This window comes from Tetrao urogallus (assembly GCF_951394365.1).
Source record: "Tetrao urogallus genome assembly, chromosome: 1".
NCBI lineage: Eukaryota > Metazoa > Chordata > Aves > Galliformes > Phasianidae > Tetrao > Tetrao urogallus.
In genome coordinates, this window is record NC_136813.1 from 24119625 (window position 1) to 24191713 (window position 72089).

General features: G+C 36.6%; 1 protein-coding gene across 2 annotated transcripts; it reads right to left on the reverse strand.

Moving 5' to 3' along the window:
* Positions 1-25311: 25311 nt before the first annotated feature.
* Positions 25312-56367, reverse strand: POSTN (periostin; the record flags this gene model as incomplete). 2 transcript variants are annotated; one of them, XM_079549737.1, is made up of 24 exons in its annotated part: positions 25312-25352; positions 26456-26497; positions 28396-28482; positions 30551-30631; positions 30995-31072; positions 32515-32604; positions 33194-33289; positions 35747-35794; positions 37426-37471; positions 38028-38095; positions 38453-38555; positions 38710-38840; positions 40840-40970; positions 41675-41811; positions 42366-42514; positions 43325-43459; positions 43631-43843; positions 45100-45241; positions 45739-45885; positions 46960-47124; positions 47829-47986; positions 49263-49327; positions 54696-54794; positions 56246-56367. In XM_079549737.1, 24 exons carry the CDS (start codon positions 56365-56367, stop codon positions 25312-25314), a joined length of 2574 nt encoding a protein of 857 aa, XP_079405863.1. The 2 variants fall into 2 exon arrangements, with proteins under 2 accessions (XP_079405863.1, XP_079405864.1); XM_079549738.1 differs by lacking the exon at positions 35747-35794.
* Between the last annotated feature and the right edge of the window lie 15722 nt (positions 56368-72089).

The following is a 72089-nucleotide window of genomic DNA, read 5'->3' on the forward strand; positions in this document are numbered from 1 at the left end:
GACATAACATTAATCTCATAATACAAAACAGAAATGGTGCAACTCCCCACTGAGAGACTAATAATTTATTTATCTTCACATGGAAAATTCACATAAAGTTTAAGCAGAGGCAGAAGTAAACACCGAGACTGGAAAACATTTTCTGTGGTTTGTTTTAAAGACTCAAATGAGAGGAAAAGCTATTGAGGAGAATCGAACAAAATGAGACAAAAGAGTATTGGTGTCATGATGGAAGCAGCTGCGCACAGAAGGGGCAGGGGAACAAAGCTGGTGTGAAACTGCAGCATCACATCTACATAAAGTGAGTCTGAGTGCCAAGGGATTGGGTCTGCAGTTGCACTGAATAGGGACAAAATGTCAGAACGCAGTTTCACAACTGTGTGTAAACCATGTTTCTGGACAGTGACCTCATCTTGTAGGAAAAGCTATTGTGGTCCCTGTGGTATAATCCTACCCTGGCTACTGTGTCATTTCTCCAGAAGTTTTTGTCATCAGAACATTTTGCAAAAGGATACATTGAAGAAAAGGGAAAAAAGACGATCAAATAGTGAGGAGAAGAATAGCAAAATATAAATTTGCACACTGTTGACATGGCTGAGATAGTAGCATTGTACCCATTTGACAGGTGAGCATGGAACAAAAATCTGATTTTACAGTGACCATGTATGTTAAAAGGTGGTTAGAATAAAAAATTCAAATATATTAAGGAATCCTCTTGACTCACCCAGCGTATGTACTTTAAGCTGTGTTACTAGCATATTTGTCTGATATCTTTTACTTTTAGGTTACCAGTTTCAAAAAAAGGAGAAAACAAATCTCTGAATAGAGTTGCTTCATGTCACATCAGAGCTTTTAATGCAGTGAAGAAGGTTCAGATAAGTCCTTATTATCTCCTGGAATAAATAGATGCTATGATCTTTGCTGATAACCTATTACCAAGTTTTACCACCCTGATTCTAGTCATTTCCTAGAATCATAGTACATCCTGCATTAGAAGGGACTCACAAGGATCAAGTTCAGCTTCCTGAATCCAACCTATGGCCTCTGTTGCCAGAGATTAACTGATTGTCTTTTTTTTTTTCAGTACAGTTATTGTGTCTTTCCCTTCTCTTTTCTCTTCTAACTTCCCCCGAGCTTGTCCTCTTCTCTATAGAGAACAAAGCTATTTTAATCTCTCTCTGTACATTGTATTTTTTTTCATTCTTGCTGTTTTCTCTCAGAATTTCCAGTTTACTTACACATTTCTTAAAAACTTACTGCCCGTAATAAGCTATGCTAGTGAAACTAATGAGAATTATATATATATATATTTTTTTCCTCTCCCAGAACCGTATTTGCTATTCATTTATTCCACAGTCCATGGTGATTTTCTGCATCCTGTTCTTCCACTCTTTTTTCTGTCCACGTACCTTCCTTTCTTTGAAAGGAAGCCTCCCAGCTTGGTGAAACCCACCAGCTTCATAGATATATATTCTATTCTATTCAAGTAGTTTGAAAAGCATCAGATCTAGAATAGGTATTTATGAGATCCTTATAGAAATGACCTGAATACTTGAGGAAGAAATCCTTGCTAGTGTATTTGAGAATCAGTTTTAAGTAGGTGTGCACCTTGTGATGATTTCCTTTACCCCAGATTTCCTGAATACTGGAAAATCTGCAACAGTGTACAAAGCCTTAAAGCTAAATAATACCATGTGTGTTGGTTTCAGCCATGAGAGAAAGATTAGCTCAGAACAGATGAAAAACATAATGGCAAACGTGGCAACACAATGTAATAATTTATGTGACATTATTCATGTTTTGTGTACCCTTGTCATTAGAGGTCTGCATTTCACAAGCATATGGTTTTTTTTAACTATGGTAAGCCAGAAATTTCAAATGAAGGAAATATATTCCTAATGGGATATAGTTAGAGATATTACCCAGCATGAAGTGGTCTAATGTTATTGCCCAGTATGCAGGAGAAGCCTTTATTCAGCTAATTCTTGTGTTGTGAACTGGGGATTGCATATGTAATTTTACATAACAAGCCTTCTGCAGATGAAATCAGAGGAGAATTTCCGTGCTACAGTTGCAGACCTAAGCAACTAAGCAACCACAGAGATGACGGCAGGAAACAAGGAATAATGATTGAAGGCTGTGTGAGACAATGGGAAAGGAGCATTGTTTCATGGTTACAGATGGCAAAGAAAAGGAGAGCCTCTGAAGTGTTTGGATCTGGAAATAAATGAAAGCAATCTTATTTCATGTTTTCCTGTTAGCCTTTGCTTCCAGGTACCACCAAACCTGTAATGATTCCCAGTTGTTTTCTCAATGTCTACATTTCATTCCTATCCTCTCTTGACAAGTGGTCAAGATTTGATGCAGGTGCTCATTGCCAATATGGATAAACACCAAATGTAAGCACAGATGTACAAAAAGTTGAGCCAATGCTAAAAAATTAATTGAAAACTTAATAAAAAAAAAATAGTATTACTATTTCCATTTGGGACAAGACCACTTCTGTTCGGGGATGGTATTATGGACCTCTATCACGGTCTTAGAGTCATGGAAAAAAAGTGAAAAACTAAAAAAGGATGATAAAGTGGGCAAATTGCATGGCCTAAGTTGTTAAGGAGCAGCTACAGGTGTCGTGCCAAGGAGGGACTCCAAGCCAAACCTGCTATTTTACCCATGGCTTTGTGGTAGGAAGAAATTATTGGTATAGGAAGTACGACTATAGGAAGAATATAAGCATTCAATGACTTTTTAATGTGAGATGTCATTTTGTCTATATACATACTGAGTAGAACAGAGAGATTTTTCATTCTAAATAGTCTAATATTAATATGAATTCATCTCTTCTATTCTTTTGATCAGTTTCAAGGCTTTTCCATATAGTTTTCTGTCCATACCTGATTAAAAAAAAAAATCTTCATTAACGAAATGTTGCTTGCTTCAACAATAATTACTCCTCTAAATATTTCCAAATATCTTTCAATTCAAACTACCTTTCCGTACTCCTATATAGTTTTCATGTTTTCTTAGATACAATCTCAGTTTTAAACTGTTGATGAAAATTTACAAACGTCACAGTATTTTAACACCCTGTGCCTCAGTTCCCCATAATTTGGGAATGGCCACCTGGTTAATATTTCATAGGTGAATTGTTAATTTACTTTAATTTCAGTAAAGATCTTTTCCCTTTGAACTCATAATTAATTAACTCATGCTGAAAATTCTGTCTTTGCAATTTTTATGGTGCCTGCAGACATCACGGGGGCATATGCCCTTGGAAATTAGATTATGGAGAAGAGATAATTTAAGTTATTTTTACTTGTTCCACACCAAGCATGAGTTATTAAACTAAACTTGCACTTTTTCCCTCCAAACACAAAACGAAACAAAACAAAAATAAACAACCAACAGTGAAACCCCAGTGAAAAATAACAACAAGAAAAACAACAAAAACCCAGTGTTCTTGCATTTCTGGTGGCTTTTATCTACTGAGGCTTTCTGAAATAAAATTGTCATAAGCATTGTCTGTACATTTCTACAAATAATGGGAAATATATTTCACCATTCTCTGGAGGAGCATTTTTCTTCTCCTATCAAATATACCGAGTATATGTTTGTGCTAAACTTGTTTGTTCTTTCTCTCTTTGAATGTTCTTTTTGATGTCTATGTTTTCCAAGGCTTTCCTAGTTGTATGCTCTCATCTCAGCTACATTCTGTTCAGGAAAATTATTGCCCACTGCTGACAGATCTGTTGCTGGATGTTATATATTGAAGGACTGTTGTTTCTTTCCTTCATTCAATTAGTCATTCATACAAAACAGAAAAGAATTCCAAAGGTTTTAGTAAAAGCTTTCAATGTAAGTTCATGTTTTCCCATAGGGCTGAAATTTAATCAAAGGATTATCCTAAGGGGAAAAAAAAACCAGCAAAATAAAGAAGTGTACAGATGTGTTAGTCTTATTTTTGTCATGATGGAAAGAGGTGTATCAGCACAAGAGCTTACATCGTTGACTGAAAATTCATTACTCATGGTATTGTGAAGCTAAATTGTTTATACCTCTGTTTACAGTCTCTTGTTCAGCTATCTTATTTGTATGCTGACTTCAGTGATATTGCTGGAGTAAGAAAAAACTATTTGTATGATGTGTCAGGAGACTTCCTGACCAAACAAACCTCATGAGTTTACTTTTTTTTTCCCTAGGCTTGGGTAATTCTTCTATTATTAAAGGGCAATTTTAACTTTGTATTACCACAAATGAGATATTTTGTCCTTTAATTTCCCGACTGTAAATGAAATTAAAACTCCACATCCATTGCTAAAGGCTTCATAGAGTTTTGTTCTAGGTGAAAGTTAAGACTTTTTTCAAATATTAAAAGGGAGTTGCAAAACTCCTACACCAGGCAAAGTCCAAATGTATAATGGACAATAAACTCCATCAGGGAGCAGGGCTGAATATTATTGATAGTGCTCTAGAGAGATGAAGTGTGGTGGTCACTGTAATCAGCACAAAACTCGAGTATAAGGTCACTGGGTAGCACAAGACCACCTATCAAAATAAGGGGATATTCCCCTTTCTGAAGATTTTCTCATCTTGCATATGCTGTATATGCAACTCAAGAAGAAAATGTTCTATTACAGGGATTCTGACATACTAGCCACAGTAGGTCACATATTTTTTGTAGTACATTTCAGACTATGAGTCCTAATCACTCAAGAAAACAATATTATTTAATCAATACATCTCCAAATATGATGAGAATATAACAACAGGTATCAGTGAGACAGAAAGTAGCATGGTGTTTTACAGCAATGTGGGTGAAATATAAAATGGAAACCAGACCCAGAACAAGTGTTCATGGCAATGGGTCCTCCTCCTTTCCTGCTGCATCCCTTTTCTGACTTCCCTTAGGGACACCTTGGAGCTCAAGCCCCACCTGCCCATTCATCATCTCTTTCTGAAGGGGTAAAAAGTCTGTCCCTCCAAAGATTCGGATTAACCAGATTTTTGGATGCTTGGATTTGTAGACAAGTCTGTAGGGTATCTTCACCTAATTTCCATCTATTGATAGCACATTTGACACTCTCAAAGTTCCTGTGCATGCTTAGCTGCACCTCTTGTGCTTAGGACATGCCTGCAGGTGCAAGAAAAGACAATTCCAAATTGATAAAATGAAAGCCAGACCTTCTGTCAAAGGTATGTGGAATGCAGAGTTGCGGATGAGCAGCCACTCCCTACCTTGGTGTGATGAGGTACCCTAATCCAACATCTCAGCTGGGATGCAGCAAGACATTAGCACAGTTTTGTTTCATGTACACCAAATCTGTCTTTCATCCAGCTAGACATACCAGTGGATCCCAAATGAAAATTCAGTCCAGTAGAAATACATTAAAATAGATCCATAAATAGGATTTGTGCCCCTGAGGCAAACACTCTTCTGTTTGATGTAAAAACAGCTAAAATATAGGAAATTTATATCATTAAGTGCATATGGCCTTGAGTTTTTTCATGCCTTTGCTTAGCAAAATCTTTTTTTAGTGTTGGTTGCTTCCACACACTTGTGGTACTCACAGAGAAATCCTCACAGATTCTTCATTTACTCTGAATAATCTTATGAATATTCTTCTAGAATGTAATTCCTCCTAGAAACATGCACCAAATAAGTCTTCTGTAAGATATTTATTTTAGATATTTATTTAGGTATTTATTTTAGAAGGGTACTAGGAAAATTTCTGTAGTAAAAATGAAGGTGACCATTTGTTAAGTTGTCTTTGTTACATAAGCTTTCAAATTCTAGACTCCCTTTAAATTCCTACTGATTCATTGTTCCCAGAGATATGCAAGTCTTCCAATAGAAAACAAGAAATTCTGCATCTTAACCGAAGTATAGCCTGCAATCAGGCCTTGCTTTGCACAGCAGGTATCATGTTTCATTGAATTTTTCTGTACTTTCTCGATATATTCCAGCAGCTTGTTTGGCTTTTACTGCAATCATACATTACACCGATGTTTCCTATCATTTATACTTTGTTTGTTTGTTTTCCAAACTAACTAACTAACTAACTAAATCAGCAAAAGCAATATTAAAATCTCCAGGCTCCTCTATCTTTCTTCATAGGAGAGGTGTTCCAGCCCTCTGATCATCAACCTGGACATAAAGTCTTTGACCACATCCCTCTTATCCCTCCCGTCAATTCCTTATCCACCAAATAGGCTAACCTTCAAATTCATATCTTTCCGATTTAAGAATGTGATGTGGAACCATATCAAAGGCCTCGCAGAATTCTAGACTTACCATTTCGTATGTCTTCATCTTTCTTCTCCAGTAACTATGCTGTGGACCTTTCTGAATCTAAAACTTATATGCAAAGATGGACCCTTCTAAAATGCACTCTCATAAGTAATCATTTCAAACCTCTATAGGTCCAGACTTCTTCCAGAAGGGAGCTGTCATTCTATATCATGCTCAAACGATGCTGAATTTTGCATCAGAGTTCAACGTATCTCCCATTCTCCCAAGGTTTTGCTGTAATTAAGCAAAAGCAGCACAGTCTGTTTTCTTGTTTGTGACACCCAATTGTCATATTTTATTGTTTATTAGACAGTGTTAAGGATATTCACAGACCCAATTAGTCTACAAGCTACGTCATACTCCTAAAGAAGTGTAGCACATTTCCTTTTATTTTAGGGAAACCATCAAAGCCTCTACTGATTTGTAAAGCAAGTATCTGCTAGGTGTTATGAATTGAGCAGATAACATAGTGGGAAGGGGCAATGTGAGATCAACTTGGTAGAGAAATAAGGGTGCTCATCTCTACCATCTCTGCTTTATTAAGTGCTTATACTCCACCACTAGGGAAAATTGACTATGGATATTAATAGCAGCTTCTAGGATTGTAGTCATGATTGAAGACAACATACTTTAATTTATATGGTCTTCAGCTTCTTGGCAATCTAAGACAGGTAGGGAAAGCAACAGGGGGCATGTTCCGACCACTGAATTCAAAGCTAGTGAAAGGAAAATCCCTGTGACTGGATAGGAGAAAACCACCAGAAATACAAGAAAATTATCTTGCTAGATGAATTTGTCATATGAAAGTAACTGGTTTTCACGTATTTCATATTTAAATTTTATGTGCTACTTTTACATCTGCATATTCACTACTAGCTTGGGATTTAAGCAGTGGATTCCCAGACCCTTTTCAATTCATAAATTAACATACTTGACTGAATCCAAGCAAGAATTTTTTTCTGAGTTCAAGCCCAGTGCCTTGGAGAGCACTCAGCTTTCTGGTAGGAATATGTCCATCTTGTGCTGCAGAGCTTCCAGAGGTCACTGCTTTGGGGCAAGCCATTCAAACATACAAACTTGTGCTTACTTTTCAAAACAGAGGTCTTGAGAATTAGGGTAAAAGAATATAATAATACTTGCCAGCAAAGCCTTGAGGAGCTGCAGTACCTGATGGTGAGTTTGAGGGGGAGTAAGGCTGATCTAGACAGGGAAGATTTTGTAGTGCTAATCCTTCATTTCATCCAAGCTTTACTGAATAAGGAGGAAATACATATAAAATGATTTTGATAAAGGGCACCTGTGTACACAGTTTCTCTCTCCCAATCAAATTTTCCTCCTGTTGACTGATACTGCATATTTTCTCTTTCTCATTCTCTTCCAGTATCTTGCTCAACTCTGTAGTACCAAAACCTCAACAGGAAAGGTGCTGTTGAAGCACCCTAGTTCAGCAAATCCCAGAAGAGATAGACATTGACATAAAGCTCTTCAGACAGAGACAAAATCCAGGTCTTCTCCTTCCTTGATGACAGCAGATTGCTAAGTAAAAGATGACTGCCGTTATCACAGCCTCCCCTGCCTCCTTCTAGAGAGTTTCAAAGAAATAATGTCAGTATTCCACTTAACACTAGTTGCCTAATCAAAACATGTTCATACTTTCCAGATCTGTTGAGAAGCTTAGGCAGATGAATGTGTAGATTTCAAATGAATTATAAATAAGGTGTCAGTTTACTTAACTCTGAAATACTTCACTGAGTACGAACCCAGAACTAGAGAGAACTTCAAAGTTACCTACAGAACGTCAGTGTTCCTAGATTTAGGAGATCTGACAGTTGAAGTGATGTTTTCTAGATCAGTTTAGGATTTATGAAGCTAAATTCCATTTAAGTGTCATGTTAGATGCGTAAGTCTTTTCCTGGATTTCAGCCAGTGTCTTAGCTAGGAAACTATTTAGACTCGTGCTTTAATGGGTATCATACCGTGTGAAAGTTATCAGCACCCTGTAGAGCAGACTAAGTAAGCCAAGATCTCTCCGTTCCACAGATAAAGTTCTCTAACCTCCCAAAGACCTTTCACATTTACACTGATACATCCTAGGAGATTTTTCCCCTGGTTAAGTAATTTCCTTTGAAAAGATTATTTACAACATTTCTCTGATTAGTGGCAAGAGAAGAGCTAATTGCTGTATGTTAATGATGTATATCCATGTTTAAGAAAATGTTAATAGTTTATGAGTTGAGACAATAAGAAAGCTATAACAGGGAGAAAAAAGAGGTAGTTCATAAATATCTAAAGCCAATTTCAGCATCTTCCATTTGCATGGTTCTGATGCATGAATGTCAGTGATCTGCCAAGATATAAACTGTTATTCCTCTGAGAATGCTTTCAGTGACGCACTCCAAGAAATGCTATGCCTTCTCACAGATTTGTAAAGAAACTCTATTTACATTATTTCATTTCTGAGAAAGCACAGAGCTCCCTCCTTTGCAATGGGCCGCCCGGACATTGTTCTAAAGTGAATGTTAGCGAAGGAGTCTTGTGACATCATTCTTATACGGAGCTACAATTAGTCTGTCTGAAACTAACAACAATCTAGGTGAAAGAGACCAAATATGAAGGGGAGACTTCCTATCAGTGAATTTGCCAAACATAACTGGGAGAGCTACAGGGTATTCAGGAAAAAATGGTGAAAACTTGCTATTTCGCTAGCCTGCTGCTTTGCTAGACTTGTTAAAGACTAGCAGTGCCTTTGTCTACTAAAAAGAATGTTTTTATTGTCCATACAGTTACACAACATTTTGCAGTTGGCAGACAAACCTGCAATGATTGCACAGCACAGTGTGTGTGTGACACCTAGAGAACTGCCTTTTCTAAAGTTCTCAGTGTAAGACACCCAGAGTACAGAATTGTCTTCCTTCACAATAGGTCACTCAAGAAGATCTGCATCTGAGAGCAAGTATGTGATGACAAGAGAAAGGTCAAGCCAGCATTTGGGCACAGGAGAAGCAGGGTGTCTTCATACATAGTTTGTGTGTGGCAAGAAACGGTATCCTGGGAAGAAAACGGCTGTAGGACAGGCTGTAGATGTAGATGTAGGAAAGCTACCTTTGCACAGCTGGGGCATCTTGTGGCTTACTCAGAACTTTTTGTGCTGGGGAAAACAATAATTTGTGAAGTCATAAACTGCTGTGCAGTTTAGGAGCTTCCAGTGTTTAGCAGGAAATGGTGAGGGAGATGGGAATGATAACTCTACATTTAGGGATGTAAATGCTACTAAAATTCCATTTTCCATATGTGAATTCTAACTAAAACCCAGATGCTGTTGCTCAGTGGCACTGTCAAACTGTCAGCTGGTAAAGAGATTCCTGACTTTTGTTGCTATCTGTTTTAGAAAAGGCTGGCAGACAATGCCAGTAATGCAAATGTTGTTCATCACAGTGTCATAGTGTCATTAGTTCATTGTTTTTCTTTGATATTTGGAAAAGGGTAAATGTTATTTTTATCCCTCTGTAAATGGGAAGGGAATTGATTTCCTTTCTACTAAGACGTGGGAGATGTGATACTATTTGTGAAAATATTATTTTATGAAAGGTTGAAGTATTTACCTACCATTGTAACTTTGTATTTATAAATCCAAAACATATTTTGAATGCTGATTTATTCAGGATTCTGGAAAATTTCAACCATGTGATTTTATTAATCATTAATTAAACATTTTTGCAAATCATTCCAAATGCAAATTGATTGTGTCATTCTTTAGTGAAATGGCAATGAATTACCTTTGTCAAATTTTTAAACTTTGCCAGATTGTAAAGGACCTCTGAAACTTCTAGAGCTGAACTGAGGCCAATGTACTTAAAATATGTTTAAACAAGATCCAACTCCAGCAAGTTCTTCTCTAAGTGAAGCATCAAATTAGACTGCGATGAGACCACCAATAAATTCTTGGTGAGTGAGTGATTAGCTGAATCTATATTTACAGTCATACTACAGTCTAACATGATTTTTTTCTCCAATAATTATTGAGCAAATGATTACTGTATAGTATTATAGAAGTCAGATCCTTGGCCAGTTTTTGCAGATGGGTGATTTTTCAAAAAATCTTTGCTAAAAATTACTGAGGAATACTACATTAAAAACTGAGTGGCCTTTTTTTTTTTTTCAAAATAAAGATTAAAAATTATTTTGAAGTTCATAAAAATATTGTTTTGCTTTTTATTTTGAAATCTCATTTTGAAACACAAAATGAAAAGGTCTGAAAATTCAGAAATTCTATAAATAAACATTTCTTCCATGTTTTAATCAAAATTACTGTTTGAGCTTGATTTATAAATACGATTAATAAAAAAAATTGTTGCATTTGTTAGGCATACAAATAATTTTTCCCTTTTGCATTAAATACACTTTAAGGTTCATGAGTTTTATGTCCTTTGAAAATTTAAGATTAGATCAGTAATGCAAATTAGCTGATGTGCTCACAAGTACAAGGAGACAAAAGATCACAAGGCTTGTGAAGAATCCTTAGCAGTAGGGCAAATGACTCATGAAGCTTTTTATATCTCACAGAAGTCCTTTGTGGAATTCATGAGACAGAGCTGATGGTCTGAAGATTAAAATGGGTCATCTGAGATTTCTGGATCTTATTTAGAAGATAGCTAGTTTTGTGTCAACCATTTTTGCATCCCTACTGCACTCGCTGCTTTCTTTATAATAATTACGGTTTCAATTAAGAAAGTTTAGCTTGATGAGCCCCACTTGAATCAGAAAATATCCAGATTGGCAGTAAGGCATTTCAGAAGAAAAGCTTCCTTTATTTCTTGGCTGTCCCACTTTCATTTTCCTTGATAGCATGAGTAGAGAGCATACGATTTACAGTTTATTTTATAAACTGACCATTGGCTTTTAAACATTTCCCTCCTCTTCATCCAACAAACTGTCAAGGAATCTGGGAAATATGCAGATAGTCAAAACTGGACTCAATGATGAAATGCAAAAAAGCCACCCACTACCAGCTGAAGGGTCCAGTGCTGAAGTATCCACCTGCCTTCCCATTCAGCAAGTCTATTCTAGTTTTGCAAGAGCCAAGCTGACACGTCCTCCTTGTATTTGAGAAACTCCAGGCTTTTTGTATGATTTATGGGACGATGTGAAGCAATAAATCTTTGCTACAGCTAAATGGAACTATGTAGTGTTTGTGTAACACTTTTAGTCAGTTCTGCTTGACCACATCTGTGTCAATTCTGAATTGCTGAACTCTGGAGCAATGGCTATATGGGGAAGTGTGACTGAAATAAAACCAGGCTCCCTGTGCCACACATGGGGACTTTCCCATCTTCAGCTGTTTTCCAAAGAATTAGCACTGTTTGTATAAACAGAGGCACCAGAACTTGAGTTAACCTCTAACACTGTGACCTTATTTTGTATTTATAATATATAATAATAATTTATAATACAAAATAAGACTTGCTTGGCAGAAATGTCCATGAGCAATGCCCAGCTGAACTCTCCTTCTGGCAGAATATACTGCTGACTGAGCAAAAGGAGATCTGTGCTGGAATGGTAGCTGGGATGTTCTTATTGGTAGAGGGAGGGGAAAATCTCAATTAGGTTTACTATACCTGCCCTGGAGACAACAATTCTGTTGGCAGAAGGAATAAATGAAATACAGGAAAACAACATCAAAAAGGCTATCTCAGAGTAATTAGTGTGAAAAAATGAAGTATAGCTCTTGGTATGGCAAGAATATCTGCAAAATGAGATGTGTCTCTATTTAAGAAAAACTGTGTCATGTCAGCACTGAGACAGACAAAAGCAGTAACATGAGGATAAGGTGTATTTACAAAACCTATCTATAGACTGAGTCCTGCAAAAAACCTTGTAGACGGAAGAGAACAGATTGATGCAATAATGGAAAATTAGGCAGTCTGCTGGCTCCCAGCATAAGCATTAGACTCAAACAGGGTTCTTAGAAAATAAATGGGAACCAACCTATACAGATATGCCACATTTGGACAATGAGGATTTGTTGCTAAGGTAGTATAATAAGATGCAGATTTTAAGGGAAAAAAGAACAGCACATTTTTGAAACCAGTAGGTTTTTAAATCTCACAGCTGGCAGAAGGCTACTGGGAGGTAATTATCACATTAGACAGTTGATATTTCTATTAATGTGACTGCACAACTCATCTGAAGAAAGCACAGGGATAGGGGTGCTTTATGGAATGGTACACGTGGGGAATGGAAAAGGCAGGGAACATGAAAGAGGAGATGAGTGTCACTTGAATAATGGATTGTACAAACGAAACCTTACATTAGAAATTCTATATGTTAGTACATATTTGAGGACTGTGGTTCTCTGTGAAGTTTCCTAATTCCAAAGGTTAAAAAGAAAAGCATATGTTTATTACATGAAAAGAAACCTTTAGGCAGAAATATTCTATCAAATCACAAGAGTAAAACTGCAAGAAATGTAGTGACAAAGTCTTTGTCTAAAATGCAGGGCAAAAATAAAGCTGCAAAAAACCATTTTCTGTCAAATTTTTAATTTTATTTTTATTTTTCCTAGGGAAATAATGAAATAATCTTTTGGTTGAGAAACTCCCATTTTGGTCTCCCCTGGAAACTTAGTATAGATACCTAACACAACTGTCCTACTGAGCCAAACAAAGTCAGGAACCATCACAATGCATCACAACAGGACTCAACTGTCCGTTAGCATCTTTTACTACTGCCTGCTGCTTCCTCAACTGAGAAACTCATTGTTACAGGAATACTTTATGTAGCTAATTCTGCCTGCTGCAGAATTTACTATTTTCTGCACTGCTTGGGTCAGGGCAATCACAAGCACAAATACAGGTTGATTGAAGAATGGACTGAAAACAGGCCTGAGGAGAAGGACTTGAGGTTGTCAATTAATGAGAAACTCAATATGAGCTGACAGTGTATGTTTACAAGACAGAAAGTCAACCATATCCTGAGCTGCATCAAAAGAAGAGAGGAATAATTATTTCTCTTTACTGTGCTGTCCTAACACCCCACCTCCAGTCCTATGTTCAGCTCTGGGACCCCAGCATAAAAAGGATATGGACCTGATGGAATGGATCCAGAGAAGGCCATGAAGATGATCAGAGGGCTGAAATACCTCTCCTATGAAGACAGACTGACACAGTTGGGGTTGTTCAGCCTTAAAAAGAGAAGACTTCCAGAAGACCTCATTATGGCCTTCCAGTACTTTAAGGGAGCCTACAGGAAAGATGCAAAGGAATTCTTTACCAGGGAGTTTGATGATAGGACAAGGGACAATAATTTTAAATGGAGAATAGACTTAGATTATACAGTCAGAAAAACTCTTTCCTCAGAGGGTGATAAGGTGCTGGCACAGGCTGCTTAGAGAGGTTGTGGATATCCTATCCCTGGAGGTGTTCAAGGCCAGTTTGAATGGGGCTCTGAGTGACTTGTTCTAGTGAGAAGAGTCCCAGCCCACTGCAGGGGGTTTTAAGGTACCTTTTAGCTCAAGCCATTCTATGGTTCTATGATTCCATGATGCCATGATCCTGTGATTCCACTTAAAGGAAGTGTGTCTTTGGAATCACCAGATATCTTCGCATCAGTCCTATCCAGTCCTTCAGTTATATTCAAGTGGCCTTTTGTCCCTTGGAAACTTCTATGATTCTATGATTTTTATCCATTATGTGCAGATAATGCAGTTTTATCAATGACTTCCACAGTCTATGAGGCCATAAGTATTTATTATATTTCTTTACTCTTAATTATTACATTGAAGACAGTAGTTCTTACCAGAAACAATCCTTTCTCCAGTATTACTTATGTGTATAGGATTTGCTGACTAGTTTTTCTTTATGTAATTTCAGATTGTGAACACCCCTTCAAACATTTTTACAGCAAGATAAAAACTGAGCCTAAATGTTTTAGAAATGAAGTCTAAATACTAGAGATTAAATCTGTCATTAGATACCTTAAAAGACTTGAAGAAGATATCTGAATACTGCACACTTTGTGCATCATACTTACGTTCATTACAATGTCTCTTCCTTTTTGGGTGAAGGACACTCACTCAAGCCAAGTGAGAGAAAACAAATTCCCAATTTAGAAACATGAAATATCATCTGGATAACTCAAGAGTTTTTGTTTACTGGAAAGGAGACTGAATTCATTATAGAGTGCCTCACACTCATGCAGACTTACCCATGGCAGAAAGCCCTACTAGCAAAGGTTAGTGAGGCAAAGTTTTCCTTCTGGGCCAGGCTGCCTGAATGTGCAGGCAGAGTACACATATGGTGATTACACTCACAGCTGCACTTTTGGTTCAGGCCCTGATCAATTAATTTCTCCAGCTCAGGCCATTCCTTCCCTGCCTTTGTGAGTAGAGATGGATTTTGACTGTGAGTGTTTTTCTCATAGTCTGATCCTCTAGTTGTTCAAGCTGGATTACCTGATACTGGACATCCTTGCTTTCTTCATGCATACATTCCTGGCTTTCCTTTCACTGAAAAATTTGTGCATGTGAGGTGATGGTGTGTATTCAGGTTTTGCCCCAGTTTCAGTAATAGTAACAGCATCCCAAATGTGCCATCAATTCTGGAAGTAGAAAATGGTCCCAAGGTTCTCCAATTCAGGTATATTTATGATATTATCTGAACCAAAATATTGCTTAATTTTAGCAGTATACAGAAGATCTAAAATAAGAGAAAAATATTAAAACTTAGCTGGACAAATGTCTATTGTATTGAAAGATGTAGTAAATAGTTTAGCCACTGTGAAAACAGTCTGTGGCTTCCTGTGACTGCCCAAACAGGCTTGTGCTATTTTCTTATCAAGTCTGACCACATGTGTTCCCTTAACCCGTAGGCTTCCTGACTATGTTGTTACCTACTATGAATGAATCAGCTTCAGAGAGTGATTCCTCAATGCCATGTTATATAAGGGCAGTCTTTGTGCCCATGCTGTTCAGAGACTAATTCCTTTACAATGTTTTATTCATACAGTGCACAAAGCTTAGCCTCCTCTCAATACTGCAATTACTTGGCTTGTGTCTCTCAGTCCAGAGCGTCAAAAACAAAGTAAAATCTGTATTGCAACGCAGCAGAATGACGTCATGAAACTGAGGGCAGGTGTGAAATGTTTTGGGACAACATATGAGTCCATGTAAGAGGGTCTGAGAACGGAAAGGCTACTGCCTTGTACAGCTGTCTTAAGAGTACCCATGAATTGAGGCCACAGAGTGAGCTATCTACTGGCTGTTGATAACCAATTTCCGTTCTACAGGGAGCTTCAGAGAAACTCAAGAAGTAGACAAGCACTTCTATATAATGGACAACCAAGCAAACCAGAGGGATCTGCTAAGTCTTTGATGGCACAGACTTACAAAGTGATCAGTCCATAGTCTCCTAACCAGTGGCTCTACAATTGTTCTGTATATGTCTTACACATATATTTGCTGGAGAATGGTTTATCCTGAAGTATTTGCTTTCTTATTTGTTTTCAGTTATAGTATAACCCGCATAACTCTAACATAAAAAACCCTTAATTGGGTTGCACCCAATATTCCACATCTGTCACATGTCACATGACTGAAATCTGATATTATCATCTTAACCTCTTAAGAGTACTTTTGAAAACATAGAAGTGGCATACTGCCAAGCTTCTAAGCATATCAGTTGTGATGAAAAGAATTATTTGACTAGGGACTAGGGGACTAGAAAATAAACCCCAAGAGTGAATTATCTGGGTCTGTTTCAGGGAACTCTGGAATGCATTTATTCAAAATGGAGATTTTTTCTTCCTTGGAAGCAACATCAACAAGTCAGTATATCAGATTTCCCAGTTTTAGCGCTCTTTTAGAAAATTCGGAAACTTGTTCCTTTGAAAAAGAACCAAATATGAGAAATTTACATTGAGCTGTGTTTTGACTAACCATACCTTAGGCCATAACCCAGGTTCTCATGCTAGCACTATAACATCAGTCACTTCTGTGACTTTATGTAGGTGATAGTCATAAGTGCAGACCTTACTTTTTCCTGGATTCTATGAGACTGAAGATCCATAATCTGTATACTATGGGACACAAGATAGTCTTAGATATCTGTCAGTTTGTAAGACCGAGAGAATTATATGGATACAAACGACCCACCTTTCAGGATCTCCCACTCACAACCCGTATGTTGCAGTTAGCAAGTGCTGGCATCAAGACTATCAGATATTTCAACCAACTGACACCATGTGTTTAAAAGCTTCATTCAGATTCAGAATCACAGTTAGCGAGGTTTGCCTCCTCCTTAGGAAGCACAATAAATTAAGATTTGAGAGAGTGCTAAAAGAAAGGAAAAATACTGTGATGTAATCCAGCCTTCACTAATTAATGACAAAACTCCCACTGATGTCTGTAGAGATAGGGTTTCTCCACTCAGATGTTACCCACCTACTGTATCTAAGGAAACAGCTGGTAAAATCTTTGTCCCAGGCATATACTTCCTATCTTCCAAATTAAACTCATGAAGTGACTTATCTTTCTGGAGCTGTGTGACTCAGTTAATAAATACTTCCACTTCAATCCTGACAAATGTTTACTGTATCTGAAATTTTGTCTGTTAATTGTAGTTATAGCCTTTGCTCAAACAAAAATCTCTTGCTTTCCTGTAGATCCTTGAATGTGACAACTAAAATAAATTATCAAAGCAATAATGGTATCACAGTGGGAAACCTAAATAATTAAATTACAGAAAGAAAGTTTACTATATTGAATTCTGCAGAGAAATGAATATAGGTGAATATCTGTTGTATTTAGGAAGGAAATCTGTTAACTTGATCACAATATTCTACACGTGAGTACTTATGAAGAGCTGAGGTTGTGTATATCATGACATCATCCCTACACTGGGGTGAGCTTGTGTCATACAGGGATTTCCCCTTCATGCTGAGGTTTCCGTGCAGGGGATGTAGTGACCAGCAGAAAGACAGAGCCAGGTCAGCTTCTGGTAGTGCCTCATCACCCATGAATGAATAAAAGAACATCCAAGAATAGAAGAGATGTAAAAATCTGGCTTCCATCTTCAACATGGTAATTTTCCAGTGAAAATATACTTTTAATAGCATTCACACAGAAACCGCAGAGTTAGATCATAACCTCACAATCTCATTAGATGGCAGTGTGTCAGCAGGACTGAAAGGAGAGTCACCAGCATCACCAGCTGAGCCCTATCTTGATCCCTTGTTTTAGCTTAGGATTTTGATTAAAGAAAAAAAAAAAAAAAAAAGAAAAAGAAAAAGAAAAAAAAAGATCCAAAGAAATGTTTAGCTCTGTTTCTAAGTGCTGAGGTTACATTATTGTCAGTGTAGTGTATTTTAACGTATAAAACAGAACCTAACATTCAGAACTAAATGATCATTGAACAGAGGGTGGACAATACAAGACAAATGGCTTAGTTGGGCTTTCCAGCATTTCTAAACCATGATCACATTGGCAAAGACAGGCATTGCTTTTTTAATATAAAATTTAGAGGAGTCTTAACACTTAAGAGTAACTGGCTGTTGTCAGGCTCATTTGAGATAGACTGCAGAGCTGTGCTGTAAATTCTGATATTTGCAGAACACACAGTTATAAAACGCATAAAAAATGTTTATGTGTCTTTATATATAGTCTGTATGGACTGATGAGATAAAGTTTTTTGGTGAAAAATCAATAGGTCCATTTACTTTGTATGCAGATATACTTTGTAAGTGTCACATGAAAGCAGTAACACTTTTCAGTGACTGTAGAATTTAACGAAGAGAAACAGTCCACTCCATCTATGCAAATCCAGATCCAAAAGAAACTTAAAGTTCCTGTCTGTGACTTTCCCTACACAAAGGCTAGTTCATGCTGAAGAGTTTTGGACATCTATATTTGCCCTGAAATATCTCCACATATTCCTCTTCCGTAAAGAGTTATCTATATTGTGTAGCAAAGTAAGTGGACAATCTCTAAATGTTCATTACAAAATGCTTACAGAACTTCTAAATGACATCTACATAAAGGAAACTTTTCCTTCAGAAAAAGCAGTGATAGAACTGCTGACTTGATTTAATTGTCTAGTGATTAGAGGTCTTGTCCAGGAATGGAAAATCTGAGGCTTTGCCTCAATCTGAAGGATTTCAGTCTCTATTATGCGGCTGTTGCTACAGGGACAGATCTGAGCAAGGATTGGAAGGGGTTCTTCCTCTGTCAAATGTCAGACAGTGAATATTCAAAAAGATGCACAGAAAAGAGGATACTATCAGCTATGGCTGGTGTAAACACACAGAATTTTTGTCACAGAGTTAACTAGATCAATCTATGCCCGTGACAGGGGGGGAGTAGACCCCTTGACCCTCCCCCCCCCCCCCCCCCCCTGCCCCACAAAATGGGAAGGAAAAGGGAAAAGGGGTAGGGAGATTGGAGCTGGGCTCAAGGGAGGAAAAGAACAGCGGCAACGATACATGGAGGAAAACTTATTTTACTAACTATGATATCAGAATGCAAGATAACGCAATATAATACAGTCTAATTGAAATTGAGACTAATTAGTCAAAATAAGAGAGAGAGAGAGAGTTCCTGAGATGGAGTCAAACCTTAAAAGCTTGGTATGGCTAGGAAAGCACCCTCCAACACCCACTGCAAGGCACTTCCCCACCCAGAAGGGCCAGATCCCATGACTTCCACAATGTACAGGGACATGTACTTGGAATTGGAGCATTAACACTTTAACTCCCAGTGCATTACATGATGTTATGAAACCAAAAACCAAAAATCACAAAACCATGACAATTTTTTAATTTTAGATTCTACTTGTGGCAGATTGTAGTAAATGGATTCAAAGAGCAGCAATTGTGTAGAAAGTAGTCCTTGGTGACAAAGCTCTGCTTCCTGTTCTAGCAAGCACCAATCATTATAACCCTGGAAAACTGTTCTTTGTTTCTACAGCTCCTCATCCTTGTGTGTGAGGAGCAGACAACTTCATTTTCTCTTACTTTCCACTTTACAAAATTAATTACATTAAGATCTTGCTCTTTTTATCACAAAACAGGTTTTTCACTCCTTCAATCATTCAATCAATCCTGCACCTGTAGAGATGTAAACAATCCTCTGTGCGCTTGGGTAGCCAGATTTGCATGTTTTATCAGTGTTCTCAACAGTGGCATTAATACCCCATTCTCTTGAGCACATCCTAAGACAGCAAATACACTTTATTGTCTCTCTGCAATCAGCAAATACATCTTGATTTTCTTTTTATTTTGATTAGCTGGGCTTCTCTTCACAGGCAGTTCTGATTGTGAAATCAGGAGTTTAGGGGCTTTCTAGTCTTCGTGTCCCAGTGTCATGATGCCAAGAGCCAGATGACTTTGAAATGGGATTTTGGTTGCCAGATTCTCAGGGCAGCTCTGGTGTCCTTGCTGCCAGAGGATGAGGACTCCAGGACTTTCAGACAAGTGCATTTTTCAATGATGAAACTAATAATGCTGAATTTTATAGTCTGCCACACTTCTACTGCCATAATTCTACTTGATTTATGGGGAGCTCAAATGATTGCATGGAATAACTTCTCATTGCACTGGTATTTGAAAAGTACTTTTTATTATAGGAGAAGGAAAAATATTACATAGGGGCATTTCCAACTGAGCCTTTAAGCATTTTTCAAGACTGTAGGTGGCCCAGCTTGAGTGGAGGGATTGGACCAGATGAACTCCAGAAATCCCTTTCGATCGCAACTATTCTGTGATACAGTGATATTGTGAACAATATATCCTAAATTTTTATGGCACAACTGAAACAAACAAACAAGTCAAACCTATGAGGCCAAACAAACAAGTCAAACCTATGAGGCCATCCACAAATTAAAGTAATAGATTGTTCAGCATTATGACGGGTCTCAAATTGTGCAGATGTTTCAGGAAAGCATGAGCAAGTTTGTTACTGGAGTGAACAGGGATGCTCACACTTTTTATGGCTAAAACAGCTGTCCTTTCTAATGAAGGCATACATAATGGAATATGTGTGCCTAGTCTGATGGCAGCTAAGCCAGGAAGGAGAGCAGAATATGGGAAAGTGACTCTGAGATGACTGTCAGAGAAAGACTGTGAGAGAGCACCACTTGTCTGGGCAAAACATTATTGACTGTAACAGTGGGGAACAATCCAGTCTTGGCTAGGAGATCGATAACGTGATCTTAATAATAAGACTTTTCCATCTGTAATGTCTCTGATCTACATCTGGAGAAATTATAAATACACATTAGATGTAAAGCTGTTTTCTTCCAGACTTGCTTCTGTTTGTATTTTGGCTCGACGTTTCTCTGGCTCATGTTTTCAGAGCCCTTGATGAGGACTGGAGATGTTACACAGTAAACACTCAAGTACTGTCTGTGTAGAGTTTGGGCATCATCGGGGCATACACCAGGACACGCAATCTTGGAAATGTTCCTGGGGCTTCTGCAGATTTACACAGTAGGAATGTGCCTTTCAGTGGTCCCATGATCTTTTTCCAAGGGCTCAGCACACTGCAGAATAAGCCTTCCCAGAGCCATTGCAATCTTAGCTGTACCTAAGTGAAAATGTGAAAGAAAAAAAGACACTAATATACACTTTATTTTCAAATACTCGTTTGCCAGGATTCCTGTTTAAAATTTGCACTCATTGTATTTCCTACATCTGTCTGGCCAAGATCAAGAAATTAGTTGTCCTTCTGCCCTTTCTCGAAAGAATGGTCCTTCCCAATTAAATCATAGCTGCTTCCTTCTAGGGCAGAGCACAGAGACTCAGCAGTCTCACTTGCCTCTATGTCTGCATCTTCCACTGCAATATGGGTTCTCTAATGAAAGCCTTCACAAAAGAGTGCTGCTAAATTCTTCAGAGGAATGGATTTATGTGTCTATCCAGGTGGATCTCTACTTGCTGCTGAGAATGAAGGATCTGGATTTGCCAAACTGTAATAGACCAATAGTGTCAGGCTGACAATGACAGGCACCTGAGCTCTGGGAATTGCGAAATGGTGAGAACCTTAGGATGTCTCTTAGATATCATTTGCATTACAGTCAGCAGCTGCAAGGGCCTGGGATAAATTGCAAATCAGACCTTAATTCACTGCTGCCTGTATCCCTGAAAATTTCCCCATCTTTTGCCAGTACTTTTTGCATTGATGTATTTTTCACACTTAATAAACATGCTGTTTTAATTTTATTTAGTATGGCTTCATTGTGGCCCTGACTCAGGCCACATGTTTCGCTATGGAAAATAAAGCTGTTGAAAAAACTGTCAGATATTTTGCTGAGAGAAAAAAAAACAAAACAACAACAGCAACAAAACAGTGAGATAATTGGACTAGAAATTAAAGGGCTAACTGCCTGTGATTCAACCCAGGCATGACTGAAACAATCCTGAAAAGTATCGGCAGGAGTTATGAAGTGCATGATTATAAAGCAGGCATGGATTAAACAGCATTCCTCATACCTTAAACATCTGACACGCTATGATCAGGAGCATCTTTTGTTTAACAGTGAGCACCCCAACAGTCATTGTGGGGCCCAATATTATTTAGCAGCTACATTAACAGCTTGGGCAATGGAACAGAGTGCACCCTCCACCCTACAAGTTTGCAAAGATTACAAAACAAGCAGTGAATCATCATAGAGTTGTTCAGAAGAAAAATTGTCTGACGTAAACCTCATGAAGTTCAGCTAAGGGTAAAGCCATCCTGCCACAGGGGAAGAATTATCCTGTACAGGCTGTAGGCTAACTGGTTAACAGTTAACACAGGCAGCTCTGCAGAGAAGGATGTTGGGTCCCAATGGGCAGAGCCAGGCTGTCATAGGCTGCGTTGGGAAAAGCACTGACAGTGCATCAGCAAAGGGCTATAAAGATTGTGAAGGGACAGAAACATGTAGCAAATGAGGAGAGACAAAGAAGGAAACACAAAGTTTTTTGTCTTTTTTTTTTTTGGTCTTCTTTTTTTTTTTTTAATGAAAAACCTGAATAGTGTGTTTTTTTTAGCTAAATATGATCACTTCTCATTCCTCACGTGTGAGCCTTGTGGATTTCTTTCCACAGATGAGTTAATTATTGGAAATTAAAAGGAAAAAGAACACTTGGTAGAAATGTGTCTGAAATTAGTAATTATTCATTTCTTTCTCTTTCCTTCCTTCTTTCCTTCTCTCTTCTTTCTTTATTTAGAATCATAGAATCATAAGGGTTGGAAAAGACCTCTAAGATCATCTAGTCCAATCATCTAGCTACCACCAATATTGTGCAGTACACCACATCACTTAGTGCCACATCTACATGTTTCTTGAACATCTCCAGGGACAGTGGCCCCACCACCTCCCTGGCCAGGCAGCCTGTGTCAGTGCTCAACCAGTCTTTTGGAGTAGTTTTTCCTAATATCCAACCTGAACCTTTCCTAGCACAACCTGAAGCCATTACCTCTCATCCTATAGCTAGTTACCTGGTAGAAGAGAGTGAAACCTGTCTCTCCACAACCTTCTTACAATTTGTCTTCCTTTCTTTCTTTCATTCTTTTTTTTAAAATCTCCTTCCCTCCTTCCTTCCTCCCTTCCTCTCTCCCTTCCTCCCTCCCTCCTTCCTTCCCTCTTTCCCCCTTCCTTCCTATATTATAGCACCTGATTTAGACCAGCTCAGCTGGAGTTAAATATTAGGTACATTATATAGAAGCGTGTCATAAGACACAATTTCAAGTACCCTAGTCCATACTTACACCTAAACTTTAAATAGGATATGAAAATTAAGTGAAGTATTGGACACATTAGTTTGCTGTTAAAGCGCTCCATAGCAAGATTTTGGCCCATACTTTTGTGCACATTTTGAGCCAGTCCCATGCATTAAATTATGAAGAACATGTTCCAGAAAATGTTCCAACAGCATAGACAAGACTGCACAGATGTAGCTTTCTGTCTTCCTCTAATCCTACCTCAGCTGGCTTTTCACTCTTGGTTAATTCCTGTACACTTTACCACAGTGCATACAATGGAAAACTTCACTGTCAGGTAAATACAGCATCCTCAAAGCATCATCTTATTCCACATACTCTATAACAGCAGGAAAATAAACTCCCCCTCCCTCATGAAAATTAAATCACAGCAGACCAGGTGGTAAAAGAATCTCAAAATGCTGTGTAGGATGGATACAGACTGCATGTGCCACTGTACATAAGCATAAGCAAAGTTTCTATATCTGTTTTTGTTGAGCATATCAGTTGGTATGAAATATCATATTGATCTTTCATACACAATGAAAAAGAAGAAAAGCCAACACTGAAAATGCAGGGCTGAAATATGTCTTGATTTCAGGAAAAGATCGTGGAGAAGGGTGACAGTTTCAGTTCAACCTCTGAGCAGTACTGTGAGGTTTCAGTCTCACCTAAAAGCTCCAACACAGATTAGCAGCCATCCTTCCATTCTTCCTTTTGGAAGCAGCACTGATTGCAAAGCACTGTAACACCTTATAGATGTTTTATTGGACACCGCATTCAAATACTCTATTAGCTCAATAGGTCTACAAAACATAACAGTACAATACTTAGGCAGGTTTACCCCCCTGAAAAGAAATTAAGGGAGTAATGCTCATGGTACATGATTATGGAATTAAGGGAGAAGTTAATTCTGTCTAAGGAGAGTCATGCAGTTAAAGGGCATTAATTTGTGCTAAATGAGGAAGTAAAGCATCTGCTTGCTTCTGCGAACGCATGTTTTTATCTACAACTACACTGATAGCTTATGAATATATACAGTTTGCTTTATCATTAAAAAAAAATATATAAATACAACAAAATTTAGCCAAATTCTTTATTGAGTATTTCTTTCAAGACAGAAATATAAAAGCACATCAGATGTTTCCTCTTAAACTTTGGTTTGCAGAATTAAGGCACTTTGAAGGCATGTTTTTTCTTAGTCCATGAGTAATTGTTTTCCAGCTTTCATTAACAAAGTAAACAATTTTTATGAGTACAAAATTAGTTATGGAAATGATATAATTTACAGACAAGTCCACATTAATACCAGACATTAGCAAAGCATGATTTGATATAAAAGCTTTTAGACCTAATCTCCTCTTTGTGACACCATTTTCCATGCAGAGTTAATTGTTTGCATGCAGTTTATTTATCCACTTTAACACCAAAAGACATATTTAGGGAAAACTGGGAAAACACTTTAGAATCTCAGTATGTGTGTTGGTACATCATACCTTCAGCAAGAATTATTTTTCACATAAATAAAGTTCAATCTGGTCTCAAATACATTTTAGGAAGATCATAACATTTTTTCCCCCCCTTACTAAGAGCTTCCATTAGCCACATTTACCATATGACATTTGGATACGCAATGCAGAACAAAAAGAGATACACTGAATATAAGGCTTATTTCTTTGTTTAGAAAAGGTAATGTTATCCATTTCACTATGACATTAAAAACATGACAAAATCTGACTTATAAAGGACATACAATTCTACTGAACCAAAAGTGCTACGTAACACTCATATTTCCTTACAATACTCATTCTAAAAGTCACCTGAGGTGATTTTTTCTCTAGAAATGATCTGATTTCATTTATATTTCTTATTTAGTGGAAATAAAAATAATTAAAAAATATACATTCTGTATTGTTCCCTGCTGTTTTTGAATCCAATCCTGCAAATGTTTACTAACCGATTTAAGAGGGAATCCTGGCTCTACAGAAGTTGGAGGAAGTTTTTCTTGCGTCTTCAGCAGTTCCAGGATTCCTCCTTGCATAAAGCCTACTGTTAAGAGCATTTATAGCACCTCCAATGGAATACCCCTAGTGAGCATTATGCTGTTAGTAAGCATCTGCATTTTCACATCTTTTTGTGGATTCATGGTTCAGTTTACATTGTTATACAAAACACATTTTTTTCTAATGTTCTTTTTTTTTCTTTTTTTAAAAAAAAAAAAAAAACAAAAACTTTTTCTCTCAAAGACCACACTGTTTATTTGTAATTCTGTGGATTCTATCTTGAAAAGCTTTTAAGAATAAGCTAGTCTTGTCCTCCTTCTTGCTGATCCCCCTAGAGAAAAAAAGAAAAAGAAAATATAATGTAATTATATGCAATATGTTACTGTATATGTATACGTTACTGTGTTTACTGATGAAAAGAGGAAAAAATGAAGCTTGACACTGAATCTTTCCCTGCTATGCTGGCAGCTAGGGAATTATAGTTGTTTCAGTTTCTCAATCAACCCAGATAATGTGGAATCCCTGTGTTACAAATCCCACAGTGGGGAATCCCACAGTGTCACTGTCTTGGTTACAGCTGGGGCAGTTATTTTCTTCATAGTGTCTGGTATAATACTTTGGCTTTAGGAGAAAAACTGTTGATCACACACCTAGATTTTAGTTGTTGCTGAGACAAGGAAGATTCAGATTTCAGTTTCTCTTAGTGACCTGACACCAAGAAGTCTGGGAAACACAAGGAACTGGGAGGGGACAGAACTGGGACAGCTGACCTGAACTGGCCAAAGGGACATTTCATACTATATGATGTAACGCAAAAAAACCCCCAAAAACGTATAAAACTGTGAGGAACTCGCCAGAGGGTGCATAGCCACTGCTTAGAGACTGGCTGGGCATCAGTTGGCGGGTGGCAAGAAATTGTGTTGAGCACCACTTCTTTTCTAAATATATACAAGTAATTATCATTACTTCTATTATTTCTCTTCCTTTTATGTTTTAGTAAATAGTTTTTATCTCAACTGTACTTTTTTCTTTTTTTTTTTTTTTTCCCTGATTATCTCCCCCACCTCACAGGGAGGTAGGAGTGAATTAACAGCTGTATGCCAAGCTGCCTTCTGGGTTAAAACACAACTATCCTTTTCATAGTGCTAGACTCTAAACTTTGACAACTTTACTCTATTACAAAACAATACCTGACCAAAGCACACAATAAAAGTTTAATAAAAGTTCTTTCAGATAGAAAAATATATATGTATATAAAGCATGCATAAGTCATTTACCAAGTTTTGCTAATTTTTCTTTTTTTTTTTTAAACAGAAATGCAACTCTTTCCTTTAGAACTCTGTTTTTTTAAGTTCCATCCTGTTTCACCTTAAACATAGCAGGGGAAAATACTTGAAATATGCTAAAAGTTTTTAACATATGTTTTGCTTTTACCTTGTGTCCTCTTGTTTGCTTGTACTTTCCGTACAGGTGCTTCTAGAAAATAGAAATGTTTCAGTCAGAAGTTATTTGTAAGAGGTATAATTCATTATAAATGTTGGAAACCCATTGTAGACTTGTAACATCTGCTCTAAATGTTTTTAACGAATTAAGGATTTTGTTAGATTGACTCAATCACCTGAAAGATGAACGCTAATAATAAATAGAGTTTACACATTTCCACCATTTGTATTCATGCATAGAATTCTATCAATATTTCAAATAGATTTTTAAATTTTAGCGCTATGAACTGATCCATTATTCACACTGATCTTGTGTGGACATTTGCATGACATGGACATTGGCCAGGACATTTTGCTCAGGCAAAAGCTATCTGATGCCGACAGCGAGGTGAGAATTCATATTAGTGTACTGCCCAGAACTTGATCTCAACTTTTGGCAGAGGAAGTTCAGGTCTGCTTGCAGAGCACTGCAAGACATTTCTGTAGGAATTATGTACGGTTGAAATGCAGCTGTTGCAAGATGTTGTTCACATGTCCAGTTGCACTCAGATGTGTGATGTGTAGCTTCACCGAGAGCCCACAGCATCACTTCATATTTACGGGTCAGCTGATGTTCTCAGAGACTTCTACTTTAAAGGGTATGGTGGAACAAAGCCCAGCAAGGTACCATTCTCACTAACAGATACATCTATTTTCCAAAAGACTGATTCAATTCTATGGAGAGTTTTCCCTTTTTCTTATGAAATATTTTTTAAAACCAGGTGTCTTCTCAACAGACGGAAAAACATTTCAGAAACTTAAGACAGCATGCTTCTATCACTGTCACAGGAACATGACTGTAGCATTTTTCCTTCTTTACATGAAGTACTTGTTTCTTCGTTTAACCAGAAGTTCTCTTTTCATCTTGAGGTACAAGGTTTGTAAATGTGTTGCCCTGAGATACAGGTTTTGCCTCTTTTAGCTGAGGCTAACTGGTGTGCATTTGTACCAAGTTCTTCAACATCCTGAAAATGAGAACGTGAAAATGAACGTGGCCTGTGTGAAGCAGTACATTTTCAGGTAAGGTCCCATGGTCAAAAGTCATACTTTTCAGGCAATAGTTGATTCCCCTGCATGCCTTGTACTTCTCAACACTGAACATAACAAATAACTGGTGTACCTTCAGCATTTAGTGTAAACTTCAAATTGTAAGAAGTATAAAACTGTATTATGCCTATGAGTTTGTAGTTCAAATACATTGTTACTCTGCATCATGAGAATTAGATTTAGAAAAGTACCTTCATACTAATCCAAAAGAAACACAAAACAAAATACTTTTTAATTAAAAAAAAAAAAAAAAAAGAAAAAAAAAAAGATTGTTAGACTTGAAGAATTAATTCTTGGCATATACCCAGGCTGAAGCCATTAGTTGGCTCCTCAGGTTGGACTCCAATTACATTCAGCTTTTTAAAAATGATGAACTTCCCTCACTTAACAATAGGATGAAATTGACATTTACACTCATGCCCAGAGGTTGCAGTCCTTCCACCCCACTCTTTTACTAAGTTGAGAACCCAACAGATCATATTAACATTGACATGAAATATCTCATGTTAAAAACAACTCACGTGGTCTTCTTCTGGATGTGCTGCTTAGAGAAAGGTGCATGTTCCTTCAAATGTTTTACCTATGCTTTGTGGTTTAGATATTTCCTCTTGTCTACTATGCCTGCCAAATCTTTTGGTTACTTTCAGACACAAGATAAGCCTCAACATTTTTCTCTGTAATGTTAAAGAATTCTTTTTCCAAAACAAACAAAAACTCTTTCAGCTAAAATATTGACTTCAGACGTAAGTAATTTTTATGAATAAATAAATACTATAATTCTGCACCTAGAATGATTACTTCAGACATAGGAGACCTTAGTGATATTGGATTTTTAGACAAACTAACCTTCCAAATGGACTTTCTTGATTTCTCTCTCGATAATCTGTGGTTCTCCCTCAATTACTTTAGTAACCTTGGTGTACTCAGTTCCAGCTATGATAAGCATTAAAAACAAGTTAAATCTGGGATAGCACAGAAAACTTCAGTGGAAAGAATGCCATTTTGGGAGTAGGTGTATGCAGGCCACAGTAATCATGCTGTAAAGTCCTGCTGATATTCTTGGCCCTGATACAGGTGATTCCCTCTCTAGAGCTGGAAATCATTCATCACAATCTTGGCTTTTAGGATGTTCCAGCACAGACTGCCAATTATAATTAGCAGTACTGTACATCAAACGAGTTGAATTAAAGCCCATCTTTTAATTTAGAGGGAATGCATCTATTTTTGTCTGGATTCAGATTTAAGTACTTTAGAAATTTTCAGTAAAACAAGAAATTTGATGTAGGCAAGAAAGTCATAAAGTATTACTGCTACTATCACCAACAGCCAGAAAGTATTTTGTGTATCCACTTTTTTTGGCTGAATGTATGGTAAGATATTATCATGGTAGCTAAGGGCAGCTGACTGGACGGTAAATCATGGAAAAGATAGAAAAAAATCAGATTAAACAACAGCTTGAAATCTGCCTGTATGGTTCATTCTGCCAAGCAGGATGCTTATGCAATCTAACATATAATAGCAAGGAAAAATAGCAAGAATTCAAGAGACAGTATTGTCTTTACTAAATTTACTCCAGGTAAATTATTTCTCACTTTTCACATCTATGGGGTCCCTGTAAGATATACAGATTGTGTGTATTTAGTTGTATACCTCTGTAGTGGAAGATTTTGCACATTTCTGGGATAAATTTATACACGCTCTTCATAGACTGTTTGGGATCAATAGAACATAGTTTGATATACTTTTTCTCATTTTCCATTTTCACTTAAATAGTCACCACTGAAATAGGCATCTGCAGAGAATAACTCATAGTTGGGATGCTTAGGATAGGGTACAATGGAAATATCCTCAGGAATTTCATCTCTCTCTCCAATGACTGTTGACTAATATCCTGGCTAGAGCAGTAAAACTAAGATCTGGCTCTTTAAAAGACCAAAGATTAATATAGTAATCAGTATTCATGATCATATCTTGGTTTATCTATAGGACTAGCTGCATTATCAGCTAGCATGGTTTTGTTTGATGGAAAATTACTGTCTTTCAGCCATCACTAAATTTTTACCTGATGTTTAATTCAAGTACACAGAATGGTGCTCGCAAAGGGCTACTAGATTTACTTCTGTGAACACACAGCTGAACTGTCAGCTAATTCAGTGGTATTCAAGTTACTAAATTATTATAAAGTGAACATAAAATTAATTGGATTCAGCTAATTTGTGCTAGGAGAAATATTCGTGAACATTGTTGAACTTCTCACCTTCACTAAAAACACAATACTTGAATTCTCTGTTTTATTCTCCATTGCTATTATAGATTGTTATTTGAGTCTATATATTAAGCAGAGAACATTCCCAATTGAATAGATAAGAATTAATTTCATAAGCACAAGTTCTTTCATCAGTTTTCTACAGCTACTGGTTATATACTGCCAAGACTGTTAGAATCAGAAGAGCAAGAAGGAAAGGAAACCATTCCTTGGAATGCTATATTTGAAAAGAATTAAAGTTAATGCCTCCATATCCATCACCTGTAAGCACTGAAAGAGGGATGATCAACATGCCTTTGATTATTTACATGAGGGCAATGAACATTCATTTCTGGATAACTGATGAGGAAGATACATTTGGCCTATTACAATACTTTGGATTTCATAACCATTTTCCACATATTTAAATCTGCTGATCAAAAGAGTTCACAGCTAGTGGAATAAATCTTCATTGCTCTCCTCAGTTTTTATTAGACATCTTTTTAAAGACTGAGAAAACAAAGAAAAAATATTTTTGTGATTGATAACATATCAAAATAGTTTAATCAAAATTTGGCACTTTGTCAGATATCTGGCACTACATCACACAGCATTGCACTTTTTCTTTTTTTTCTTGTATTAAAATTTCACTTCCGTTAGGTCAGTCTTTAAAAAATGTTGAGCTGAACGTATCTGAGAGAGGTTTCAGTTGTCATAACCTGTTGCAAAAAGGTTAGTTGTAATACACCGAATTACCTCCCTGCAGAAGTCTTTTGATTTCTTCATCTTCAAGTAAATGACCATCACCTTCAATAAATTTGGTCACCTTGGTAACCTCTGACAGGATACAGGTTATGGCAAAAAATTGATTGACAGAAAATACATGACAATCATACAACAGCACATAATCAAATGTATCATGTTACAGAATTCTGTTGAATTACAAATGTCATCTGTGATGATATTAAGCTCCATGCAAAACACTGGAAACACCATTTTTCATGACAAGGATAGCTTACTATATATTACAGGAGATCAGATTTGGACATTTCTTAGTTTCCGAGGCTTAATCTCTGATTTTGTTCTATCAGCACATTTGAAGAAAACAAAATACACATTCATTTATTACTTAACTAATAATCGTGCTGGTTTTCTGTTTTCTATTTATTTATTTCTTTTAAAGAAGATAAGGATACTAACCTTCCTCAAGCAATCTCTTCAAATTTTCTTCATTGTCTGAACCACCTGCAGTAATTCTGGTATATTTTATTTCTGGACCTGAAACAAAGATGTATAAAACAGGGACTTTAATTGTAACGTGTAACAGAATTATCGTTGAAGATTTTTAATAAATATTAAAGCTTGTGTTTGGTTTTTTTTATTTGTTTGTTTTTGTTTGTTTTTCTTATTTAAACCCCACTCTGTTTCTATCTTTAATGTGTTTTAATCTGCTTCTATGGTGGTTTTATCCTTCACTGTGTTCCAAACTGAAATGAAAGAGAGTTACAACTACAGTTTACAGCTATTCAGACAAGTAGTTCAACAAATTTAGCATAGTAAACATCTGCTCACATTCTGGAAGAAAGGCACAGTTTTAATCACGCTGCTGTATAAGGTCGGTATTTCCTCAGTGAAAAATGGTCTGAGACCACTGTTGTAATGGAACAAGAAAACATGATTTTCTTTTCCAGAAATATTCTCTCTTGAGAAATAGGCATATTAAAAAATATCTTTTTTTTTTCATTTTTATTTTTGTTTAATTCCATTATATGTAAGTAGTTACATTAGAATAACTTGTCCTATTTCCTCTTTCTCTACTGCTTGAATGACATCTTAAATTGAATTTTTCTACATAAACTCAATCTGAATACCTTCTGCTAAATCAATACGTTCCTTTAACACTGTCTTTCCCTTTCAGCTTTTCATGCAGACAGTATTTTTGCTATGGTGTTAAAACTGAATCTATCCAAGGGGATCAAATATGTTAGCGAATAATTTATACTATCGTTATACTATACTACATAATATTTTATACTATACACTATGCCTCACTCCACACATTTCAATTTCTGTATAGATTCTAGAATTCCTAAACATAAAATCTGCACTGTAGGTCAAATGTAACTGAAATTTGTAAAGGAAAGATTGAAATTTACAGTTGAAAAAGATCAAGGAAAAGATGCTCATCAGTTCTATTCTACATTAGGACTAAACAACTGTCTGCCTTGTAGGTGTTAGAAAAATATAGACTCCCCTCACACAGAAACAAAGGATTATTATAGTCATTATTTCTGAAATAAGTGTCAAGAAATCCTGAGATGTAATGCAAAAGCAAGCAAGGTCTAGTATTGACAAAATGAGGACTAGCTGGAGATATAAAAATAACTCGAAAATTCATATATATGCATACCCCAAAAATTAATCCTAAAATAAGATAGACTAAAAATAATTCAGAATAACAGTCTCATCCTGAAACGGTACTTAGAATCCAAGAAAAAAGAGAAAAGATGAGTTTCTGTGTTTTTGCATGCAAGATGTTGTAACTCTTTCTGCACATGTATATGTAGCAGACACAGAAAGAAATTGAGCATACACAGTGACAAATAGCAGGAATAACATTTCCTCTCCAGGAAATACAATTTAGGCATTAGTACAGGACTTAAGCAGTGTTATTTCAGTATGTAATAGAGAACTTCACTGAACAGCTCAGCATGAGTTACCTTGAATAATTCTTTCTTCTGTTACTTTTTTCTCTGTCACTTCCACAGGTCGCCCATCAATGATTTTGGTGTACGTTTTAATAATTGGTTCTACGAGGATTTTTAAAGTGAAGATATTAATAAATTGATGAGCAGTGTTTGAAGTGCTGCTTTTGAGAAACTGAAACTTAATGAAGCACACTAGGAATTACAATAGAATTTTTTTTTTTTTTTTTTTTTTTTAAGTCAGATTGCTCACAGTAGACCAGAAACTAAGTTTCCCCCAGATGTAAAATGGCCACATGCTATTTTCTTTCAAACACTCCTAGATATGAAATCCTCAAAGTCCCTAGCAAAACAGGAAAAAAAACAGTTGATTTCTTTGTTTGACAAAGCTGTCCTTCTATACAAGAATTACATCCTAAACAGTTCCTAACTTAAGCAGCTATCATGTCAGCATGCAGAACATTTCTAACACTATCTTGGCTGTAAGAGTTTCAGCTAGACAGATAAAAAGACAAAATACTTTTGAAATGCGTGAGAAGTGAGAATGAAATGATACAATCCAATACAGTAATTCTCCTTAAAAACTGGTCAGTTGTCCAACATGAATAATTTTCATCCAAACAAAAACTGATGGGGAACAGATAATGTTTCAAATTTCATCTAATACAAATTGAGTTGCTGAAAGCATACCAACCTCCATGAATCACTTTAGTTATTGTCTCTCCCTCCCTGACTATTTTGAACTCAGGTTCTCCTTCAATTATTTTAGTGAGCTGTGTAATAGATGGGTCTGTGACATAAGGAAAAAACAGCATGTTATGAATAGCCATAAAAATATGCACGGTATTCCCCAGGGCTGAGATTAAGTTATCATTACCATTCCTACCCAAAATAAGCCAGATGACCATAAAAGAGTCTTTTTAAAATCTGAGTAGGCATCTGCAGCTGTGGCTGCACAATCCTGCACTTCCTTCCATACCTCAAATTTAGACCTTACTGCACATTTACTGTTTAGAAATATTTCTTACTTCTGTGCATTGGGCATTTTTAATATCTGACAAGACTTGGGCAAAAAGTCTGTCAGCAGAAGAAGGAAAGCATACATATTGGTAAAATACCTACTCTGACACATTGCTAGAATCTTACAGCTATTGCTTTGATAATCATCAGCATGTAAAGTATTGAAAACTTGGAAATGACTGAAGAGAAAAATGTTCATCGTGTTATTTCCTACTAACTCTACAGATACCCAAAAGGAAACTGGGTCTTTAAATTAATTCAGATTGTTTATTTATTATTTCTTTATTTACGAATGGCTGATTCCTTTTTTGTTGTTTTTATGTTTTCTAAAGCTAGCCAGACCTCAGCTGTGGTCATACAGCGTAAAGAAAAATTAAGGTAAAATTCAGAGCTCAACCAGAGAGGCTGCAAAGGTATTTGTCAGCAAGACCAGCTACCATCCTCTGAGATTCATGGGAGATGTCATCTTGATATCAACGGCCAAAGCAAATAATTTGGTAAACTCTTATCTTGTGAAATCCCTGGAGACCACATTGATAAAATGTGCCTCTGCATGACAGGATGCTGGGATTAATTTGTTAGGACTGGGTTTCAACAGATTTAACTCATGAGTTCTCTTTTAAACTTCCTTATGTAGAGACAATGACTCACAACACCACCAGAAATCACTGAGATTGGAAGTGGCAAACAGCAGGCTGTAAAATGACTGATTTTTTTTGTTTTAATGAAATCTCCCTGCCATGATTTTCTGCTGGAACATACAGACATTATGTTGCAAAATATAACGTGCAACTTTTTACACAGACAATTGTAGGCATATGTGGTTCTGATGGGAGCTCCTACTCATTGCTGTTATTGCAAGCAAGCTAAAAAGGGCCCGAAACAACTCTCCTGGGACTACATCTGAGTCATCATTAGGCAGATTCTGTTGGCCAGAGATCATTCTTTGGATAGTATCCCAAAACAGGAATACTGTACTGGCAGCAGTAAGGAGTGACAGTTCAATGCTCATTAACATGCGAAAATATTTTATGCCTCTTTGGCGAATAGCACTTAGTTGTACATTTGCAGAGAAGTGCTCGGACATTTCATTTTTTTCCTTATTTTTTTCCTCATCTTTCAAACTATACTAAATTACCAAAACTATCTGCTCCAGTTTCAGATTTAATATAGAAGAGCAGGTACCTCCAGAAGGTAATTCACCTTCATCTTATGAAGATCTCTAAAATATTTTGGTCAAATTACAATGTATGGAATCAATTTCATGTTTCTTTTGCTCTGTAGCTCTGATTTCATAACAGAGACTAGGAAACAAGTGTTAGCATATACATATATAAATATATAAGATAGTATCTAATGCTAGGTGGGACAAAACACAGAACAAAAAAAAAAAAACTCATCACTTCTGGTGGATGGGAGCCTTCACAGAAACAATGGCTAATCAGTTTGCTTGAGCATTCTGCAAGATATTCTGACTGCCTTTGTTCTCAGTTGAGCTCCACCAGATTCCTTTTGAGCATTTACATTTCAGAAGGAAACTGGAGCAAATAAGCATGGTCACCGGTTTAGTGAAACTAAGGGATGTTTTATTTACACTATGAATTACAAGTGTTTCTAATAGTTATGGCCCCACTTTTTGTTCTCTACAGTCACACCACTTATCTATTCTTTAAAACATGCTTTTGATTTGAGACAAACAGTTTGGCTGTCTTTTCCAGGCATTTGACAGATATTGGTATTTAGAACTGATTGAAATCTATAAAGAAATTAACTATTGCTTTTAATGTTTGGTTAGTTGGTTGCACTTCAATGTGTAACAAAGCTTTTAAAATAACTACTTCAATACAAAAACATGAAAAATGTTTCAATTGCAGAATCCAATTTTCTTTATACTTTAAGTATAGTAATACTTATATAAAGTAGAGTAACATTAAGGCGTTTAAAAGGCACGCTTTTAAAAAAATGTTGTATTAAACAATGTGTTTTTAAAATGCCCATGGGAAAAAAAAAAATCCATCTGGGGAGAATAACTGTGGGAAATCTTTTCATACAAAACATTTCAGCCAGTTCTAATCACAATATTTGTACCTTTGCTTTCCCAGCAAAGTACTGAACAACCTGGAGTTGTTAAGTACAAAATACATTCAGTTAAATAAATACAATATATATTCTGTATATATACATATTTGAACATATACAGATATATATATTGGAAGGCCCTGTTTACCTTCCTTTCTGACGATAGGCTGCACGTTGCTTTCAATTATGTTAATTTCTGAAAGTATAGAAAATGGAATATAACACACATTCCATTCTTAATGATAATTCTTGATGGTCATAATTCACATCTGGTCATAAAGATGTGAATAACGATACACATATTAACAGTAGGTAAACTAACTTGAAATGCCTCAGAGTATGGATCTCAGTTCTATTTACTAAATGGTGGTATATACTGTAGACAGTCTTCTAATGTGCTATTTTCTTTTGTTTGTGTCTCATAAAACCCACTGGTCTTGAAAAAACATAAGATAAATAATAATACTGTCTCATACAATCCTCCTTATAAGAATTTATACTATTCCCCAGCATACCTTAACTTTGAATTTTGCCCATTTTTTTTCGTAAAGAGCTCAAGTAGTAAACAGAGGAGACCCTCTAACACTGAGAACTATTCTTGCATTTCACAGAAAATAGTGTGATACTCATAGGTATCAGTTTGCCCCTCTACAACTAAAACAGACGTGTGTTTATAAAACATTGCTGACAGATCTGACTCACAGCCATTTTTACAAACCTTCACTTTAGATGTCACAGCCATGTTGAACTGAATCAACAGTTATACAACTTTCTTAATACTCGACATTGAAATTCCTTGCTCCAGCTCACAGACATGGCTTCTTGTGCTACTATCAACGGCTGTGAAATACATATTCCATTTTTTTGTTGTTGTTCCAAGAGCCTTTAAAATTCAGTATATTCATCCTAGAGTTACAAACTCTCATGTAATGTTCTCCATTTCTACTGAGAAATGTGGGCAGTCCTGCAGAAATTTAATCTGTGTAACTTCACAGAATCACAGAATTGTAGGGGTTGGAAGGGACCTCCAGAGATCATCGACTCCAACCCCCCAACTTCACATTCTGATACAAACTGATGTGTATGAGGAACAGCTGAGCTTCCTGATTTGCTTAGCCCAGAGCAGAGGAGCTGAGAGGAGGCCTGACAGCGGCTGCAGCTCCTCACAGGGAGCAGAGGAGCAGCACTGAGCTCTGCTCTGTGTGATAGCAACAGAGCGGAGGGCATGGAACAGCCTGCCCAGGGCTAAGGGCACAGCACCAAGCCTGACAAAGATCAGGAAGCATTTGGACAACGCTCTCAGACACAAGATTTGAATTTCAGGTGGTGCTGCGTATAGGCCAGGACTCAATGCTCCTGTGTGGGTACCTTCCAACTTCAGATATTCCGTGATTTTATGGTTTTATAATGCTTTCTGTGCAGATAGTAAAAGCAAACCCTTAGAAAGGCTATGAGAGAGCAAGAAAGTTTCCTTTTTCATATTTATTCCTCATAGAGGAAATGCTTGAAGCAGCTGGTTCTATAAAGACTCATATTTGCGTGTATGGAAAACAGGTGGAAAAGGTACACTGTCTCACTGGAAGCATTTGTGAAAATGAAAGCATATCAAATGTAGGGTTGGTCAGTGCGACATCTTTCAGAGCCTCTGAAGCCATACGACTTCTGTGCAACAAGCACTGAACTTCAGCTAGAAAGTGGAAAAAAAAAAATCTTTTCCATATGTATCTTGTCTGCTCCAAACAATTCAGAACTGGTAACATTAAAAAGCAATCTCAAATCCATCTTAATATTTATGTTAATCCATGTTAATATTTAAAATTAACTTACTGTAAAACGTCAGTGGAATCTCTTTGAAGGTACTGTCACGAACAAACTATAAATACAGAAAAGTAAGTTTAAAAGAGCACTTGCATTTCCATTTTCTAAAGATTGTACACAGAAATCGCTGGTTAACTGATCAAAAAGTCAGGCTACTCTATTTGGCTATGTCCTCTCATTCATGACTGAAAGTGAACATAGCCTCAAGAGATTAAGACAGATCTCTATTTTTCTCCATAGGCTTTGAGTCTAATGAGTTAAATGAGTTACCTGCTTGATATTTCTCTCAAAGATGGGTTGCCCTAAGGACTTGGAATTTACCTATGCTGATGTAGTGATAAAGTGTACCTGAAGCAAACAGTAGATTTGGGCCAGTTCACACTGGAGTTGCCTATGTGCAAATATTCTGCAATTACTTGGTGATGAAAAACATAACTTCTAACTGTTGCATGCATTGTATCATTCAAGATTACACTTGGGAGACTGGGAGCAACTATTATGTGTTGCATTCTGAGGAAGCAGAGCCAAAGAACCATTTCTGAGTGATAATGCAAGTGATTTTGCAGATCCTGCCAAAAGGACAATGGGGACAGACATTATTATAAGAATACCTTGATTTGAATATACTTGATCAGCTTCTTCAGGATTGTGAGCAACTGATCATTTCCGACAGGCAGATCTGAAAAGAAGAAATAGGCATCTAAGAGGACACATGTGCATATGTTTTATTTCCATTTGGAGTAGTAAGAATATGTAAGGATTTTCATTAATTCATAAAAGCATGTATGTGTACATACACATTCTTCTGTATTGAGAGAGGGATAACCCAAGACATCTTATCTTCCATATACTAGACTTTCATACAGTTCAAAGAGTTGCCATGGTTTCAGACAACACATAGAATAAACAGTGATGTACACTTTTTGTTTTGTATTCCACATAGAAATTGTCTTTTTAAAGGAAGTAACTTTTTACAGTTACTGCACATAAGATACAGATTCAGAAATGCGTGTAAGTTCCATGAACTAATACTCACCTGCTGGATATAGGAGTTTATCAATAACATGAATTACACCATTGGTTGCCATGAGATCAGGTTCTTTTGACTTCAGTTCATTAACCAGAAGAGTATCATTCACCTGGTAAAGAACGGAAGTTATCAACGATATTAAAAAATAAAACCCTTAATGCTACATTCTGAGAAATATCACACAAAATATCAAAATGTAGACATTGAATGTCAAATCTCCATTACAAGATTGTATTAGAAAGAGTTCTTTTTCATGACTTAACTGTTTTCAAGTACAGTTTTCCTCCTTGGATAGTTTTAAGGATGTTTGTCACACCAGGCTCAAAGCCACTTCCAATGAAAACTCCTTGTGTCAGGTGGTAAAGGAGAATGTTCCTCAGAGCATTTTTGTCTCCTATTTAAATTGAAAAATAAGAAATACAAGTAAGAGATTTTCTAATTATGCTCCACAAAAACATTAAATTCAGAAACACTAAGCAGTCTACAGTATCAAGTATTGTCAAGATACTAGATAAACTGCTACTTTAACATCCTTGCAATTAAAGGGAACTATATCTGACAATGTTGGCACTGAAATAAATGCAAATATTCTCTTAAGCAACACCCTTCCGGGATGAATGGGGATAACTCATAGCTCACTATACACACATTTTCTATCTTGGGCAGGACAAAGTTGCAGGCAGACTAGAAGAATGTCATGTGGAGTATGATCCTTTGCTGGTCTTACATACTGTGAGAGGGAGAGAAGTTGAGAAAAACAACCCCATTCTGGGAGTGATTTCCTTATTTCATAGGTTTCATTTCTATTTGGGAAGAAAAGAAAAAAAAAAGCCAACATTTCCAAGACTAGCAAAGGAAATGGATTCTAGAGTCCAAGGTAGTATCATGACAGCTCTCTGGAGCTCCACATCTATGGAAACAAAGGATGAGCTGTAGGAATATCCACTGGACCAAGCAGGACAGATTTAAAACATAATATTATGTGGAATATTGTCTAACATTGATTATTCTTCCTAAAAGTTTCAGCTTCATTGAAACTGTGAGATTATAACTTTCCCTAGTTTCTTTTTCAGTGAGCATTTCCCTTTCTCTGCTTTTGCTGATTGCTTATACCACTGCAATTCACTTTACTGCTGAAGTTCAATTAAATGCTTCTTTTCTATCTTCTAAAATCAATGCCAAATTTATGTGACTGAATCTTCAATAGATAGAATAAAATTATATACAAAGCCTAAGCATGGCCATTTGAAAGCTTGTTTCACTAGATTTCTTTTGCTCTTTAACACAATGGTCATTGAATAAAAATAATCTTTGTTCTGTATCTTTCTTACAGATAAATATTTTTATATTCCTTTAAAGAAAATTTATTTTAAAGTTTAAATTTTACATAAAAAACAACATTGTATCTTTAAAAAAAAGACAAGATAAAGTTCCAGAAATCAATCTGACTCTAAAAAATGGACTTTAAGCTGTAAAAACAATAGGGTAAAACTAAAATTTTAACTGCAAATGAAATTAAGTATAAACTACATCACAATGGTAGGAAAAGCCAGTACATAAAAGTCCTTGAAAAGCAGAATGGACACACGGTTTTCTGGATTGTCAAAATGATTCAAAAGAATGCAGGCCTGGGCTGCAACATGAAGTAGCTAGCTGTGACAAAATAGGCCTCCATTTCTTTTGTTTCTTTTGCAAGCATACCCAGTCTTAAAAATAGAACCATAGTGTTCATCTAGTTGGTTAAGTTCACAGCACTGAGACAAGCTTCTTTTGATTTTATGGCTCTTTAATGACATTCATTTAGGTTATCTGTTAGTTTATTGTTACTAAACACACACTACACCAGAAGGTAATTTATACCAGTCATAATTTTAAATTATTAAGAGGGAATTCAAATTTACAATGCCTCCTTAGTGAGTTAATGGCTGCACAGAGCTGGGTTATACTAGGGCAGTTACTTATCAGTGCTCTAAGCTGGACTCTCAGAAGTTATTAAGGATTCATGGCATTTTTTTTCAAGTCTTTGAACCTTGATTTGAAAAGTATAGGAGCAGAAAATGTGGCTGCTCTTCTGGATGTTGAATTCAGGGCAACTGCTATTCCCACACTAGTACAGCAAGCCAAATTCATATTCCCTCATATAAAGTAAAAAGATAATATGTCAACAAATGAGAATAATTTTTAGTTAATGTTGAATGTTTTTTCCCTAAAAGATATTTTCTCTATCACTGAAGAAAAAAACTAATTTAGAGAAGTCCTGTAGCTTGTTTATCCAAAAGGTTATCTGCTTTATCAGACATCAAGGAAATCAGACATCTAGGAAATACACTAGCCATTTTTCCCATTAATTTTTCCATAATTGCTTATACTTGTAGTCTTCTTCTGTTACTTACTTATCAATACAGCCTTATCATCATCGGTCAAACCTCTGAAGGCATCATTAGTTGGAACAAACAGAGTCCATGCTCCAGGCCGTGACAGAACATCATCTAAATCTGCAGCTTTCACCAGACTGAGGAAAACACTGTTTAAAACAAACAAACAAACCACAAATATGTTATAACTATACTTAGGTCTGGGCACTTAGTTCCTTCATTTCTTCTGAGAGACCATCAATTTTCAAACAATCCCACTATTTCCCAGGAATAAAGACAGTGGTGGACCAAAAAAACAAAACAAAACAAAAAAAAAAAACAAAAAAAAAAAACAGAAAAAAAAGGCTGTCTTAAGAGTAGCAGACTGAGAAGAAAAAAATAAAATAAAAAAATAAGGCTTTGAAAAGTAAAAATATTGTCAGTATGGATTAGAGCAGAGCTGAGGGAATAAAAAAATCTGCAGATCAAAGACATGAAGGGAGGATTAGAATTGCTCTCGGAAGGCAGTTGCTCTCTGGAGGATCAGGATATCTGAAGACAGGGGACAGGAAATATAGACTGGTGATGTATGAGTCTCTAATCACTCTGCACCAATATGGAATAGTATCACTGGGTAACTAAACCTTCACACTCTGCTACATTTATAGCTCTCAATGTGTCATCCAGTCCCTTTTACCCTCTTGCTCCTCTCTTGCCTATTTTGCAGTAAAGAACTGTTTTTAAGGAGATAATTACCTCTTTCCTGCCCTCCTCGCACCCCACATATTCAGTAACCCATGGTTCACAATCATTTCTCAGTCCAGCTGTGCTACAGTCTGTACCCAAACCTCAGCGCTGTCAAGATGCTACTCACCTAAAACGCTTATCATTTCTCAGCATTTCATGCAAAGATTTTTCTGCTGGCTTGATGATTTGTCTGAAGACGTGAATAAAGCCATTCCTTCCTTCTTTACTTCCTCTGACCATGCATGAATTTTCAACACATACAGCCTGATTAATAGAAAAATGATAGTTTCAAAGGTACCTACTCATAGAGCATTTACATATTAAATTAAAACATTTAAACATATTTAATAAATACAATGTTTGTATATTTCCCAACTGGCTGCTAAGATTAAAATTAGTTTTCATCTGGATTTTCAAATATCATACTGTATTGTCTTGCCAGGAAATCTGAGAAAGCAAAAGTAACGAAATCTGGAGTAAGTTAACAGAGTGGAAATGTTTCCAAACTTAATTTTTTTTTGTTTCCTTTGAGGATTTTGTTACTTAGTTATAAAAATTAGTTTTATAAATTTATAACTGAATGCCAGATCCTGAATTTTGTTTCATTTTTCCAAAAGAGTAGTTTATGCAAAATTCCCACAAAGACTGAATTGTCATTTTTTTTTTCCTAGTTTGAAAGCTTGATTTTTTATTTCTTCATAGTGGTAATTGTAGATATTGTCATTTCCATTCAGCTTTGTTTTTTTTTATTTTATTCTTTCATACGTTTTCCATTTCGTAGTCAGGATGCATATTGCTAGAAAGTCCCATTCACTTACTGTGCGATACACAAAGACTCTTAGCAGCTTTCCGCCAATTGTCTCCAGCTCTTGTCCGTTGTACAGTTCATTGAGCCCAATTTTCACTTTTATGATGTGATTCTGCAGGATTGTTTTAAGAAGCCGTTGATCCATCTGTAAAGTGTCATCTACAATACCAATTAAGTAATAAATTATTTAAGTAGTGAACTTCCATCCAAGCAAGTTTGACTGTGGATATCTGCATCATCACCGTGGAAATACTGAATCTTTACTTGAAATGCTTATAATTTAAGACTTGGAAAGGTATGTGTAAATAGAAAAGAATTCTTAAACATTTTCTTTAAATTATCCTTTCTCAAATTTAGAAATAACATTTTGACACAGTTACGATTAACTACTGTAAACAAAATGGCTGATGATTTTTGTGTGCCAGCTGAGTGAACTTATCCCAAATTTTGCTTTCTGAATGTGCACCTGAAATCCTTCCAAGATTTCTCAGAAGGAAGAGATAGGATGCTCATGGTGGTCATTCCTGCAAATATGTAGACATGTTTTAAAGCACTTTTCTATCAGTTTCTCTGTGTTTTAATGGACTATAAAATACCAACCTCCTTTTATAAATTTCATGAGTATAAATAACTAATCTAATGTAAGAAATGCACAAGTTGAGAGTAATGTGCAAGTTCATTAATATCACTGCTTTCCCATTATGTATCTATGCATGTTTTGTGTCTTAGAGTTAATATTTCCATTAACAAATGCTACCACTGAAAATGCTGTGCAGCCTAATGGTTACATTTATTTTGTCTTTACGTATGGCGTTCATTCTGGAAGGCTAAAGTATCTCTAATTCTTAATTACTGTCTTTCTTTGGGATGTAGAACAAGTACTGGCAATTATTTGGAAGACTGTCAGAATACCAAACATCCTTCCTGCTTATTTCAATGTTCAGATAATAATCTTTGAAGGCTACCAACCTGAGAAAGCACGATTCTGTGGTACCAGAAGAGTGTATTGGCCTTCTGGTCTTAGAGAAGATGCTAGTCCTAGTTGTGTTACCAAGTCTGTAAAAGTAGTCTGCTGGGAACCTCCAAGCTCAATAACTTGTTTGGCTGCAAATAAAGGAGAAAGAAAAGACATATAAAAACTTTTTTTTTTTTTTTCCCCTTAATTGCATTTTTCATGCTTTCATAACCTTATCAACAACAACACATGTGAAGGAATCTAGGTGGGATGAGAGGAAATGTCTTCAATTTAATAAGTTTGTCATTTACATTACTAACCAGAATCAGGAATTAGCACTCTATCAATGAGGTGGATAACACCATTGCTCGTCACAATATCTTTGCGTTTCACCATCTTTACTCCATTCACAGTAAGAGTTTCACCATCACAGCCAACTTCAAGTGTGTTTCCTTCCAAGGTCTCATAGACAGCTCCACCCATGATCGCTTCAGAGCACTGAAGAGTATTTAAAATATGGAACTTCACAAGAGCTGCGTGGAAAAGAAAAAAACTTAGTAAACAGATGTTTGGATATATAGATTCATATACCATAGAATGGCTTAGGTTGGAGGGAACCTTAAGGACCATCCAGTTCCAACCCCTGTCATGGGCAGGATTGCCATCTGATCAGGCTGCCCAGGGCCCCGTTCAACCAGGTCTTGAATACCTCAAAGGAGGGGGCATCCACATTTCTCAGCAGCCTGTGCCAGCACCTCACAGCCCTCTGAATATTTTTTTTCCCAACATCTAACCTAAATTTCCCATCTTTTGGTTGAAAGCCATTTCCCCTGGTTCTATCCCTATACGACCATGTAAAAAGTCAGTCCCCCTCCTGCTTTTAGGCTCCCTTCACGTACTGGAAGGCCGCAGTGGAGTCTCCCTCGAGCCTTCTTTTCTCCAACCTAAACAAGCCCAGATCCCTCAACCTTTCTTCATAGGAGGTACTCCAGCCATTTGATCTTTTTTGTGGCCCTCCTCTGGACCCACTCCAACAGCTACACATCCCTCCTGTACTGAGGGCCCAAGGCCTGGAAGCAGAACTCCAAATGGGACCTCACAAGAGCAGAATAAAGGGGTTACCTCTTTTATGATACAGCCCAGGATACTGTAGGCTTTCTGGGCTACAAGAGCATGCTGCTGGCTTTCTCCAGCTTTTCATTCACCAGGATCCCCAAGTCCTTCTCTGCAAGATTACTCTCAAGGAGTCTGTACATATATCTGTGATTGCCTCAACCCAAGTGTAACAGTTTGCACTTGGCCTTGCTGAACTTCATTCTGTTCACATGGGCCCACTTTTCAAGCCCGTCTTGGTCCCTCTGGATGGCATCCCTTTCTTCTATTGTATCAGCTGCACCACTCACCCCCATGACATCTTCAAACTCTACCCCATTGTCTATGTCATTGATAAAGATGTTGAAGAGCACCAGTCCCAAGACAGATTCCTGGGGGACACCACTCATCACCAATCTCCACATGGATGTAGAGTTATTGACCATAACTCTTTGTCTGCAATCATCCAACCAAATTTTTATCCACCGAATTGCCCAATGTTCATATCTCTTCAATTTAGAGGAAAGGATGTAGTAAGGTACCGTGTCAAAGGCCTTGCACAAGTCCAAGTAGACGACATCAGTTGCAGCCTTTGTCCACTAATGTCATCACTACATCCTAGAAGGCCATCAGATTTTTAAGGTGCACTAATTGCCATAAACCAAGTATTTCTCTTCTGCAAGAAAAGCTTACATACCTTCAGAAGCCACCTTGTCACCCATGATTCTTTCTAAGACTCCTCTTGGAAGACGCTCAAAAGCTTCATTAGTAGGAGCAAAGAGTGTGTAATAACCAGGCCTTCCAAGAGTATCTAAGACGTCTGATGTGATGGCAGCAGCCTGAAAAATAAAATTCGTTATTAATGCTGGTTATTTAAAGCATTTCCCAAATAGCTTGGCCATCTAGTCACAGGAAAACAGAATATTAACTAAAAGCTAAGATATTTTAACCCCTAGATTCTGAAGTAAAATCTTATTCTTCGAATGTTGAATTTACACTGAAAGCTGGAGTTGCTCATGAAAGTTCACGGGCAGCATTTAGCACAAAATATCTCCTGTGCATTCACCTAGTGACTAGGGGTCTTTAATGTGAGACTGTGCTCTGTGTCACAGAAATATATGTTAAAAGTGAAATGACAAAAATGGAATACAAAATTAATGATGTGGGTAAAATATGCCTTGGTATGAAAAGTTACTTCCTTAATTTATCACATAGTGAGTCATTTCATTTGATTTTGTGTTTGTCTTTTACAATTTAACCCTTCATACCTGCAGGCAAAATACACAAAGAAAGAAGAAACTACGAGACCAGAATGTTTCTAGTTTCGTACACTTACTCTGAGAGATGAAAGATCATCCTCAACTTCAATGAAATCTTGAATGGTATTTCCAACAGCAGTTAGGACACGGTCAATTACATGAACAACACCATTGGTAGCAATCTGGTTGCCATGGATGATCCTGGCACAGTTAACAGTAACAACCTATGTACGAGGAATCAAGTAGTAAAAAATTAATGCTTTTTCATGTGATCATATGCCTGGAATCTGATTTTTGTGGAATAGCAGTCTATGTACTCTGAAAAATGTGTTTGTCCTTTCAGTCTTTCTAAAACATTAAGTAAAACCATGCAAGATTTAAAAGGCTGACTCAACTCTTTTGGAAAGCATTCAGCTACCAGTTGACTAATGCAGGCTACATTGATTTCCTATTCACGTTTTATTTGCCATTACGGTCCTTATTTCTTTTATTTGCTTACCATATCTGTTTATTACAGTGATTTTACACATATTTTTTTTTAATTGATGTAAACCGTTGTCCAACATTAATATTTTCATGCATTTGAGGCAGGGGCGAGTGACATGACTGGGAGATTTCAGCATTTATGAGAAGAAAATTATTTCTAGAAAGTAATGGATGTCTGCACACTGCAACATTAAGTATTCCTACCATGCCCCCAGTTCAAACAAAAAATCTGATCTAATTAAAAGACGTGATTTAATAGTATTTTGTAAGTACATGAAGATTAATAGCAGGTTTTTGCTCTTTGATTTATTATGATGTCTAGGCTGGATGTGGCTCTGGGTGGCCTGGTCTGGTGGTTGGTAACCCTGCACGTAGCTGGGCAGTTGAAACAGGATGATCATTGTGGTCCTTTTCAACCCAAGCCCATTCTACGATTCTATGATGCTATATTTCGGCCACAAAAGGCTTGATTTTTAGCAGGAAGTTCATTCTCATTAGAACCTTGACATTTAAACAGCAAACTACATATTCATTAATTCTTGGTGATCAGCTGGGCAAAGAAAACTAAATTTGTTCAAGAATTATTTATTTTTTTTAAATCAGTGACAACTGAATTGCAAGCTACTGATCTTTCCATTATTTCATTCTACAGCAAAGCAAACTGATAGAATTTAGTTCCTCACTTAGTTCCTTCATTTATTCTGAGACCATCAATTTTCAAACAATCCCACTATTCAAAGCAAATTGATAGAAGAAATATCAGTGGTTAAAATTACATTATTATATTAAGAAAGTCTTATCTATAGACTTACCCCATTAGGATAATGGTTGATAAGCAATTTCTGGTCATTATACATGGACACCAGTGTCATGCCATTCTTAAGATCTTTTGTCAGCATGCGCTTGTTTACCATGTGGTGGTGGAGAGCATTGTATAGTTCGATATTTACATTGTCAATTAAATTCCTGTGAATTTCCTGAAGAAGAAAGGAAATTAATTTGAAAACTCGGGAGCATTCTTCAGTTAGAAAGATGTACATATTGCTTTACCTTTACATATACTATGAGAACAATTGACAGATACTTCCAGTTAGTAAATACTGGATTTCCATACTTAGTTATTTGGCTTTGTTCAGATGCTGCTTTAGACTAATTTGATTACAAATTGAAGACAAGAAATCTCATCATAGGCAAATCACTGAAGGTACTTTAGTTCAACATTTATTTTAACTAAAAGCATTAATAAAAGGAGGACATGTGAGTCACTTACAAAACATGACTGTACTCTACATTATGCAATTGATGGAATTCCTGTTGGTTGCCCTAAAATTATATGAAGGCTAGCAATATTAAAATTTGACATGCAAGTGCTTAAGTAAGAAACATTGCCACTTAGCATTCCTAGAAAATAAATTCAGATTGTCTAGCTTCAGTAATGTATGCTAAGCAGGTGCATTCTTATAATGTATCTTATAATCTTCATATATAATCATAATATATTATATATATCTTATAATCTTATAATAATAATAATAATAACTTGTCTAATGTCTGCTTATGCATACGATCTTATTACTGTTTGCCATCTAGGTTATAAATAAGCTAGTTATTGTTAGTTCATTAACTAAAATATTACCTGAAAGAGAAATACGTACATACATAAATACACACAAATGCTTACCGAACTTAATTGCTCCCAGGCTTCATTACTTGGTGCAAAGAAAGTGAATGAACCTCTTCCCTCAATCTCTTCTCTCAGCTTTGACATGTCAGAATACTGCTGAGTGGAGGTAGCTCCCACAATACCAAGAGTTCCATATACATGATCAATAGGAGCAACTAAAATCAACATCAGACAAAAATACTGTAAATACTTCAGCCAGTTTCTCACAACTAAGTCCAATTTGTTTCTTTTGTTTGGACAAGTGTATTGCCTTTATGAAACTGTTTAAATCAATATTAAAACAACATGCTTGAATTAAAATGCCACTATCAATGTATTCTGAATTCATCCAAACACATCTGCTTGTTATTTATTTTACGGTTTGTCTAATGAGCTGAAAAAAGTAGATCAAACAAAACCAGATATTATAATGTTTTCTTTATAAAAGATGTCTTGTTTTGTTCCAAGCCTCATATGGAATGGGAACCTATCCATTTGGGATGTTTGAGAGAGGATATGAGTCAATTTTATCTACAATCTCAAAAACTGCTGAAGCGGGTCACATTTGGGCACCATCAGCCAGATTTATTCCTGTGAGGCCTCTTCCAGTGGTTGGCATGTGTAGAGATTGATTCAGAGAGCAACAATGACCATAATCTCACAATCAAAACTCTGCTAGATGAGAATAGGATGCAGATCTCCTAATTCTAGGAATCCACAGTTCAGGTACTGACACATGAGCTAGCTGCCCCAAGTTACTTTTACAGCTGTGGAGAAGACAGAGGATCTTTTGGAGTATGCCCGATCTCATTCTAATGTAAACATCTAAAGTGAAATGAATACACCGAAACAAGATGAACTCTGCCTTAAGATATGCTTAACAGAATGTAAAAGATGAGTTCAAATGGAGGGTTATAAATTGATGAAATATATGCCATCTCAAATTATCCTTTCTTGTTGCATTTAGGTTTATGCAAAACAGAATAGCAAAAATAGGAGAAATTAATAGTCTCTGCCTTCATTTTCACTCTTCAGTTTATCTAAAGCCTCTTAGTCAGCAAGATTCAAGTCTTCCCATGAAAATGAGTAAACAGAACTTTGATATACCACATTTCATGCCCTAGGTTTCTGATCTCTGGTGTGCTATTGGTTACTCTGGAGTGGGAGGGGAACAGAAATAGAAGTTCTCCTTCAGCTGTTTTGGAAATAGAGAACTCTATCACTTCTCTCCAATCCAGGAGCTGTAAGCAGTTGGGGAATTTAACTTAAACCGCAAGATCAAATTCAATGCAGGCTGATTTTCAACTGTACTGACATTGTATGAAATAAACTTTGCATTCTCAGACAGTAATTTGTAAAAAGAGGCAATGTTTCCTCAAGCTGGCTTTGAAAGTCTCACTTTTTGTAGTGCTTCTCATATACTGACTCATCCATATGAAAATAAACTAGTACCTGCAGGACATCCTCTCATACCATCCATCTTCATATAGCCAGGACAGCACTCATACAAGACAGTTCTGTAGAACATAAGAAAAACAATTGTATACGAAGTTTAGTTTGCAGCCCCATTTCTTTCATTATTTATTTTACATTGCGAAGTACACTTTCTCCTAATCTTTTTGCTCTTTTTATCATTCAACCTGTTCTGTATATATTACAAATTGGTTGTTTTACTAAATGTCATATATAAATAGTCATTAAGCTTAACTGATAGAAAAACAAACATAAAAGAGGTTGCAGAGTTATGAACAGAAGAAAATTAATTTGATGAGTCTATTTTGAAAAGATTAGGTGGGACTGAGGGAAGGCAAAAATGAACACAGTGGAGATAGTGAGAGGAACTGGTATCACTAGTGTCCAAAGGGAAAAAAAAAATAAACAATGTAAATTTAAATGACAAAACTTCTTGAGGAAACCTACAGTCTGGATGTAGAAATGTAATGGATACTTTGGAGAAGGTCTTGGGGATTGTATGGTGAAATAAAATGGGAGCAGAGCCTCAGTGTACCAAGAAGACTTTGAAGAAGCTCAGGAATGAGGGACATAATTAAGTATAGATATAAAGCAGGTCATAGAAAACAGAGTCACTAAAGACAGGATAGTTGGACATGAGGTTCCTTGGTAAATATAGCAAGGATGAAAACCAGATTGCAACAAATCAAGCACAGAGTTAAAAGAGTATGTCATCAAAGCATATGTACAATTTAATAATAGAGCAGACCAGGAACTGTTAAATAAAGATGTCAGTAAAATACTCCCTTTCTTGAACATGCATTATCTATATGTAGCAGCAAACCAGGGCTAACTGGTAATTCAGTAGCATAATGTTCAACTTTGTACTGAATGCCTAATGGAATATAATGCCCTTTTAATTAATATGACAGAAACAAAAGATCTACCATAGACTTTCTTGACAAATTCTCTTCTGAGTTAGTGCGAGTTTGCAAAAAAACCCTCAGGGTTATGTGTTGTTTCTGGCCCTTCCATACAAGGAATGTCAATAAATTGTATAATCTTATCAAGATCTAAAGAGTGTTTTAAATTTGCAGACTTCAGATTTATTTTTTTTCAAATTATGATCTGCTGTGGATGGCAATGAAGATCTTACTAATAGTATTATTTTTATACGTGTGGCTGATCTCAGCAGCTAAAGAGTTCTGAACAGGATTTCCTTGAAGATTTTTGCTGAGTCTTTAGCACAGTATTCCAGCTTTTAAACTGTAGATTCTTCAGTAGCAGGCTTCTCTCATTTTTCACAAGCTAGAGCTGGCAAACACTGATCGCAAACATATTAAACTGTACAACTTACTCAAATGGGAAGTTGTACTCAAAAGCATCACTATCTAATCTACTTAAAGAGATTTTTAAAAAAGGAACACAGACCGGAAGAGCAATAGTGTTACAAACCATGATTTATAAAGGTAGGATTGGAATTCCATGATTTACAACAGTCTGATACAGATGTTCAATATTTAAGATTTAAAAAAAAAAAAAAACAAAAAAAAAAAAACACACAACACTTCATACCTCTGTGCTAGGGAAATATGTGATTCCAGTCTGTCATATACAGATACACACATAACCTTTTCACCTTTCTGGCATGTGCCTCTTTTCTGCAAATGAGCCATATAAGCAAAATTTTGTACAGTTCTTTTTCACATATTTCCTTCTGTGAGGCAATGAACAGAGAGTTTAGGCTACAGATTTTCTAACTAATAAGGAAATTAAACTTATAACCTTTCACCTTCCTACCAGTTGTACCCTTGCCAGTAGGTAATAAAACAAGACATCTGACTTGGGCTAATATTCTGACTTTTGTTGCACAAATGTGTGAACTGCTTCATCATGAGTAGTTCTTTATTTCCACAGGAAAAAATATATGTACGTATCTCCCCTACCCTTTGAGCAAATATAAGAGGCTGCAATCTTAATTAGCTTTTGGAGAAAGGAAAAAAAGTTGAGTTGTAAGAATAGCATAAGGCATGGCAAGTTCAATGTTCTTACCATAACCAACAGTGACACAATTAATGAAAAGCAGAAAACTGAATGAAAAACTTAGTTAAGAAAGTTGTTTCTTCAGCCAAGCATTACAAGATCACTGCCTCTTTTACCATGTAACTTGTTATGAAAATAAAGCACTTTTGCCAATCACTGAGAGTTACTCCAAGTTTTTGTTTTTTTTTTTTTTTTTTTTTTTTTTTTTTTTTTTTTTTTTTTTTTTTTTTTTTTTTTTTTTTTAATATTTATATGCCCTTACAGTTGACCACAATTGGAAGGTCCATGTATCAATTGTGCTCAAAATGTAACGAGAAGGATGGAATGAGAGAAAAGTGGTCCATAAAGAGGATCCAAAAATAACACCAGAATGCTATAAAACCTGATGCAAGATGCTATTTTTCAATACCACTCACTTACAGACACATGGAACGTTCCAACTCACACAGTAAAGTCATCCCCAGCTGTATGACCCTGCTAGCATAAGATGTGTCTAAGAGAAGAAAGTTGAGTTTGGGAATTTTTTTTGCATGTATCTTTTAGTACTGAGGCAATATATTCCCAAGGAAAAGAGAACTGATCTATACTACCATATATTCTTGTTATTCTTCGTTAACAGAGAGGTATGCGACTTATTCAGATCAGCTCTGTGACTCATCTGTTTCTACTCTTTGCTGGCATGGAGATAAAATATTGTATAAAAACAGTGGAACACATTTGGACTAAAAGACTTTGATTTTAGCAAATCTTTAGCTTGTATCCCAACTGAAAATTTACAGGAGTGTGTAGGAAATGTAAACATAAGAAACTTCCTTAAATTAACGTTTTATAGAAACTATATGCAAGTTATGAAGGACTTATTAACACAGAGATATTAACATGAGAAGAGCCATGTCCTTTGGATTAACATTCCTACTAAAATAACCTCTTTAGTAATGGATTCACATCATATTTCACACATTCATATTGTGCGAGTACAGAGAATATAACTCCCAATAAGAGCTAAGATTAAGTTTTAACAGATGCTCAGTTACAACCACAAAAAAAGTCCATGACTGTTCTTAATCTCATATACACTGTTTTCTCCTCTAGCCTTTCTGTGTAAGTGCCTGTACAATGGTAGGAGTGTTAAAAGAGAATGGAGATGTTTTTGTGTTTCTCAGTCAAATTCTACCTGCTGCTGCTCAGTCTCTTCTACTGGTTGGCTGTAGTGGGTTTCCTGCTTAGGGCCTAACAAAGACTCTCTAAAATGTTCTTCAGCTTTGTCAGAAAAGGGAATATATGTCATGTATGATTTAATTGAGCCCAAATTGCCTATTGCTTCAAATTACTTTTCCTGACACATTAGAAGAAACACATTTCTCACTGAACAGCTCATTTTACTTCTGGAGCTTCACAAAACAATGTGTTCCTTTTCAGATTTAAGCAGAAAGCAGAATTTTGCTCACAGGAACATGACAAATATCTAGGAATAAAACCACAGAAGTAATTTGTTTTCCAAAACTGACTTGAGAATATCCAAATTTCATTTTCAGGAAATATCCTTCTTCCTAATGTGTCTGTAGTGGAATAAAATGTAGTGCCAAAGAAGTTAGTGGTATGGCAGATTTTTCTCAAAAGGTGAAATATTTTGGATAACTTGTCGGATGACCACAGAAGAAAGAAGGAAGTCTGTATTATAACGCCACCTGGAGGAGCAGGAAGGATTTTGATAAAGACTATAAACCTATGAATACTAAAAATCTGAAGGCAGAGATGGGGCAAATGATCACGCACAATCTGGTTTGACTGGAAATCTATCACTATGATATCATCACCAATTGCCCAAACCTCCTCAATATTTAATATGAAAAAATGGCTTCTAACCTGTCTAGAATTACTTTAAAAAAAAAAAGAGAGTCAAAATAAAGGAGAGAGGGACTGAGTGAGATTCAAGACAGTAAGTTAAGTTCTGAACTTCTGGAGATCTGGGAAAATCAGACTGCTTGTCTGTCTGGAAAGTTAATTATACTTTGTGCTATTTCCACTCTACTACAATGCCATTACTTCCTTTCATCTTCTTAAAGAAGTAAGTAATCACTAATCTGATAAATTCTACAATAGCAGAAAGCTTAGGGTGACAACTTGGATCATGACAATAATATTTTATTGAGCTCCGATAGGGACAAGGTATCATTCCTCACGTCTAGACTGACTTTAGAATTCAGACTTCAAAGCCATGGCTGTACTTGAAAGGAAAGCCTGCGTGGTGGAATCTGTGCCTCACTGTATTGGATATTTAACTCTGTTCCATTAATTTATGGTATGCTGGCAGAGCAATGAAAACATTTTCTCAGGATGAAAATGGGAGAAAACTTCCTCCCACTACCTCTTTCTTCATCCTTTTCCCTAAGGGTCCTTTCCAACACTGTGTTATGACATATGATATCTTTTATGAATCTTAACAACACAAAGACTGTAACAGCCAAGAGAAGTAATGGAAACCGCAATACAAGCCCTTTTCAGATCTTTGTCTGAATTCCGACTACAAATTCAAGAGTAATTTTAACAGTGCAAAAAATCATTAGTGGGGAAACAATATTAATGGGGAAACAAGAACAGTGATTTCCTGTGACAGGTGCTGAGAATGTTATCCAACTAATTGTGTATTAACAAAGAAAATGCGGTACAACTGAAAAAAAAAATACTAGTTCATTGTATTTGGTAAACATCATTAAATTACTCAATTTTAAATACGACAATTGGGGCAGACCAATTTCTGGATTGGGGTTTTTGTATATATTCTTTCTCTGAAACCACTCGTGGCTGATACAGAGGTAGTGATTCTGATACTGTTGAAACTTTTTTCTCCTTACAGAAAAGGCAATGGCTTGTATTCTGGAAAAGCAGGACAACTGAAATACATACAGATTCCAAAAGATTGTGAAACTCATCCAGACTTGTTCTGTGCTCTTAATATTTTTTTTTTCTTCTCTTTGTGAAAATATGGTCTGAGCACATAGCTGCTAGTTGTGCAGTTCTTTTCACAAATGCCCTCAGGCTCCTCTGTGTTCCTGAGTAGGTCACATAACCTTGTATTTCCTTGTGTTTAGAATATACCTACATAAACTTAACTGAGAAAAATATTCCTGAAACTTATGCCTGGAAACCCATACAACTTTAAAAGCATTACATACCATACTATCATTTTCACACATTTTGGGATTATTTTTGGCAGCAATTACTGAATCCAGGTGGTTTTAATTAAAGGAAAGCTGTAACACTGTAAAACTATGACATTAATTCTTCCTGCTTCTGCACTTGAAGCAAATATTTAGTTTCATACTGAGGAGAGTTTTCTAATTGAATGCTATCCTATTTCAATGGGTGTTTTGAACAGCAGATACTTACGCTTTCTTTCCACAAATGGATCCCTGGTACCAGTTTCTGCAGGTGCTGAAGTATTTCTTTTTGGTTCCCATAACTTGCTGAAGGGCACAGACATTTGGGCTATGGATGGAGTGAGAAACATTAAAAAAAAAAGTCTTTACACATCTATAGGAGTGCTATATAACACAGCAGCATATACAGATTTTGTTAAGCAAGAATGAGAAGTGAACATCTGGCTTTAGCTGCCAGGGCAGGCGTGCATTCAAGTAACCACAATGCAAGTTCCCAAGACTACCCAGCTGGGTTCCTTGGCAAGTCCACCCTCCTGGTGGGGACAGATGATTCCCCTCCGCTCTGGTCTGACCCTCTGTCTCAATACGTCTTACGTTTCTTCCTTCCTCCAGGGAAGTGAATTAATTACCAGCCACCAGGGACTTAGCTGCTAATACCATCAGGCTTTTTTCATTAAAGCTTTTTTCTTGAACACATCTGTGCAGCGGAAGGTCACGGGGAGATGGGGAAGGGTAGTGACTGGCTCTTTATGTGGAAGGAAACCCTGTAAATCAATCAGCTGTTTTGATTACCATCCATTTGGAGGACCGCAGGCACCTAAGTAAACATTCTGGGAATTGCTGGGGACCAAAGGGTAAACTGGCACGTAAATAAAAGGCATTGCAGAATTCAAACAAGGAAAACTTTTTACTTAGCAAGGTAGCGTACAGAAGAGAAATTTTCTAAGAGCAAATTCCATGGAGCAAAGGTATTTTGCCACTAATTTCTGTAATTTCACAGTACAAAAGTTCATCAGTTCAAGAGTTAGAACATATGCTTTACAACAGTGGGAACGAGAGAGAGAGTGAGAAGGAAAAGAAGAGAGGGAGGGAGGGGGAGAGAGAATTCAATAAAGGAAGGCAGAAAGGATGGCAAACAATTCTTTTCACAGAACAGTTTTTACTAAAAAAGATTGAAGGGAGATATGATGTTGAGATACATCATTTCCCTGACACCAGCTGTTCAAATAAGTTCTGCCTCTCTGAACAGCCTGGCTTGTGAGTGTTGTCTCTGGGGTGCCCTGCTGAGCAAGTTGCCGCTACTCCACTGGGAACAAAAATTCTACAAAGGGCTCCCAGTGTCAGACAGTCTTAAAGAATAGTTCATGATTTATTCATTAGGACAGAAAAAAGCAAGCAAATGTTGTGGAATAAATGTCAGTTCTATCCAAACATTTGAAAATGTGTATTAAACATATCCCAAGCCCCATTATATTCATCATGAACTGCAATTAAGTTCAGTGATTCTAGAATGTATGCATTTTCTTCATCAAGAAGTGGGGATTTAATTTTTTCCAGGTTTTATGAAGTTTTACATTATTTAGTCTCCCTTTGAAACTCCCCAGAAAGCTTTGAATCTAGTTCTTATAAAACTAATTTAGAACAAAAGTAATTCTTGAATGATAGGAAACAGTCAAAAAAAAATCACGTTTAATATAACACAAGAAAAAAGAAAAAAAAAAGAAGAGTAACTGTTTAGAGATTCCCTTTTAAAATGCAAATAAAGCCCCTCATACTTACCCCTGGTCCCGTGCCCTTATTCGACTGTGAGTTAAAATCTTGTCATAGTGAGCATATGCAGCTGCATGTTCAAAAGCAGACAAGAAAAACGTGGAAAAGGTGAATAATAAAAAGATCTTCATCTTTAGTCCTCAGACACTTCTGGCAAGTCTAGAAGAGAGAACTGGCAGAGGCTCTGGAGGGCTGACAATTTATATACATGTTGGAAGGTGGTGGGAGGGAACCAAGGAATCAACCTGAAACTTTGTACCACCCTCCTTTGAGTAGCAGCTTTGGCTGCCAACTTCAGTAACCTAAATTAATATCATACATTAACTGTATGAGCAGTTCTTTTTTTATCCCTGATTGACTAATTTCTTCCTCATTACAGAAGGCTTAGCATTTTATTCTGCTGACAGAACAGCAGAAGTTTGGGAAGTTTAGACTTTGAGCTATGATTTGGTATTTATAGCACTAAAGCGTCCAGAGGTTGGGATCACTGTGTGGCTCTGTTCAAACCCAGATGAAGTTTCTTCCTGCTGCTTTCTTCTGTTTTCCGTGTCCTTGTAGTTATCAGCTCTGAATTGTTTAACTGGTGAAGTTGATGAAAGTTCCAATCAACAATCTGTTGTCAATACTCTTAACAAATGGCATTTATGCCCTCAGAAAAAAAAAGGCTATGTTAACACACATACTGATTATGAAGCAGTTATACAATCAAACACACTATTTAGATATGTATTTTAATTCTAATAGTAACATTTACTATTGCAAAATGCTTTTAGTTGGAACATCACGTAGTCTCACAGAAACTAGAATAGCTGAAAGTTTGAAGAAATGCTTACTTATACCCAATAGTTGATCATTGGGAGCCTCTAGTGAAACAGATGGAAAATGTAATGCTGAGCTGTAAATGAGGGAAATGAGACAGAAAGATGAAATGCTGAAGACAGGCTGAAAAACCCAGTGAAGGGGCAGTCTCAAGGGACAGTCAGTGTTTGGACTGCAGTCCATGAGTTTACGATTTTGATGTCGAGAAAAAAAAGCCGCAATTGTATAGAAGGGTTCACATGTGAATTCAGTTTCAAGGTACAGTTTGTCATTTTGGATCTGTATGAAAAAATGTCAGTTTTAATAACAGAACCTTGCTGTAGATTATTCCTCCAAAACAGGGAAAATAATAATATGGATAACTGGAAATGGATGCAGTTTTGGACTGACATAGCTGAGGGAACCTCTCATTACAGAACACAGATAAATGGAACAAAGAGCAGAGGCTGGAGACACTAGCTATTTACTATGTACATAGGTAAACATTATTACAAGGCGTAATACATAGACATTTAGTGATCTAGGATATCACCATGGCACTTCATGTCTTCTAAAGTTAAGAACAGGTACATTTGGTTAAATGGTAAAAAGACTTTTTACTACTGCAGCCTATATCATCCTGCCTATAAATGACTCAAGTTGCTGAAGGCAGTATCAGCTGTGTGTGAATTCACAGTCTTGCTGAATCACCATCTTCAGATCAACTCACAGAGGTGACAGGTCAACATAGAATTACAAGTTGTAAGAGAATGTCACTGCTGTGCTACTTCTGTTCCTCTTAGAGCTCTTTATCTCTGGTCTGTGCGGCAAGAAATACTGTGAGAAATATCACCTCCTGGATGCCTAGCTCTGACATTTAGAGCTGGTAGTAGGCCTCAGTAGATTACTCATTGCAGTTCTCATTCTACAGGTGAAAAGTTAGAAGATGTTCTCTTAAAGTAATATGAGAAACTTTTGAAAGTCACAGCATTGTTCCTGTCACCCGTCTTCTCTTCCCAAAAATGTCTACCTCTTGAGTCTATCACCTCTCAGCACAGCTCATATACGTCTCTTCCACATTCATCCATGTAGCATCAAAAATGAGTAGAAACTAATGCTACTGCATGCACTGAGAATCATGTCTCCTATTTATTCCAATGGAAATTACAACAAGAGCACAATAACACTCTTTGATAGGACAAATTCTGAGCTACAAAATGTTATTTTTCATTACTGGATTTGCAGGGATGAACTGATTTAAATTCTTTCCTTTTGTAGTGTGACAACTGTGTATGGCCACCTGGAATGTGTCTTTTTTTTTCCAGTTTTTGTTTTTGTTTTTCCAGCTACCTCACATCCAGTGTTTGGTCTTCATAAAGCACTGATGTGTATCATTGGGTGCAATCTTTTCCACATGGAGGGATTAAATGACACACATTGCTTCTGACACCTCCATGACAGATACCATTCTGTCAGAATGCCCCTCTGCTGCCATCTGTTGCATGGTAACAACATGTAACAGGATGTTGGTGGGAAGCTTTCACCTCTAATGCCATACCAGCACCATCCACCTGTGATATTGTGAGCTGACATAATAAAATAGGAGGTGTTACTCTTGGAGAAGCCCTCATATGAAGCTATGTGTGATTAAAGAGGGAACAATCTGAAGAGGACAAGTATTTCCAAAATATTCCAGCTTTCTGATTGGTGAACCAGTTTCATGTCACAGAGAACACCATTTGTTAATATAATTCTCTCTCTAAGGTTTAGAGTGAGTGCCCATGTAGATAAGGCTTTAATTCTTCAATTGGTAGTTATTAATATTATCGTCTCTGTTACCACTTTTCTTTGATTCAGATGGGAACTGGGCATAATGGCAGCAGACAGTAAACCAAAAACCATTAATGTTTCTATTTTCACATAAGGAATGCATATTAATATTAAAAAAATATATATGCTGTTTTCAATTTTGATGCTGTTTTCAATTTTGAAGTATGTAAGAAAGTCTGAGGGATTGCTACATGTAAAACCTAGTATCACACATGGTGGCAGAGGTGATAGGACAGCACAGAAAATGGTGAATAAGTGTGCAAATATTACCAGATTAAGGGGTAATCAGCATTAAGCCTTGTAGCAAACTTACTGACATAATTCTATTTAATGTAGCAGATATTACCTAAAAAGGAGTTAATACAGACATGCAGTTCATGGAAATAAAATAGCATGAGGAGAAAAATAATAATAATTACCTATCTTAACTTACTGAAAAATCTGAATAACTTGTTGAGTGGCACAAAAAAATGCACAGTACCTGGAATGGAAAAATCTCATCTTCAGCTAGATATGAATATTTTGAAAATTCTCAAAGAAATGAAAGCTGCACAGTCCGATCAAATTTATGGGAAACAAAAAACATCAAGATTAAAAAAAAAAAAAAAAAGTCCAACCACCTGAATGCTATTCCGTATCTATGTTTATGTTAGTCCAGATTTAAAATCAGAAATGATGCCAGGCTCCTCTTTTTGCCTGTGAGATAACAGTTTGCTAGATAGAACACCAGAATAATTATTATCTAATTTGAAAGTTACTGGTGAGGCTTTTTTCAGTGGTGCATGGCAATAGGACAAGGGGAAACGGACACAAACTGAAGCATAGGAATTTCTGCTCAAATGTGTAAGAACTTCACAGTGAGAGTGACGGAACACTGGACAGGCTGCCCAGGGAAGTTGTGGAGTCTTCTTTTCTGGAGATGTTCAAGAAACCTGTGCAGCCTGCTGTAGGGGGCCTGCTTTGCAGGGGGTTGGACTGGGTGATCTCTAGAGGTCTCTTCCAACCCCATACAATCACTATCTGTGATTCTGTGATACTGTTCTGACTAAACAAGTCCTTTTTTCACTTGTGATAATAACGTGTTGGGTTTTGTTTGTTTGTTTGTTTGTTTTTTGCTCTCTATTTAGAAAGATGGGTCCCACCAAGATTTCTCTTCCTTTAGCTACATACATTGTGCAATCACAGATACAATCACAACATAAAATATTGTTTTAATAATATTTGTAATAAATATTTATATTTTTATATTTATATATATATCTATTTATATAATATTTATAATAATAAAAATCACAATATAGTACTTAACTAAGGGATATAATGCTGAACATCTGATTATAAAATGCTTTAAAACACCTAATGTATTCTAATGGCTATTGAAATAATGGGACATTTTATTATCCACAGTAGAAATAAGGACAAATACATAGTAAGTATGGATTTTTATCTTCCACAAAATTTGAGCAGTATCAAGAAGAAAAGCGTAAAGTATCTTGCTGATTTCTGAATATTGTTACTTGTATTTCTCTAGAGACCTCTAGTGGAGATAATTCTGTAATGGTCATATCCTCAAAACTACTCTGAGCACTTACGACTTTTCAGGTGATGAAGATACTTATTTCACCATCCCTAAAGTTTCATTAAGCCACATGATATTTCCTTTTGAATATGTAGGGACTTGACAAAGCTTTACATTATTCTGAAGTAACTGGAACTTGTAGGTTTTAACCTATTGTAGATAATTCTATTGATGACTTGCAGAAATTTATCTAATAAGAATAGTAGGAAATGAAAAGTTTTTCTAATACTGTTTCCACAATTAAAATTTGAAGACACTCCAGTGCATGTTCTAAGTATTTTGCTGCTGTATTTCATAGCCTTTTGTTGTGTTTATTTTGTGGTGCGTTCATGTGCACATTGGAAAAAAAAAAGTGAGTTAAGTTTTAAGATAAAAAGAGAAGTATGCTGCATCCTGCAGTTGTTGTTTGCATTGTTCGATTTCCTTGGAAATTTTGACTCACCAAATTTGGGAGTTTTGCCATTAACTTCACTTAGATAAGAAATTTACATCTGGAGTAACCTGCAGTGTTACTTCTTAAAAATTGGTTTACTGTTTGGAATGTCATAAATATGCACTGTAATAACCCCCAAAATCCATTGTCCTTAGGGAAAAACTAATATTTGACTGTAACAGGTATGTAAGACATTTTCTGGTGACACACCTTAGGAAGTAAAGAGTTTAGATGCACAAGAGTACAGAGCAAGTCACAGCTGGGGCACATGGCTTCACTGCATATCTGCTTTACGTGAGCATTAAGGGAGCTGTAGTCAGGGAAAAGCTATTTAACACCTGATGATTTACTGCAGCACCACTTAGGAATCCTATCAAGCATAGGTTGAAATAAGCATGTAAGTAGTCTTTCTTTAAGACTATGCAGCAGATAACCAAAAGCATAATCTGTTTCATTCAGGATGAATTTGTGCTTTCTGGAGATTAAGGTCAGATAATTAAAAAAGACTGTAAAAATGAGCAGAGCACAGTTAGCCTGGCTACCAAAACAAACTACCAAGAGACGAGAGGTCCCTAAATGTAGTGAAGGACCCAGCACTGTTTAGATTGGATGCAGCTTGGTTTCCACACAAAGTTTTACACTAGCCAGTGTTGTTAAATTTCAAACAGGGGAGAAGAAGTCTTGATTATGTGGACCCACAGAAATGCAGAGCTATTAAGTGCATAAATAAGTTTAGGGTGACTGACTTCACTAGTTGTCTAAAATTTAGGCAGTCCAGAAACTTTAGAAGAACCCCACTAGTTGCATCCTCTCTTGGGTGGTTTGTTTTCGAGGAATACACTCTTACAAACACAGTGTGTTGGATAAGATTATTTCTTAGTACCATACCTTTTCTAGTGATCCGAAGGGGTTATTAGCTTTATACTCTGCTGTTTCACGAAATAATGACTAGCTCCACTGGGCCTTTTGCTGGCATTCTGTATTCAATTTTATTAAGGTTATGCTATTAATCATAGTCACACCACACCTGGAGGAGCTAATTAATTTTCTTCCTTCTGTTGGGTTTATTTATTCAAATGATTTCAGATTCTTCTTATGAATCTCATTGGGTTTCTCATTGCCAAGCAAATTACAATTAGAATCTTCTAATGTTTCCCCATTACTCAGCTCTTCCAATCATTATGTTGTCACTGTCTGAACTTAGCCTCCTTTGTCAAAATCTCTCAGTCAATGAGATGTAAGAAAGTTAAAACAAATCTCAACATAACAGAAGTATAGTCCAAAAGAAACCAGTACTAATTCTGGATACATTTTACTCTGTTAACTTACTGCAAGACTTAGACAAAAGGCTGTTTCTGAATACAGTTTTTTTTTTTTTAAACTTGAATTTCATTTGATACACCTTTGCAAATGACTTTTCTTTGCCCATTTCCACTATTTTCTATTCATATTTAATTCTTATTCTATGTGCTAGTCTGTACTCTAGAGCTGAATCAACATATTAAGCATGTTTAATGAAGTCATTTTGTATTATTCTTCTCCATTACTTCCACCAGTGTGTGCATGGCACAGTATATGCGTGTATATGGGAATTAAATCACTAAGACCATCGCTAGGTGGAGAAACACAAACTGTTTCACAAGCTGTAAGTCAACTGAATTTGGAATGGGAGAAAAGGACAAAGGAAGACTCAAAGTTGAAGTTACCATGAGTCAGAGTTGGAGATCTGATAGGACAAGGGGGAATGGCCTTAAACTGAGACAGGGGAGCTTTAGGTTAGATATTAGGAGGAAGTTTTTCATACAGAGGGTGGTGATGCACTGGAACAGGTTGCCCAAGGAGGCTGTGGATGCCCCATCCCTGGAGGCATTCAAGGCCAGGCTGGATGTGGCTCTGGGCAGCCTGGTCTGGTGATTGGTGACCCTGCACATAGCAGGGGGTTGAAACTGGATGATCTTTGTGGTCCTTTTCAACCCAGGCCGTTCTATGAGATAGCAATACCTTTGCTTCCACAGTGTGTAAGGAAACAATTATCCCTGTAGATCCTTGGAAACTATAATTGTTTAATTATTAGGGAACACAAGAGAAGCCTTGAAATCAGTCTGATCCCTGATGAAGTGACTTATATATATTTGGAAATTCTGCAGTCCCAAACATCAAAATATTCTGCTTTCTCTGAGTTTTTATTCACTGATGAAGTCATTTGCATATTGCATGGGCCGTAGTACAAGATTCTGTGAGTTTTGTAATGTACCAAGGACTGTTACTGCATATACTGCATATCACTACCTTTTGCATATTTCAAATAGGCAGTCATATGTTGTTAGGATGAAGGTCAAAGTCATACGTTTTCAATTCATTTCTATATGACCTCACCTCTACATATGCAATTCTATTTCTATTTTAACTTTCCCAGACACAGAACTTAATCATGCAGAGCTGTTGTCACCCCATCTGACCACCTGCCATGACGATGAATATGCAGGAAATGTTGGACAAGTGCTGCCTTTTCAAGTTGAGGAAAGCCTTGACCGTGGCCTCCATAGTGGTTGATGATGCCCCTTGTTTTTACAGGTCTTCTGGAGCTTCGCTTACAGATTTTGAGACAATCTGGCTCTGCAGTCATAACAAACTAATGCCTTCTTTGTATATGGTCTGCTTGCTCAAACCATATCTGCATATTCAGCTGAGTTATCCCGAGTAATACTACAAGCATTTTGCCAGCTTCTCAGAAAGTGTTGATTCCTCATCCAACAGCAGGTGATGCTCTTGCCATAGGCAAACAATTCAGTTCTCACTCAGAAAAGTAGCACACCATACAATCAGGCAGCTTGAGATACAATTCACAGTATTAGTTCTTGTGCTTATAGAGTACATAGTATCACCAGCAGACTGAGATAAAACTTGAGTGAACCTATCAATAGGAGTCAATAAGTGATTCGAGCAGGAGTGGAGTGCAGCGTATGGCCCTGAGGATGCAGCAAAAGCCTCCATCAAGAACGATTGTGCTCTCTTCTGCTAATATTTCAAGAGTGCTCTGGGATTAAATGGTATGACAGTGAAGCACACTGTGTTTCCACATTGTCTCTTCTTTACTGCTTAAAAGAAAAAAAAAATAGACAAACAAAAAGAACACCCCCTAGTAATCCAGGACCATTCAGTTTATTTACATATTTAACACATTTCCCTTCAAATACTTCTTTTGGTAAAGGTTTCAGTAAAATTGACAGCAAATTGTCAGCAATATCCATTTCAAATCCCCAGTTAAATGCTCATTTACTCTGTTGGAGAGGTTTTATGGATTTCAAAGGTCACTTACTATAGTCAGGTGCACATTAAGGTTATGTACTTCTAGTTAACCAGGTCATTCATTGTAGTGTCTGCACGATCAGGAAAAACTAAAGAGAGGCTCCCAAAAAATACACTACAAAACAGTAGCAATTACATATATTTGAATCTTGTGGCAGCTGTTCTCAGTGTAAAAACCTGAGTTTCTTGTTGCTTATGGATTGCACAGTCCTGACTGCTTTGACTTCTTCTGTTACAGCTTGCATCTCAAAATATGTAACTTCTAAGGCATTAAACAAAACCATAAGAAAGATACTGGAATAAATATGAAAGGTGAGAGTGTAGCCACTTAGAAAGCTCTGTAAAACAATTAAAAATGTTAAAAAAAAAAAAAAAAAGAAGAATCATCTTTTATGTTGACCTATACCTTTCAAGTTTGGGCTTTACTCACATCCATAAGGCTACAACAATAAAATTACTGGTATTGCTTTGCATGAGTATAACGTGGCTACAAATGAAACAAATATTTTCAGCTTTTGTAAGGTGAATGTGAATAAACATGAATAAATGGCATTCTAGAAGAAGTGAAAATAAGGACTGCCAAAATAAAGTGAAACTTAAAAATTTAACTTGCTGAATAGCGGTAGTGAAATGTATGAAAGTGAAATGGATTTGATATTAAAAAGCAAGTTTGTTAATGACTTTTTTCTCAGGTTTCAAGCAATGTCAGAGCAAAATAAATGTGAATTATGGAGCAGTGTGCACTGAATGTGGGAAAAATGGTCTAGGCATCTAAAAGGTTTTTTTTTTTTTGAGAAATATCTGATAGACTTACAAAGATTTGTAGGCTGCCCAGAGCCATACTGATGCTGGATGCAACTCTGGGTGGTTTGGTCCTGTGGTTGGCAACCCTGCCCATGGCAGCTTGTTGAAACTAAATGATCTTTGAGATCCTTTCCAACCCAGGGCATTCTATGATTCTATGATTCTATGATTCTAAGATTCTATGATTTCAGGAAATAGAACTTTTAATATTATTGCATAATCCAAATATACTTCCAGTTCCAGTTTTAGATTTGAAGAAATGTACTTTGATTTCTGAAGTTAATGCACAATCTGAACACAAGTGATGACTGATAATGCAGTGATTAATTCTAAAAACAGCTTATATACAAATGTAGAACATATATAATTCTCAAATTAATGAAATTTAATATGATTCTTTTTACAGGGTGGAAGTTTCGGTTTTGAAATTAAATATGCTGAACATGACTAGATACACTAATTTCCTTCTTTGCATTTATACATTCACATTCCTACCTAACCTGCTGGGGCCCTGAAACAGCTTAAGATTCCTATTTCTAGGAAACAAGACACCTTTTCTAGGAATTGCAGTCAGAACTTAGGTTTTTAACTTTTAAAAGTGATGAGTTCACTCAATAAACCCTATAAACTGTCCTGATAGTGAGGACTCAGTTCAGAGGCATTGTTTCCTACCAGTAAGACCCTTCATTGAGTTTACATATATGTGCAAAAGAAAGGAGGACAGCAATAATCTGTTTCCAGTCTCTCTCTGCAGTTCTGCCATACAATATGATAAGCTGGGTAAAAATATAAATACTTTCTGGCAAAATTCATGAGACTGTCTTCCATATGAATATCTTATAATACACAAATTGTCTTCTGAAGAGCTAAGTCAGTATGAAAACATGAGTACTGTCTCCTTTATGAAACAGATTGTGTTAACTAGCCTCAAGGATACCACACTTCTGTCTCTTAGTCAAATTCTAATTAAATTCAGTAAAATACTTTTACAGAAAAAAAGAAAAAAGTAGCTTTCTCTTGGAAGATGAATATGAGTGTCAGATTTAGATTTCAATTCAGCATGTCACATAAGCAGGTTTACCATGCTGCAGACATTTCAGAGCATGCAGAGTTGCACTGGTTCATTACTACAGTGTCCAGATATAGTTCACCGTTCACAGATCATTTTCATTTTCAGTCTTTCCCAGAACATGTGACTTTTTACATGAGGTGATATTTACTACAGCTTTTACTACGTTCAGTTTGAAGGTCATGACTTTTAAGACAAAATTACAGAAATAAAATAATGCAGAATATAATCTACCTTGACAAATCAGTAGATTTAATAATGTGAGGTTAGAGAAAACCAGTTTTCTACTTGACGTGGGGAAAGGGTTGTGAAAAAAAATTAAATATATCAGTATGGCATTTTGGAGGGAAAATGGAATCTTTATGCATAATGTCAGACACATAATTATTATTTCAGTGGTTCAGTGGGTTACCATAGCAATACGACCCAGTAGGTTTTGAAATACTTTATTTAGATCAACCACTGGGGGAGGGGTTATTGCATTCAAAATCAAGCTTAATCAAAATGACAATTGTATTTTTTTTCCATAATTACTCTGTGCAATCCATGGCTTCATCAAATTTGCCTCTTATTGATTAATTATAAATCCGTCTTTTAAAATCATCCTTGTACTCAATACTTAAGGCATCGGTATATTAAGGAAGACCCAGAGTAGATTGCTCTAGGTTAGAAAGAGCAAAGCAAACATCAATAAAAGATTATATGCGTGGCTAATTAGAAATCATTCTTGGAAGTTCATGGACATAACAGTGCTGAGCCATAATGCTGATGAACAAAAGTGTCGTTTGATTCTTCTAGCTCTGAAAAATATAGTCTTGTAACTTCTCATGTTGCCTAAATAATGAAGTGGAAGCTCAAACAGGGCACTGTATTTCTTGGATGCCAGAGATATCTGCTACATTCTGAAGAGAGGTGCATTTATCTATTTATTTATTTGTTTGTTTATTTTGAGGGATGGTTTTTCCTTTTCAGTCACACATAAAAGTTTTTACCAGATTGTTTAAGTGATTGGGTAAACTTCTACATATTGCAGTACAGATGATGCCTTTGTAGAGCTAAGAAGTGTACTACAGATGGCACAAATCTGTATGATCTTTAAGTAAATTTAAACTCCACTGGATATGCTGAATTTTAATGAATATCTAATATACTATTAGACACATGGCAACCACTTCTCTAAATATCCAGACTGTGACTTTCTCACTTTAGTGCTGGTGGCTGCTGTGGAGCATTGATAACAGGAAGTCTGTATTATGTGACTGACTCTGAGACTATCCAAGCAAACAATCAGTACTTACAGTTCATATCAAACTTGGAAGTTTGATTGATTAGTGTAAAAAATGTAGAAAGGATTAGCTACTTAGATGCTACCAACACAAGTAGGAGTAAGTTTATGAATCTTGTTACAATAGATAAGGCAGAAAGTAAAACTGAATATTTTCCACTGAATTTCAATGGATGCCAATTTTTAAAATCACAGAATCACAGACTGGCAAACTTTCTAATAGTTACTTATCAACTTAGGATTTGCATTCTCATGTGTGAAGAATTCCATCTACAATTCCATGGAACTTAAAATTGTATTAAAATTCTGTTTTCAAGGTGCCTTCAAAAAGTTGACATTTGAAAGAGAGTGCTGCAGCTCCTGTCTCTAAGCATGACAGAAGGGTCACTATCAGAGACTGTGAGAGAACTTATGAAATTCAAGATGTCCCAGTACTGGGTCAACCCTTTCTCCCAGTTAGTAAGCCATGTACACAGTGCAGAAATAGCTCTTAAAAAAAAGAAAGAAAGAAAGAAAGAAAAAGAAACGTCCTTTAAGAAGAGGTTATCATAGTTTCAATTCAAAGGAACATTTCCAAGTATCAGCGAAGGGCTCACCATTTGTGTATTTTGCCCTCTCTTGTCCTGCATGCATGCTGTGTCCATATATTTACAGACAGAAAAGCTGGAAGGATAGTCTCCAGATCCATCAGAATTGCCTGGTGAGGTGCCTTGAAACTACCTCCAGCTTTCTTCTGGTGCTCCAGGCATTGACACCACAGAGGCTCTGTAGCTGTTGCTTTCTATTCCTCGCACTGCTATCATACCTCCTGCACCTCCTGAAGTCTCCTTCCCGAGCTCTGCTTAGGCTTGTCTCAGCAGCATGGCACACGCTCAGCTTAAGGCCCAGCTGGTCAGCCCATCATTTATGGTCGCACTCAGTGGCTCTCTTGGTTAGTATCTGCTTGCCACAGCAGATTGTTAGCTCCTACCTCCCACCTGTATCCTTGCTGCTTGTTCCATATCAGTGTGGGGACAAGGTGGGCATGACATGGCCCAAGTCTCAAATGCCTCAGCACCACACATCAGTGGGAGCCCTTGACTCACCAACCTAAGGAGTTCCTGGACTTTTTTTCAAAGTCTGATTGTGGGCTTTCTCTGAGAAGGACAAACAGGGAAGAAGTCTATGAGTTAATCTGAAGATATTCAAGGGGCAAAGAAGTGGGCAGCTGGGAAGGTAAAGACTTACAGAGACATGGGGAAATTTGTGCCAGAATAGAATCATGGAATCATCTAGATTGGAAAAGACCTTTAAAATCATCATGTCCAACCATCAACCTGACCTACTGAGTGCCACCACTACACTGTGTCCCTTAGAACCTTGTCCAAACATGTCTTAAATGACTCCGGGGGCTTCATCAGTTTTGGGGCAGGCTATTCTATTGCTCAGATTATGCCATGGGAAAAAAATCCTGATATTTTCTCTCAGCTTCATGCAGCATTTCACAAATCCCAGGTGCTCCTGAGTGGCTCCAACATAAGCAGCAACCTTAGTCTGTAGTATGGATCTGGAGGATAAGACCTAGGAGCATCCAGATCCACATGTGTAGAGAAGGCCTCTGGGGTACTGAGCATGTCTCTGATGAGAGACAGCTGTGCTCTATCCATCAACTGCTGTGTCTGTGGTGAGAGGAGTGTCACCATTACATGCTGGGAAACAGAGCCAAACACAGCTTCCATTTCTGATATGTCTATGAACATGGATGCATTTCCCAGTTCTTTGGGCTGTACACATATGGGCTAGGATTGGTAGTCCTTGTGCATGATCTCCTGTGTCTTTGTTTCAACCCTGTAAGCCAAGAATGAACAGAACCTGCTTGCCTTGTCCCACAGTGACAGCTTTTGGTGCCCTCCCAGAGCTAAGGTAGGATGTGAAGGGCTCATTTATTCCCCAGCTGTGGTCTGGACTGGAAGACAGTCTTTGTCAGTGTTTCTCCTTACAGGCAAGCTCTCCACCTCAGCCTCACAACTTGTCCTGGAGGGTGACACTTAGGCCTTATGCAGAATATATGAGGAGGGAGGGAGCCCTCTGGATTTATTTGCCCATGGGGAAAAAGCAATCCTACTACGTGATGGTGCCTCACAAGATGGTACCACACAACATGCCCTGTTTTAGGCATGCATAGCACCATGAGGGCTGAATCCAGCTGTGCTGAGCCTGCAAAGGAGTTGTCTCCCCACTATCTTTCTACAAAGTAAAAGGCTGCTGGCAGGTGAAGAGGGTGGAGATCAACACACAGGGATATTCCAGGTCCAAGGAACTCAAGTGCCTAAGGGAAGTGGACAAATAGTTGGAAAACTGATAGTGGATCACATCATTCCTAACAAGCATTGCCTAAATAAGGGCAGCAATTACTATACATGATTACATTATTAAGGGACCATTTTCCATTCCTAATTTATGAATAAGACAGCATTGTCTTCAAGAGATGGATCTGGATTTGAGAAATTCAATTTCAGTGACTATTCAACTCCCAGAGAATTTTTCAGATTAATTGTGTTTCAGGACAGAGAAACTGGATAATCTACATCTGTTATTTTTTTTAGTTGATAATCATCTACTTGTCTAGGCAGTTACTGACAATATCTGAGACTTGTGGCTTTTTCAACTTAGAGCATCTGCATTGCTTTTATTTACTCAGCTGGCGAGTACAATCATAGCTGCTTTATGTGCAGAGTCAGTGAAGGAAAACCTTAAATGACTGGTTAACTATAATGCAGACAGTAATTTTGTAGCTTCGGTTTCAAATATAAACTTTTGCTACTACTGATCGACTTTGGCACCTTTCTGTATGTTTTCATATTTTCTGTTGGTAGATTTGCCTCTTTTAAATATGTGTTTAGTTTTCTAACCAGTTAGGTGTATCAGTATCAGGAAAACATGCCTGGTTGAAGAAGTGCAAAGAGATACAAATACAACTTCAACAGTAATGATTCAAACCATCTGAATTCTTTATTATGGAAGTGGATAGTTAAATCATTATTCTACTCCTAAAAATGTCTTCTTCGTGTTTTTTTTTTTTTTTTTTTTTTTTTTTTTTCCCCATCAAATATAAGAAGGAAAATCCAACAAAGATTTTGAAATATATTATTTCTGAATCAAAATGTTAAAGGTTCTAGTCTGAATGTGATGATTTTACCTGTCATAAAAATATTTAAAATGTTAAATGGAAAAACGCTTTACCAGTGAAGAGGTAGAAATGATGAGCAGGTACAAGGACATAAAATAATTGCTGTTTAGAACAGCAGTGATGGACTATTGTGACAGTCTGGATAAAATAATACAGAACAAGAAAATACATTTTTTTGAAACTATGAAAATTTATGGCAGATAAACATGTACCTTTTATATTCAGTAATAAAATGAGTAATGGTGAGAATGCTGAATGGAAAACATAGGAAAATGTTATTATAAAGATTGAGAAGATGTACTTTATAGGACCTCTGAAAATGAGATTTTGGAATCATGAAAAAAAAATAGTACAAGAAGAAAACTTGATTTTTTTTTTTATTGCCTTGAACTCTTGCTAAGTTAAGGACGAAAGGAAGAATTAATGGTGCTGTGATCTTGTTCATTGCAGCCAGCCAAGAGATTGTTTATACATCCCCTATAATAATTCAAATGTTTTTTAATGGGTATCAAATAATGAATTTCATACCATTTTATACCACAAATTTCATATATTGCAAGGTAAACAGTATAAAATGTACCCCTTGCGAGATGTAAAATTGCAGGATTTTTTTTGTTGTCTTTAAACTAGCAGAAAATAGTAGTTCTGAGTTTAATGCCTGATCTGATTCTTACTCAAAATAACTGGAATAATGCTCAGTCAATATTATGTCTTATGTTACTTCTAACTGCATAATACTCACTAGCGCTAGTTTGAGTGATAATTTCAGCATGAATTATTATCAATTCTAATATTTTATTTTCAGTATGAGGTTGTGTCTAAATTAATGTAGAGTTTCTTCCAGTGTTCTGCTTACATAGGCCTTAATTTGAGTATGAGCATCCTCCCATCCTTAGTTATAACCCTGATTTAATTAGGATGAAGATCAAAACTGGGGGAAGTCCTGAGAATATTAAGAGTGATTTTGGTTTATAACAGAAAACGTAACCATAGAAGCTAATAATGAAAAATGTAATGCTCTGCTATGTCATTTTCAGCAGCACTTTCAAATTCATTGCTTTTTGTCGCACCATTGTTTAAAATCATGTAAGAGCTCATCTCCTGTATTTCACATAGCTTGCTTTGATAGGAAAAATATGGCTGAAGCAGAAAAGAAATAGACCTGTGTGCACTGTAAGGCTTTAAGGAATTCTAGTGTAAAGTAAAATGGAAGATAAAAGGAAAAGAGACTGACAAAATAAAATATAGTCAGTCCAAACTATGTAAAGTTCACATCAGAATTTTAAACTCACTGTTAACATTTGAAGAGAGATCTAACTATGTGAATTTTGTGTAATGGCAGAATAACATCACATTTATGCTGAGGATATGCTCAGACCTTTTTTAAAGCTGCAATTGTTACCTTCAAAGATAAAGAAAAAAACTTTGAACCTCTGGGCTTTTGAATTAAGTCAAAGCCACCAAAGGGCAGGACCCAGTCAGATTCATACAGAGTTTAGGAAACTCCCCTTTGCTTAAGGTGCCATCATAAATGGCAGCCTGGCTTTGTTTTGGTTCTCTGTAGTTCAAACATAAGA